This window comes from Bidens hawaiensis, unplaced genomic scaffold (assembly GCF_021521415.1).
Source record: "Bidens hawaiensis isolate Kalapana, Puna unplaced genomic scaffold, B.hawaiensis_p1.1 tig00003857_1, whole genome shotgun sequence".
NCBI classification, from domain to species: Eukaryota; Viridiplantae; Streptophyta; class Magnoliopsida; order Asterales; family Asteraceae; genus Bidens; species Bidens hawaiensis.
In genome coordinates, this window is record NW_027491222.1 from 2,362,646 (window position 1) to 2,434,212 (window position 71,567).

The window sequence follows — 71,567 nt, forward strand, 5'->3', positions numbered from 1 at the left end:
TGGGCAAAAGGGTTTTACCCATGTTTGCGATCAATGAAGGTAGATCCAAGAATCGATCTCAACCCAATCTTAAGGCTAAGGTAGCCAAAAGAAAGGGTCCTCCTATGCATCTTAAGGGTAAGGGCAAATCACCGGTTATGGCAAAGAAACAAAAGGTTATGGAACCAAGGGGTCATAAGGATGATCCTTGTTTTGGTTGTGGGGAGACCGGACACTGGAAACGCAATTGCCCGGTCTACCTAAAAGAGCTAAAAGACAAGAGGAATGCGGCGCATACCTCGGGTAATGTCTTTATGATTAATGTTGAGCTAAATCTTATTTCTTCTAACACATGGGTATTGGATACCGGATGTGGAACTCATATTTGCAATTGGTTGCAGGGGTTCAAAAAGAATGAAGACTTAAAGAAGGGCGAAGTGAATCTTTTCATGGGCAACGGTGCAAGGGTGCACGTGGTCGCTAGAGGAGACTTCACTTTATCGCTTCCAAGTGGTTTGGAAGTTGTTTTGAGAAATGTTTTGTATGCTCCTAGTTTGACTAGGAACATTATTTCTGTGCACCTTCTTAGACAATGTAATTTTGACTTTAAATTTGTAAGATCAGAAATGCATGTATCATCTAATGGTATCTTTTATTTTAAAGCTGTACCAAACAACGGTATTTATGAATTGGTTCATGATAATACCTTAAATAGCTCATTATATCAAACTTCTACTAAAAGACTCAAAAAGGATTTGAGTGATTCCTACATTTGGCATTGTCGCCTTGGACACATAAACAAGAATCGTATAAATACTCTCCAAAAGAAAGGTCTTTTGAAAACAAACGAGTTAGGTTCGTTTGATGAGTGTGAATCTTGTATTCAAGGCAAGATGACCAAAGAGCCTTTCAAAGGTACAAATGAAAGGGCTAAGGATTTGTTAGGTATCATACATACGGATGTATGCGGACCTTTCAAGCCAACTAGTAGGAATAGTGAAAGGTACTTCATTACCTTTACCGACGATTTTAGTCGATATGGGTATGTTTATCTAATGAAACACAAACATGAAGCCTTTGAAATGTTCAAAGAATTTCAAAATGAAGTACAAAATCAGCTCGACCGAACAATCAAGGTACTCCGCTCCGATAGAGGAGGCGAATACCTAAGTGAAGCTTTTCAAAGTCATCTTAGAGATTGTGGAATTATTTCACAGCTCACTCCTCCTGGAACTCCTCAACATAACGGAGTATCCGAGAGGAGGAATCGAACACTGTTGGACATGGTTCGATCAATGATGGCACGAAGCTCACTACCGCCATCATTTTGGGGATATGCGTTACTTACAGCGGCTCGTATTTTGAATATGGCCCCGACCAAAAAGGTGGATCGAATACCCTATGAAGTGTGGCATGGAAAGGTTCCATCCTTTTCATATTTAAGGGTATGGGGATGCATAGTTTATGTTAAACGTGACACCCCAAATAAGCTTGAGGCTCGATCCATCAGGTGTATCTTCATAGGATACCCAAAGGATGATATAGGATATATATTCTATGATCCTAGTGAACAAAAGGTGTTTGTTTCACGCAAAGGATACTTCTTAGAAACTAGGTTCCTTATGGAAGGACCTAGTGAAAGGAGAGTGGAACTTGAAGAGGTTCAAGAATCACTGGATGATACACAGTTGGTCGATACTAGCTTTCGACACGAGGATGTTGAAGATGATCAAATGGTTGATCATACACACGTTGCTCGCAGATCTAATAGGATTAGTCGACCTCCCAAGAAATATGGATTTCTTGTTGATGATTGTTACTTGGTCGATTCGGATGAACCGATCTCCTACAAAGATGCTATGTCACAACCTGATTGTGACAAGTGGCTTGAAGCCATGAGCGCCGAGATGCAATCCATGCACGATAATCAAGTTTGGGAATTGGTTGATCGTCCACTTAACTCCAAACTGGTTGGATGTAAGTGGGTCTTCAAAAGGAAGACCGATATGCATGGAAATTTAGATACTTACAAAGCACGACTTGTAGCAAAAGGTTTCACGCAAACTCAAGGGATTGATTATGATGAAACCTTCTCGCCGGTCGCGATGCTTAAGTCGATTAGGATATTATTTGCCATTGCAGCTCATTTTGATTATGAGATATGGCAAATGGATGTCAAGACCGCTTTTCTAAATGGATATCTTGAGGAAGATGTCCATATGGTTCAGCCTGAAGGTTTTGTCGATCCATCTAATCCTGATAAAGTTTGTAAGTTAAAGAAATCAATCTACGGGTTGAAACAAGCATCACGGATGTGGAATCATCGTTTTAATGAAGAAATCAAAGCGTTTGGTTTCGTCCAAAACGGTGATGAGGCGTGTGTGTATAAATGGGCTAGTGGGAGTATAATCATTTTCCTTATTTTGTATGTCGATGATATACTTTTATTTGGAAATGATATACCAAGTATGGAAAACGTAAAAGCGTGGTTAAGTAGTCGTTTCTCAATTAAGGATCTTGGAGAAGCGACATATATCTTGGGAATAAAGGTCTATAGGGATAGACAAAGGAAATTGATCGGACTCAATCAAAGTGCGTACATTGATAAAATCCTGAAAAGGTTCAGGATGGAAAACTCTAAGAAAGGTTTGGTACCTATTCCTAGAGGAACCGTGTTGAGCTCATCCCAAAGTCCTAGCTCTAAGGAAGAGCAGGATAGGATGAAGCATGTTCCTTATGCTTCGGCAATAGGATCTATTATGTATGCAATGATGTGCACCAGACCGGACGTCTCGTATGCTTTAAGCATAACGAGTAGATACCAGCACAACCCAGGTGACAGTCATTGGATGGCTGTCAAGAATATATTAAAATACCTTAGAAGGACTAAGGATATGTTTTTAATATATGGGTCTGGTGAGGAGGAACTCGTCGTAAAGGGTTACGTGGATGCGAGTTTCCAAACTGACCGAGATGATTCTCGATCACAGTCGGGATATGTCTTCATTTTGAATGGAGGCGCTGTCTCTTGGAAGAGTTCGAAGCAGGATGTTGTCGCGTTATCCACTACAGAATCTGAGTACATCGCCGCTTCAATGGCAGCCCAAGAGGCTGCATGGATGAAAAAGTTCATCATGGATCTAGGGATTATCTCTACCATTCAGGAGCCCCTAGAGATATTCTGTGACAATGAGGGTGCTATTGCACAGATCAAGGAGCCTCGTGCTCATCAGAAAACGAGGCACATTGAGCGCAGATTCAACTACATAAGGGATGAAGTTGAAAAGAGAAAGATATGTATTCATAAAGTTCATACCGATCAAAATATTGCGGACCCACTCACGAAGCTCCTCGATAGGCCAAAGCATGAGGGTCATGTTTGTGCATTAGGACTTCGGTATTCTAGTGAGTGGATTTAATCTGTATTTAGTGTTTGTAAAAGAACGAATGTAATGGGTATCTCATGAAAATTAATTATGTTTAATTATTCAATGAGTTATGTTCTATATTTGCATGTTTAATCCATGAATGACTTATGTTGTTCTAAACGTCCGTAGTCGATCATGCTTGTGGGAACAAGTATGAAGGTAAGACTATTATGAACCCGGATTGGTTGATATTCATGTGATGAATATAAGGCATAGGTTTGCCACCAAGGTTCATAGATATTTGTGGGATACAAATATTGGACATGATCCGCTCTCAAGGATCACTGCATAGAGTTAGTGCAACTGATCATAAGTAATCCTTGAGTAAAGGCGAGTATCATTGTGTCCTTTGACCTGAGATGCATATTGGATCTGGTCTTTTCATCAAGTCTGATAACTTGACTCTCTTCTTTGTTTTTCGGTAACACGATGACGTAAAAAGAAAGAGCTCAGATATCATACGAGATGTCAACAAGGATGTATGCAGTCAAGATGGGATTTGTTCCTCTTATGTGTTGAGAGTTTAGATGTCTAAGGCCTGTTAAGTTAAATCAATGAGAGAATGATCAATCTGTGTCTCTTCGATTTGACAGGACATCTAGCAACAAAGGGATGTAGTGATAAGACTTACCTATGTCATATCAAGTATGGACTTGAAGGGGATGATGTTATTGAATGGCACTTAGTCAAACACACTAGGGGTGGTGACCTGTTGTTAGGCGGTATTCACCATTAGCATTAACTTCCTATGAGTCTCGTGCAAGTGGGAGATTGTTGGAATACCATATGCCCGAGACACATAATTAGGTTAATGCGGCTAGCCGTGTTTGATCCAAGTCGGGTCATACCCAATAACGAGTTAGACACACACCAATTATATATTTGTTAAGATAAGATCTATAAAACAAATACAGGACACGATACATTCAGAAAATCGGGTTTCTGAATATTTACTTGAAAGTGTTAAATAAATTAATTGGTTAATTTATTTATTCAAATAATTATTATTGGAATAATTATTTAACTATGTATTCTTTTATAAAATGGTTTATAAAAGATGGGGTGTTTATATATTTTATAAAATATAAAATAAAATAAAAAAAAAAAAAAAAAAAAAAAAAAAAGGAAATAATTGGGGCCGGTTTTAGGGTGGGCCCCACACCCCAATGTCTTGGTCAAATCTTGTCATATATTTGGTATAGGTTAAGTATTGATTACTTGGAAAATTACCTAACACCATGGCATTGATTTTGAATGATGATAAAAGGATTATGATCAAGACACTTTAAGGATATACACTTTCAAGAAACCAAAATATAACCACACAACCTTTCTCTTCTTTCTTCTTGTTTACGGCCAAGGAGAAAAAGAAAGATTCGGGTCTCGGTTATTCGTGTTCAAGCTTCCTAACATAGCTCGGTGTGTGTTGGAGGCTCGGGGTACATTCCGTTTGAGGATTTTCCCTTTGAAGGTCTAGCATCAACATCATCATCTTCTTCAACATTAACTACACTCTTAAAAGGTTAAGGATGTAAGTGTTTATGGCTTTGATAGTTTAGTTTTCCCGCATTACTTGATCCTTGCCTCGGGTTTCTAATATATAGATTATTGGTAATCTTATATCATGAATAAACTAGGTTGTTCATGAACATATATTATATAGACTTGTAATATATAGATATATATAAACATATGGATACATATGTTTAGTTTGTAAATATCACGCTTCCGCCTTAATTGTGACTAGTTAAATGGTTAACTAAGTTTATAAATTCCAAAGAAACCCAACAGTATAAACCGGTTTTCTATGAAAACCGGCCGATTTGATGTTCCATAAAACCGCTCAAATATACTGGGTACAAAATATCGGGTTACTCACTGAAATCCGGTTCAACCGATTGAACCGGCCGGTTTAAACCGGTTTTTAAAACACTGTTCATTACGCCTCTTTATTAGGACAAATATCATAAATAAACATATTTTCTGTCTTTTCTCATAAAAGTCCTACAATATTTTTTTGGCACACGAAAGTCTGTACGTGTAAAAAAAAACAAAGGTATTGTGCATTGGCTCAAGTTAACGTGTAAAAAAAACAAAGGTATTGTGCATTGGCTCAAGTTAAAATCCAAGTCATATGCTATAATTTTAGGATGCTAAATTCATGATAACTATTCTTATCATTCTTCTTTATAAAAGAAACATGATTTGTGGATTTAGTGTTTCTACTAGTCTAAAAAATTAGCAGAATTTTGATGATTGTGTGTTTGTGAGTGATGTGTGCTTAGTAGGACTTCTTGAAATATGGTTGTCATTTATGTCTATAAATGTCTTATGGGGCCAAAGTTGGTTTAGCAAACAAAATATTGATTACAATGTGAATTCATCTAGACCACATATTACCAATGAGAAGTGACAACTAATATCTAATTGAAATAAATAAAAATTAATTTATAAATATAAACATAGTTAGTAAACGCTCACAATACGTCCGTAAGCAATGCTTTGGCATACATGAGAGTTAAAAGTAGAATATGGTATACGGTTATGTGATTGTTTTATTAGGGGTGTTAATAACATAAAACCAATTGAAATCGTTCAAAACTAAACATAATTCGATATCAGTTTAAGAAATTTAATTCAGCATAAAGCGAAGAAATTGCTTTCGTATATGCTGGGTTTGCTTACTTGTACAACCCATTGCATTAGTCAATTACAAGAAATCAAGAATACATCTTTAATAAAATTGGACTATGAATTTTCCTATTTGATTTTAACCCGATACCCATTCTTACATTGAGGTTGGTTTTGATAATATAAATGATTAATCTAGTTGGAGTTTGGGTATTTTTGGTTTAAACACTAAACCGGACAAATTTAAATTCGATGTTCGGTTGATTGAAGACTTGTCCGAAAACGTAAACTAAGGAGATCTGAGAACAACCTATACACAAGCATCTATATGTCTCATTAAATTCAAACAAAAAGATACAAAGATTTTCGATTTATTTAGAATTTAGTGACAGCCTTGAGGGTGAGCACTGTGCAGGGAGGGCGACAGCTCCCGGCCGATCACCCTAGCATGCTAGAAATTTTACAAAAAATTTTATATGTATCATGTATGTATCTTTTTGAAAAATATGTGTATTCTTATTAATGTTAAAACCGATTATCAAAGTCGTTCAAGCCTATTTTCATAAAATTGGCAGTATAGTAAATACGTGATTAAAGCCATGTAAATACGTTATACAGGTAAAAAAAAGGTTGATGCTTGACTGTTGTGTTAACCTCGTAGAGAGATGACATGTATTTTGTAATACTTGATAAGTACTTACGCCATAAACATACAAACAAAATCACTTGGCAGACATTATTAATAAATATTAATAAAATGGTACAGAGTGCTAGAGGAACCACAATCACATGGATTGTGTGATATATGTATAAATGTCTAAATTAAATTGCATAACTAATTCATGTTTATATATAGTTTTGGTTCATAATATGTCTTAACAGTTATTAATAATTTTGAAATCCTCACACAAACGGTTTTTTAAAAACATTAGCATGTCTAACTCGTTTAGTTTTTAAAAGTTAAAACACAAAATATGTACGAAAGCATTTCTCTCACCACCCCCATGTCACCATACATTTTAAAAAACTTGCTTTCTAGTAGTAGTAAAAAGAATTTTTAACCGTTCATACTAATTTTGACGCTACATATCCGATTCATCCAAAAACACTATTAAGAAGATCAACCACTGTGAAAAATTTCCCTTGAGTCAAGTTTCGAATTTAAAATCATGTTATTGGACCATAAAGGCCGATTGCTTCTACTAGTGATATATAGAGTAAACAATTAAAAGGGGGAGGGGGTGGACCGATATTGATACCGAAAACGCTCATATGTTTTGACGGTGGTGAATATAAAAGGTTGATTTAAGGAGGGATGGAATAGACTCTTTTAAATTCAAGGAATTTGTTTAGATTTTTCTATAATAAAATATTAAAACCATCTCATCTCTCTCCTTTCCGCATCATTTACATCTGGCAATGCATTGACTTTTGACTATGAAAAATAGTTTATTTCAATCTACACCTTGTGGTTTGTTTTATAAAAACACCTTTTGATTTGGGTTGTTCCTCTTAATGCCCTATCAACCTAATAAGCAAATCCTTGGTTGGTTTATATTCGAAGTTCCAAGTCAGATCATTTATTTCATACCATTACAATTTACAACAATAAATTATGAACGTAAATGAATATTAGCTACCTTATTTTACACAATATTCATTTAATAATTCTACTTTTACAACAATGTTTCTATACTTATATCTTTACTATTAGGCTTTTGAGTTTTAAGAATACTGAATTCACTAAAATAAATCAAACAAGAGGCCATGAGTTGATTGGAGATCCATGACAATAAGATTTGATTAGAGGTTCATGTTAACTAAGAGGTCATGATTTTCATAACAATTGTATGGCGGAAAAGCAAGACGCTTTCATCATTCTTGGCTTGAAGATTAAGAAATTGATTAGAGTATAGCATAAAAATACAGGAAGCATTTGCTTGTGATGTGACTTGTACAAAATACTTTTGAAAATCACACCGACTATTCTCTCATTTGAATAAATATATAACTCTTAAATAGAATGCTATATTAAAAATAAAATGTTAATATGATTAACTCAAAAGCAATATGTGAAAAGTGATGATTCTAAAACCGAGTTGAAAATATGTTATTTGTTATAAGCGTGTAAATAAAAACATATCCATGTGAATGGATGAAAAATTTTCAACACCAATTATTTGTGTATGTCTCCTAAATAGTAATTCTAATAGTATATATATCTACCTCATGTAACAAAAGAAATACATACATCGACAAAGTTACTGATTTGTCTATTTCCTATTCTTGTTTCTTTGTCATCTTCAAATTCAAAGATTACTTTAATAATCTTGTTATAATCAGGGCTAATATTATAACATTATTATTCTTATTTAAGAGTTTTATGTATAGATATTTTTCACCCCGTGTAGTTCACGAGTTTAAGCTAGTTAGATGATATATTTCATTAGAAGAAAACCTATCTTGAGATATCAATAACATTCAATCTTAGATTTACCACGATAGTGAAGAGATACTTCTAATATCATAATTGCTAAAAAAAAGAAATATATTATACTTCATAATTATAATTTCAGTAAATTTCTAAAAGAACATAATAACAATGACATAACAGGAAAACAACAAACCCCAAAAAAACACAAAACCTAAACCATATCATCATTCAATTTCGATCAACCACAGTTATTGAATATCAATCAATGTAAATAAACTCAACCCTCTTTCAAGAACCAGCTCACTTAGCCAGCTCAGCGCGAAGTTTCTTGGCGGCTGCAACCATGTTCAGCAGTGCAGGCTTGACCTCACCGTACTTACGGGTCTTGAGACCACAGTCAGGGTTCACCCACAAAATATTGGTCTCCAAGACTGCAAGCATCTTGTTAATCCTGTCATGAATCTCCTCCATGGATGGTATTCTTGGAGAGTGGATATCATACACACCAGGCCCGATACCTGCACCATATTTGACACCCTCACGGAACACTGACAGTAGCTTCTCGTCAGACCGAGAGTTCTCGATGGTGATGACATCAGCATCCATGTCGATGATGGAGTGGATGATGTCGTTGAAGTTGGAGTAGCACATGTGGGTGTGGATTTGTGTGGTGTCAGCAACACCTACATTGGTGATTCTGAAAGAGTGAACAGCCCAGTCTAAGTAGAATGCATGCTCAGCTTTCCTAAGTGGCAATCCTTCTCTCAAAGCCGCCTCGTCAATTTGGATCACTGTGATTCCAGCCTTTTCAAGATCCTCAACTTCATCTTTAATAGCCAGAGCAATCTGGTAGCAAGTTTCAAATCTGAAAACAAACAAGAATATTAAATTTAACAGATTATATGTGGAATAATTTTAATGGTTGTTGGACTTTATGATATGGTATTATAACTATACCTGGGCTGGTCGTTACGGACAAAGGACCAGTTGAGAATGGTGACCGGACCGGTAAGCATACCCTTCATGGGCTGTTTGGTCATCTCTTGAGCCATTGAGGACCAGAAGACGGTCATGGCCTTAGGACGGCTGACATCACCATAGATGATTGGTGGCTTGACACAACGGGACCCGTATGACTGCACCCATCCGTTGGCGGTGAAGGCAAAACCAGACAATTGCTCACCAAAGTACTCAACCATGTCATTTCTCTGTAATATTTATATTCATTTTAGAAAATATATTTCAACAATTATTATTTACATTGTAATATAAATTACGTATATATACCTCTGGCTCTCCGTGGACGAGGACGTCAATATCAAGCTCTTCCTGAAGTTGGACGACCTTGTAGATCTCCTCTTTGATGGCTTTAACATACTCTTCCTCGGAAATCCTATAAAAACAAGGTTTTGTGTGAGAAAACTTATTAAAAAATTATTATTATGACATCATCATCATCAACCGGTGAAATTAATACTCACTTCTTAGCCTTGTACTCACGACGAACTCTCCTGAGCTCGATGGTCTGAGGGAATGAACCAATGGTGGTGGTTGGGAGAATAGGAAGGTTAAGTTTCTTTTGTTGGGCATCCAACCTGGCACTAACATTGGTGGCACGACGGTGGTCTGAACCCCTCAAAGCAGCAGCCTGTGATATAAAAATAAGTGAGCAACTGAGCATGGACTTGGTATACCATAATGAAACTAGGTGAATTCCCATTTATTACTGATCACTTACAGCCTTTTGGACGGCTTCATTTGTCACTCTTGGGGAGGACTTTCTTGAAGCCTGAGCAGCAGCATTAGCTGAGAAGTATGCCTGAATAGAAACACAAAAATTGTCACAAGACTGTGTATGAATTGAATAATGGATTTAACAATAGGAGTCACTAAATACCTCATCTTTGTGACCAGCAAGAGCTTTAGCCAATGCATTGACTTCAACAACCTTTTGGGCAGCAAATGCAAGCCAAGATTTGATTTCATCATCCAACTTGGTTTCATTCACAAGATCAACAGCAGTGTGTAGGAGTGAGCAAGATGTTGAAACAACAAGCTTGTCTTTACCCACAACAGCCTCAAGTGACTCAAGGACAGTAAGGGATCCAGCAACATCATTCGCCCAAATGTTCCTTCCATCAACAACTCCAGCAAACAGGTATTTGCCTGATGGGAAGCTGCTCTTGATTAAATCAAGAGTCTTCTCACCACGGACCAAATCAAAAGTGTAACCAGTAACTCCAGGCAATGAAGTTAGGGTTTTGAGTGCTGCAGCTGGAACATCAGCAAAGTAGGTTGCAACAAGAACATTAAGACCAGAGCAAGCTGATTCTAGTTCAGAGTAAGCCTTGGTGAAAGCTTCCAACTGGTAGCCCTCAAGATCCTTCACAAGGGTAGCCTCATCAAATAGGATCCATGTAGCACCTGCTTCCTTCAACTCAGCAATAACTTCCCTGCAAAAGTTATTCATATTGTAATGAAAACTATATTCCAGCTTAACATAAAGAGAACAACAAAAATGATCAATAAAGACTTGTACTTATAGATTGGTAGGATTTTATCAAGAAGGGATAGAAGGTCAAAGGTCTTCTCAACACCCTTTGCAGGTTTTGAGAGCAATAAGTAGCTGACAGGGCCAACAAAGACCGGAACAGTATCTACTCCAAGCTGCATAATAAAGAATCAAGATTAACAATGATGTTTCTAAATCCCTTTAATAAAAATCGTAAAAGAACATATCAAGAACACATACAGACTTGGCTTCCTTGTATTCAGTCACAGCCTTGTGAGAAGCATAGGAGAATTTGACATCAGGGCCCAACTCTGGGACAATGAAATGGCTGTTCATCAAAGGCATCAATGTTAATATCAAATTATGGTGTAAAATGTAAATAACAAGTTTCAAAAACCTTGGTGTGTAACTTACTAGTTGGTGTCAAACCACTTGGTCATTTCCATAGCGGGAACAGAGGCGTTTCCTCTGGCCATGGAGAAATAAGTGTCGAAACCGATCTCACCTCCATTCCAGTTGTATCTTGCAGGAACAGCACCAAGCATGGCAGTGGTGTCAAGAACTTGATCATAGTATGAGAAGGTGTTGCTAGGGATGTACTTGATGCCAGCATCAGACATCTGTTTCCAGATGGATGATCTGAGATCAGCAGCCACCTTCTGCAAATCTTCAGCACTGCTCTTGCCATCCCAGAAAGATTCAAGAGCAAATTTCAGCTCTCTCTTGGGGCCCATACGTGGATAACCAACAATGTGAGATGCCATTGTCCTGTTCCACCACGTGTCAAACAATTTAACATGAATACAGCAAACCGATCAATGCATAAATATGGATTTTAAAGCAGAAAAGTTTATATATTTATTTTTTTTATCATTGTACATCTAAAGAGGCTAGTTCAGACACGCGTAGACTTCATCAAATGAAAGAATCAAATGTTACTTGTGTTGCAGTAATCATGATCATTGTAAAAACCTATACTTACGAGCTGATATTAACTATCAGAAACAGACTAACGGGCAACAGGGAGCAAGTATTGTCACGCAGCAAATTTTTCACTTTAACCGATTAATATCTATGTTCATTCTATTCATTCATATAGAAATGTACATATTATGAGCCACTTAGATCTATCATCCACTATATATAAAACATGAAGCTATCATGTCACACCTAATATATAGACGCACTTTAGTAAACCGAAGCGGATAGAAAGCTCTTCGATTAGCAGCATAGCAAACTGTCAGTGACCTTAACAGAATCATTTGATGAACACCAGAGCCAGTAAAACCCTAGAACACCAGATCTTATCTTATTACCATCCAATCCATTACAAGTTACAAAGTCCACATACAGACAAAAGGCACAATACAGATCCTGTGATCCTTAATAATCCATCCAATCGCTTAATTCCTCCTCCCAGGCCACAAGTATAACAAAATAACCTAGGTGGACCTCAATTGCATTGCAGATCTAATTTTATTACTTAAAAAAATAAGAAACTAATGAGTTCAGATTAATTAAAGGGATAGCAGTCAGTCTAACATGTTTGGGGTAAGTTTGAAAAATGTTTATTGACTTTTTCAAAAAGTTATTTTGAAAAGCCGGGACTAGAAGCTTTTGAAAAACTGTTTTTTAACCCTTTCAAAAAGCCAAAATAAAAAAAAAATTATGATTACCACACACATTTTAACTTATCACCGCTAAGCCAATACACGTTTTTCAAACTCAATCCTAAACATGCTCTAAGCCTGAGCTTTCACTTGTCAAGCTCTAGCTGAACCAGAACCCACCAAGGCTAGTATCTACGCAACTTTTATGTAATATATATTTATTATCTATAAAAAAAACAAAAATATCTAACTTATATATTATGTTGTGTATAAAGTTATAATTAAAAATTTATTATAAGTAAATAGAAATCTAACCAATAATAACAATAATAAAAATAATAATAATAAAGATTGAACTTTGGTAATACGGCTCAAAACGAGCCGAGCCAATCTTAATCAAGTTCGGACTCAACTCGACTCGTTTGCACCTCTACATATATGTAACACGTCTATCTTTATTCACATATGCTAATTCATGAACTGCGAATATAAAAAATTATAAAGGATTTCATTATTTATCTATATTGAAAATTGTTACATTTTGTCATCTAACTTCAAATTTTACACTTATCACGTTATTTGCATTCGATATTTGTTACAAGCCTTGTTTTAAACATTGATTACGTTAAAAATTCAATTTATATTCATTCTGCTCTCACTCTTAGTCGAATGAATTTGAACAGAAGTAGACGAACACATGGTCGATTATAGAGCACCTGTCATTATCGTTTTCTTTTAAGATTGTTTACTATAGCTAGTAATTATAACTTTTGGCAATGTTCAAAATCTTTCAGATGGCGTGAATCATGATAGGGAGACCAAAATGAAAGGTACGGAGTGTTTTTTTTTCTACTTTCTAAGGTGATTGTGAACTAATCATTCTACATAAAGTTAACGCCCATTTGTGATCAGAACAAAATCCATAAAAAAGATGCGAAAACATAACTATTAAAGTCTATACTGATAGTACATGCACTCACTATAAAACAAGTAAGTTTCATCGACATAAAAATTTGCCATAATTCAGTCGGTGAAAACGGTCATCAATGGCAATCCATAAGTGATACTCCATAAAAAACCGAGACACAAGTAATACAATCTGTACGGATCACTGAGAAATATCCAACGACATATAGATCAACATATTTTTTTTGTTTCAACGGCTATAGATCAACAAAACCTCGAAAGTCCCACCAACAACTTAAAGACGGATTGTATCATTGTAGCATCATAAATAATTTATAGCTAACATACGTATAAACAACATTTGTCAAATATGCACTCTCATTCTTTTTCTTTGATCATCTTCTTTTTGTCATTCCATTTATATAAGTTATAGTCCACATCTTTTATCACTAGTAGGCTCCACCACGCTGGTTCTTTATAAACCACTACTAAAAGATCAGTGCCTCATAGTAACTTTTGCAAAATTAACCATACCCTCATATTGTTACCCTTTTGATTTTTAAGCAATAAAGTTAAAGTAAAATCGTTATATGTTTTTGAAGTTATAAAAATTAGAATATGACAAATTATTAGCCTACGTGTCATATTTCATTATTCACCTATGTCGGTATGATTATTCGTTGCGTAGTTGAAAAGTTAAAAAAATATATATAAGAAACAATTATGAAAGTCGTGATTGTGACGCGCCTTTGGATGCGTCTGGTTTGCATTCAACAGCTTTGTCAACATTTAACAACTTGGAAAATTTACCTTTCAATATAAATATGAAAATATAAAAATGGATGAAATTAACTTGTAGTCTTCAACCTTGTAATATATAGATAATATAAAAATGATTTAGACACATTTTTTCTTGTTAATATAATAATAGAGGAGTTAAGTGCCATTTTAGTACACGTGGTTTGTCCAATTACGTAACTTTAGTACATTTTTTTGAATTTATTACAAGTAGATACTTTGATTAGTTTTGGATATACAGACAAACCAAAAGAGACATTACATATTACAATTAAAAGATCATCTCTAACCCTAAATGAACAGATCAACCCCCCTCCCGCGCTCACTGATCCTTCAAACCCTAACAATTGTTCATCTTTAAGTTCAATAAATTACGATATATTGTTTTGTCCATGTGATTTGTCAACCGCCATTCATCTACAAGTTCAATTGATGCTATACTAAGAGGTGTGAAGTTGTGTGATTGTGTTTTGGCTTGATCCTCCGATGTGTTAAAGAGCTACTGTTATCATACCCAAACTTTTGAAAAAAAAAATCAATGCACATAAAAAAAATGCAAGAAAAATGGCTAAGATGAACTTGAATCTTGAGCTACTAAATTGGCAATCAAGAACAAAAGGCTAAAAAATATGTTATACATTTCATTGTTTTTCATCTTCTATCATGTATTTAGTTATCTTTTAATTGTAATATGTAACATGTAATGTCTCTTTTGGTTTGTCTATCTATTCAAAACTAATCAAAGTATCAAGTTGCAATAAATTCAAAAAAATATACTAAAGTTGTGTAATTGAACAAACCATAGGTATGAAAATGACACTTAGCTAAAAGAGAAAATAAATAAAATAATCGAAATTACTAATTTACCCTTGACTTAACGGAAGAAAATAGACGGGGTTAGAAAAAAGTACTAAAATTGCAAGTTTTAGAAAAGTCAGGTAGCCATTTGCAATAAATTAAAATACGGTACTAAAGTTACGTAATTGGACAAACCACGTATACTAAAATGACACTTAACTCTATAATAATACTGTGTTGTATGATTTGAGGATTGTTGGTGGAGAAGGGGTTGGTGAGGATGTTATTTAAATAGATAGCAGTGAGCTTCCTTGATGATTCCACTTGTTTGCATGATGGGAACCCCATCTCCCATTTTATGATTATTGTATGGAGGGTGTGCATGTATGTAGGATTGTAGTCTAGTATAGGGGTGTTCGAGCCTTATAAGTTAAAGCAAACTGGTTAGTTTGAGAATTGTGTGATTTGGTTTAAGGTTTTCTTTGGCGATTTAGTAATCTTACTGAAAGTTTGTAATTTGAAATTGATCGTGTAAACCCATGTCCATTTACCTTTATATATCTTGAACAAGTGTTAACTTACGAAAAAATCGTCTTGATTTTTTTTAATAGCAAATTGGCAATCTTCTAACTGTGAAAATATATCCAACACCGACTATGAAGCCGACTAAGTTATAAGACTCGAGGGTGGTACGGTTTGGTCAAGGGGTGGTTTAGGAGGAGATCATTAAAGGTTATAAAGATCGAGGGCTAAAAAGGAAAATTTGGTTAACTAGATTAATTCATGTTTGAGTTTGATTTTAGTTCAAATTGATTTCCGTATTAGAATAGGTTTAGTATGTCTTGCATGGCAAGTTTTATATCTAGTATAAATAGGATGTAGTTTTTCCTTTTATGCATGTACTGTAGTATTTTCTTTAATTAATAAGAAAGAGTCGAAATAGTCACGTTCAAAGATCGTGTGTATCGGTGTGTCTCGTGATATCCAGGTTAACAACTGGTATCAGAGCATCGAACGATTCTTGGGGCCAGGGAATAGTGCCGATCTAAGGAAGCCAGAATCCGATCAGCAGGTTACCAAGAAGAAGAAAAAGAACTAGACAGCATGGCTGAGTTTCAAGTCATCGGTGGGATCAAGAAGGTGAACCAAACGAACTACAAGACATGGGTAACTTGTATCAGGTCATATTTACAAGGCCAGAATCTATGGCAAATCGTGAATGGTAACGAGACGAGGCAACCGGCAAACGACATAAACGGCGCAGTGGGAAAGTGGCAGATAAAGACCGGACGCGCCATTTTTTATATCAAAACCTCGGTTGAAGAAGAGATTCTTGATCACATTCAAGATCTCGATTCACCGAAACAAACATGGGATACTCTTGCAGCCGTGTTCTCGAAGAAGGATGATACACGCCTCCAACTCCTTGAAGGGGAATTGATGTCAACGCCTCAAGGAGATTTACCAATAGCCCAGTACTTCCGAAAGATTAAGAATCTGTGTCGGGAGATCAGAGATCTTGATGCCCAATCAAGAATCGACGAGGGTCGAATGAAACGAATAATTATACAGGTCTTCGACCGGAGTATAGAAGTTTCGTGGCTGCCATACAAGGGTGGGCAAACCAACCCACCTTGATCGAGTTCGAGAACTTGTTGGCTGGACAAGAGGCTTTGGCTAAGCAACCGGCGGGAACATCAATCAAGAACGATACCGAGGCTTTGTATGTCGAGAAGTCAAAAGAGAAACCTCGACAGAACCGCTTCAATCGAAACAATAACAAGTGGAGTAAGGATAAAAGCAAACAAGGTTACTAGGAGAAGAAAAAGAACCATGATAAAGAAGGGAAATCGGACTATAATAGGCCGAATAAAGGGTTCAAAAGGTTCCCGTATTCGTGCCACAATTGCAACCGAAAAGGGCACATGGCGAAGAATTGTCGAGCACCAAAACAAGATGAAGGAAATTCTGTAGAGACGGAAGAAGCATGGGATGCCGAGGCGCATGCAGTCTACGAAGAAGAAAGTGCCCATAATGAAGTACAAGCACTTACTGTTTCAATAGAAACAAAGGCGAACAGATTGGACGAATGGATTGTGGACTCGGGCTGCTCAAATCACCTAACCGGAGATAAAACAAAGCTGTCGGGTACAAGGGAGTATAATGGCAGCCGAGTTGTGGTACCAGCCGATAACTCTAAACACAAAATTTCGAGCATAGGAAACGTCGTGTTTCCGACCGGTGGAAGAGAAGACGGGATGACTCTCGAAAGTGTTTATCATGTTCCCGGGATGAAGAAAAATCTCATGTCGGTTTCCCAAATAACCGAGACGGGAAAATACGTTCTCTTCGGGCTGAACGATGTTAAGGTATTCGACAAGTTTGAAACAAAATCGGCCCCAATTTTAAAAGGAATAAGGAACGAAACCCTCTATGTGTTGTCAGCCGAAGCCGCGTACGTTCACAAAACCCGTAATCAGAGTAGTACTGACCTTTGGCATCTTCGCCTTGGTCACGTTGCATACGACAAACTTAGTTTGATGGCAAAGAAAGAAATAGTAAAAGGTTTGCCTAATTTAGAACAATCTAATAATGTCGTGTGCGCAGGCTGTCAATTTGGAAAAGCCCATGAACAAGAGTTTGAAAGATCAAAGCAAAAGACCACCGGTCCTCTCCAGTTAGTCCACAAGGACGTCTTCGGACCTGTAAAACAAAAGTCGTTAGGCGGGATGATATTTATGATTACCTTTATTGATGACTACTCACGGTATGTGTGGGTGGCGTTTATGAAGACCAAAGACGAAGCGTTTAACAAATTTAAAGAGTTCAAACAAGAAGCCGAAAGAGTTACCGAGTCAAAAATCAAGATGTTGCGGTCCGATAACGGGGGTGAATACACCTCGTACGAGTTTAATAAGTATCTCAAGGATTTTAATATAGGTCGGAAATTAACGTGCTCAAACACCCCGCAACAGAACGACGTGTCGGAGCGTAAAAACCGACACTTGGCTGAAGTGTGTGGAAGTATGTCTCACGACAAAAACGTGCCGGGTCGGTTTTGGGCCGAGTCAATGGCAACGGCAGCATATAATTAACCGACTACCGCAACAAGGACCCATTATGTGACGCCGTACGAGCTATTGTTTAAATCTAAACCGAGTGTAAGTTATTTCAAAACTTTTGGATGTGTGTGTTATGTTTTCGTGCCGAACCATTTGAGACATAAGCTCGAAAAGAAAGTTGTACGATGTATTTTTGTGGGTTACGACTCGCAACGAAAGGGTTGGAAGTGTTGCGACCCGAATACCGGTAGATGTTATGTTTCACGACACGTAGTGTTTGATGAAAGATCTTCCTGGTGGTCTGCAAACCGGGAATCTCTTCCAGATTTTGATAAGTTGCAAGAAGAACTTGAAAGTAACCGAGTTAAACTCGAGATGTTTGAACAAGGTGTCAGGGAAACGGTTGAACATGAAGGTGCAACCGAAACAGAACCAGAATCTGATCCGGAAGTTGAATCCGAACCTACTTCACAGCAGTGTATAGATGTTCGCAGATCTGATCGTGTACGAAAGCCAAATCCCAGGTACGCAAATGCTGCCATAATTGAAGAGAAAATTGTAGAACCGACTAGTTTTTCCGAAGCGAATAGTAAACCGGAATGGGTTGCAGCCATGAAGCAAGAACTTGATACCTTACAAGCTAATGAAACATGGGATTTAGTACCGAAGCCAGAAGACGTAAAGCTCGTTTCGTGTAAATGGGTTTATAAGCTGAAGCGAAAGGCGGACGGAAGCATTGACCGCTTTAAGGCCCGTTTAGTAGCTCGCGGGTTCTCTCAAGAATACGGGCTGGACTATGACGAAACATTTAGTCCCGTAGCAAAATTGTCAACTGTTCGCATTATATTGGCTATAGCTGCAAGTCATGGTTGGAAGCTACATCAAATGGATGTAAATAACGCCTTTTTGTATGGCGATTTGGGTCACACAATTTATATGGATCAACCGGTTGGGATTGAGGAAAAGTTAAATCTTGGTTATGTTTGTAAGCTGAAGAAAGCACTGTACGGGTTGAAGCAATCCCCACGTGCTTGGTATGGAAAAATAGGAGAATTCTTGGAATATAACGTGTACACGAGCACACCGTCCGATGCGAGTTTATTTGTGAAAAAGAATGGGAAACAAACTACTATAGTTTTAATTTATGTAGACGATCTTATTATAACCGGAGATTGGAAAGAAGAAGTCGAGCAAATTGAGTCGAATATGAGTGTTCGATTTAAAATCAAAGACCTTGGCAGGTTGAGCCATTTCTTAGGCCTAGAAATTGAATACAGAGACAGCAGGCTATTGTTACATCAAAAGAAATATGCAACTGAGTTGTTATTTCGGTTCGAGATGACGGACTCGAAACCAGCATGTACACCAACAGATACCAACATGAAACTATATGTTGATGAAGGAGCCAAGTTGGAGGATGCAACTGAATATCGCCGACTTGTAGGGAGTTTGATTTGCCTAACTTTAACAAGGCCCTATCTTGCATTCTCGGTAGGAGTATTAAGTCGGTTTATGCAAGAACCAAGAAAGCCGCATATGTATGCAGCAAGACGTGTTTTGCGGCATGTAAAGAATACATTTGATTATGGAATTGAGTTTAAGAGGGAGGCAAGAATCGAGCTCAAAGGTTTCTGTGATGCCGACTACGCCGGTGATCCAAACGAAAGGCGATCGACAACCGGGTACGTATTTTTTATCGGTGATAGCCCGGTATCATGGTGTAGTAAGAGACAACCGACCGTGTCTCTATCGACCACCGAAGCCGAGTATCGAGCTGCTGCGGTTGCAGCTCAAGAACTTGTATGGCTGAAGCGATTGTTGGCTACATGAACCAGAAAGTTGAGTACAAGGTTAAGCTAATGTGCGATAATATTTCAGCAATTAAGTTAGCCGAAAATCCTACATTCCATGCACGAACTAAGCACATTGAAGTGCATTACCATTTTATCCGGGAAAAGGTTTTGAACGGCGAGATAGATCTAAAGTATATTGATACAAAGTTACAAGTTGCTGATGTCTTAACCAAAGGTTTGTCTAAGCCAAAGTTGGTGGAGTTTCAATCAAATTTGAGTATGGGAAGAGTAGGTGTTGAGAGGGAGTGTGAAAATATATCCAACACCGACTATGAAGCCGACTAAGTTATAAGACTCGAGGGTGGTACGGTTTGGTCTCAAGAGGTGGTTTAAGAGGAGATTATTAAAGGTTATAAAAGATCGAGGGCTAAAAAGGAAAATTTGATTAACTAGATTAATTCATGTTTGAGTTTGATTTTAGTTCAAATTGATTTCCGTATTAGAATAAGTTTAGGATGTCTTGCATGGCAAGTTTTATATCTAGTATAAATAGGGTGTAGTTTTTCCTTTTATGCATGTACTGTAATTTTTTCTTTAATTAATAAGAAAGAGTCGAACGAGTCACGTTCAAAGATCGTGTGTATCGTTGTGTCTCGTGATATCCAAGTTAACACTAACCTCCTTAATATTTACAGCGTACACCTAGTGTCGATCCTGGGCAACCACCAAAAGAGGGAGTCCCTAGGCTAAAGCCTTGGTGGCAAATGTCGTCTTTAGATGATGAATAGTATGAGACTTACTTTATCAAGTTATCAACCTAAATGACATTCATAGTTCTTACTCCCTTTTTTATAAATTTCACTAATATTACATCTAAAATGCTTTGATGTTGTAGGCAAACACCTACTGATACTCATAGAAGTTCACTTTTAATTTCAATACATAAAACACTTTTTTAAAATTTGGAATTTCTATATTCTTTTATTTGAATATTAGCAGACAGATAATTAGAAAGGTGCATGGGCGAGGGTTTGGTCTAATTGGTAAAGTCATCGAAATTAGGTGTTAGTGTGATGTTGCCCCCACTGAAGTCAAGGGGAATGCGAATGTGATGTAATTTAGTCGTTCAAAACAAAAGGTTAGCTTGAATGATTTCGTAGGCCTAGTTCATCCTAATTTACTATTCTATATTTTTCTTAAAATAAGTATTTTGGTGGTGTTTATTGCATTTGCATAAATCCTAAATTGATAATAAATTACGTATATACAAAAGAGATGTTGATTCTCATATCGTGCAGGCATGCACCGTAAAATGTAGTAAGGCCCAAACTTTCACATGTTTGTCTAAATTTTTGTTTTATTATAGAAATCAAATACCCTAAATGGTTAAGGGTATGGATCGATTAAAAAAATTCGTGGCTTAAGAGTTACTTGAAGTTCGTTTGAAACGGTTGTTTTGTAAATAAGTCGAGTACGAGCCAATGTAAGTTGGCTTAGCCTTTTATGAGCCGAGCTCGATTTCAATATTTTAGTTTGTTAAGATAACCGTGCCTAGCCGGCTCGTTTAGTTTCGAGCCCCAACCCTAATCCAATCTGGCTCAGCTCATTTACAACCGTACACGAAGGCTAATGGATGTTGATCCAAAATATTCAAAAGTCGGGTTAGAATAAAATAGGTGTACGGTGGTCTTGAGTTTCATTCAACGAGGGAAAAGAAATGATTTGAAAAGAAATGAAACGAAAGTGAAAAATATTTGTGTTCATGAGGTTTTTTACCATAAGGAACTGAAAATAAAAGAAATAAAATTTTTAGCTTGTTCATGCTTATAAATTTCTTACGTTTAAGTTACATTTTTGTAAAATAGAAAGAGTTTAAAAAAAATTTGTGTAACAATATAATATATGGTATTTTTCCTTTTTATTTTTTTCAGAACGACGACTTTCTAATATGTTAAACCGCCGTACTTCAATTTTAATATGTAGTATTTACCAAGAAGAATTGACTTTTTTCATATTAATTAAAAAAAAGTTCAATCCTTTTTGAGACGAGAAAAGTACAAATATGACGGTGCAGCCGACAACCGACGAGCACATTAATAAAATGGAAAAATCTCAAAATGTCATTTTTATAGAATGTTAACCTATAAATCAAAAGTTACAGGAATGCTAACCTCAAACACCTCGTCAACGACATGTTTTTAGGGTGTGACGGCATTTTCATAGAACCAATAAGTAGGCGTCACGTGCTATCAATAATTCAAGAGACGAATTATTTGTTCAACAAAACTCGCTGAGACAACTTGTTTGTTCACCAAACTCGTCTGGGACGTTGTATGCGACCGACTAGGGTTATTTGATTGGAGGAAAAATGCCCAGGGCAGGTAGAAAAAACGGCGGCATTGACGTGTTCAAAGGGGATATACTGGAACTCCCTAGTTGTGAGAACATAAACAGAATCTCTCTCTATAAAATTAACATTTTGGGGATTTTCCCTTACTAAAGCTTGCCTTTAACTTCAATTATAATTATAACTTGTAGTGTGTGGCATCTACGACCAATAAAGTTTTCTGCTATAGGGTATTTATCGTCATTGTCTTCTTATACTTTGACCCCTAGTATTATCAACGATGCGAAACGGATATAGGAAGATATTTTGTACTCGTTAAAAAAGCTATGATATACTTGTAACTAAGTTTTATTATTAAGGTATAGAATCAAAATTCATAAGGCTATATGTTATAGGAAGGTTGAAAAATGTAATGTAAAATAACCAAATACCAGCATGCAAGCACCGAGCTAGCAAATAGGCCACATTTCACATCAAGTTGAATGCGTTATGATGAAGTGTAATATGATTGTGAGACGAAGTGGAGTGAAATAGTTAGCTCAATAGTTTAATTATAACAATAATAATAAGGTCTGTGAGGGGCAACGCCCGCGAAACCTTTCATGTTGCAAGGGTGGCATCCTTTCACTTGAATGATCTTATGGTGACGACGCCCTTCACCCGTCGTACTTTTTTCACACCCAAAACCTGTAGCCATAAGACATTTTGTAAGTGGTGAGTATATAGAATGTTCACTATAAAGATAAATTTATTTTTATCTAACCAATATTAATTTTAGCGACTAGTTATCTGATTACGATTTGGTTGAGGTAAACTCATTCGCTCATCACATATTCTTAAATGCTTTATTATATTTTGCTCAAATGCATGATTTGTTTTGCTTCGTTTATTTGCAGGTACACGTTTACTTATTTATGTGAGTTTATCCTTATGAAAACCTTCCTAAACAGTAACTATTTTGATTGTAAATAATTGAACGACTTTACAATTTACATAGATATAACATCATTATTAGTTATCGTTTCAACTCCAGCACCCTTTTAACCAACAACCACCCATTTGTGCACACCTACATGCCCATATTCAATTGCAAAAATGCAGTGGGTACAGCCATCTTCATATCTTGCGTTGATGCCTTTTTTTTTCACTTAAAACTTGACTGACTTATTCTAACCTCTAAAAATGATTTCCTTTTTAAAAATGGGATAAAAACACATGGCCTAGTGATTTACAGGAGAGAGACAATTTAGTTTCAATGTGATCCATCATTTAGTAATTTCGTTTTTGTTTCACATAAAAAATCTTTTTATGTTTTTTAGTTTTACTTTGAATTTTTTTTTTTAATTATTTTTAAGTTTAACCACATATATTGCAAATCCCGACCCCCACATTTTATCCTCCATTGCTTTATTGACGAGAAAAAAAATCGTTGAGACTCGATTTGAAAAGTTAGTGGCTTGATTTGAGAAAAATTTGCACAAGTGACTTAATTTAAACATTTTTTGAAACAGGATTGCTATTTTTTGATATTCTAAAAATTAGGGTAAAATTAAAATACAAAGGGAGACAAAAAACAAGAAGTACGAGAAGGATTTGTGATCACGCAAAAACTCTTTAAAATAAATTCAAAAAATAAAATTAAAAAAATTTATAACTCAAAATATAAATAAAAAACAAAATAATTTTAAAAACTAAAATGTTTCCTCCATCATTCCCGTTTAAAAAAAAAAACACGACGAAAAGACACGATGCCGAGATCAAAGACACAATGACGAAAATGAACCAAAGACACGGTTATAACTAAAAAAAGACACAATAGATTGCAAAATATAATATAATGCCGAAAAAATGTTACATAATACTGAGTAATATAACACAATATCAAGGAAAAAAGACACAATGTCAAGGAAAAAACACAGTCAATGACGAAAATAAACACAAAACACAATGATAAACAAAAAGACACAATGATGATTTTCACTCAACATTTTTTTATAACGACAAAGACGGTGAAAACATTTTTGTGTTTTTACTTTTTTCGTTTTTTATTAAATTTTTTTATTAATTTTTTAAAAGTTTTTTTATGTGGATACAAATTGTTCTCATACTTCTTATTTTTACCTCCCACTATGTAAAATAATTTGACCTCTGAAAATTAATAATGTAAATGTGAATATAATCTATGATTTGTTTACTTAACTTTAAAACAGTGAAACAAAAAGTTAATTATCTTACTCTTTATCCTCCTTTCTCACCAGCCCTAAAAAGTAAAAAACGTGAAGTTTGTCTTTGCTACAACGTTCTTCACTCCTAAACCCTAATCGCCTAACCTCTCTCCCCAAAAACCCCAATGCCCTAATTCACACCCATTTCCGCCATGGATCAATCCAAAACCGAAGCTTTAAAGCAATTCACTTCTTCCTCAACCAAACCCACATCTTTCCCATCTTCAATTTCAAACCTATCCGCCTCTTCACGCGCCATTCCGTACAACCAAGATTTTCACTTCTACTTCAATTTCCAAGATTTCAAGAACCCAGTTCAGGAAATGGTTAAAGGCTCCCAATCGATTCTTGAATCAATTGGGTCATCAGCAGATCAATTGTTTGGCACAAAGCAGGCTAATTTCCCATCTGGGTATCTTGAAGATGACGATGAAGCTTATGACTGGTTGGTTAATTTCAACGATGAAGTGTTTGAAAGATTTGATGCGTCTGTTGATGAGTTCAAGAGGGTTAGAAGTAAAGAAGAGGAAACTGGCGTTAGGGTTATGAATAATGATGATGGGTTTCAGCTGGTTCAAGGCAGGAAGAAGAAAGTGCTTGATAAAGATTTTTCGGGTTATAATAATAATAACAATAATAATCATAATAATGGTGGTGGTTATAATTTGGGTGATTCTAATTCATCATCTGTGAAGGTTGTTTCTCGGGATGGTAATGCTATTGGGGCATCGAAGGCGAAAGTTTCGTTTCATATCGCATCGATTCCTAGGCCGCAGGACGAGTATAAGATACTGGTGAATAATAATAATCAGCCATTTGAACATGTTTGGTTGAAGAGAAATGAGGATGGGTCCAGTTTGATACACCCATTGGTGAGTTACTGGTATTATAATATGTATAGTTTGGGTTGAATTTGAAGTTATGTAAGTGAATAGAAGCACAGTTATTACTTTATGTATGATTTTGAGTAGAAGTTTATTGGACATGTTTTTTTTTTTTTTAAATGTGGGGTTATCCTGGTTAGCTATTCACTTATACTATGTAAGAAATGAAGATGTTAATACATGTCCTAAGATTGGTGAGTTACTGGTACTAAAATATGTATAGTTTGGGTTGAATTTGAAGTTATATAAGTGAATAGAAGCACAACACTTACTTTATGTATGATTTTGAGTAGAAGTTTATTGGACAAGGTTTTTTTTTTAATATGGGGTTATCCTGGTTAGCTATTCACTTTTACTATGTAAGAAATGAAGATGTTAATACATGTCCTTAGTTTTAGTTTCTAAGGTGGTTTTATGGAAAAAGTGTTTGCTTGTTACTCGCTATGCATGAGTAGACACGTAGAGAGTGTGCTTGTTTTTTTTCTTTTTGCTTATAAAGAGGGACTTTTGTTTTAGCTGTTTAATTTTTTCATTTTTTTGAGTCTTGTTAATAGTGTAAGTGTAAGAGATGAAAAAGATGTTATCGTGGGTCTCTGGTGTTCAGATTGATTTTACTCTTTTATCAGTTAATCTGTTGTGCCTTAGCATAAATATTTAGTGAATTTATTGGTATTGAATATGATAAAATTTGTTGGGTCTTATTTAGTTATCTATGCAAGCCATTTAACATTTCACTTTAGAGGTTCCATTTTTTGTGCAAGAAATTGTTGTATCTTGTTCTGGTTCCACTTTGATTCTAGGTTTTCCATGTGATTTGATGAAAGGAAGATTGGTAGAATTCATTAATACATTAATCTTATTGCTCTTTAGTCCGTTATGTATTATTATAATTTATAAGTAGAAATGAAGTTGATTTGTTTGGTCTTGAATGTTGAGAAGATGTTGGAACTTGCCTTTTGGATTTTCATTTTGATATCATGCGAGATACGAAGATGCTATTGTGGTTTTGTTATCTAGTGCAATGATGTATATACACGGCTCCACAAAATATTGAGATTTACTTCTCATGTATTGTAGGAGAAACTTTCAGTCATGGATTTCATTGATAAAACGGTAAGTGATGTAGAGCCTGTAAAACCACCTCCAGTTGAAAGTACACCTTTCAAGCTCATAGAAGATGTCAAAGATTTGAAGGAGTTAGCTGCTAAATTGCGTGATGCCAATGAATTTGCGGTATTCTTTTTATATTAAACATTTATTTAATTGGTTGATTTGCTAATGCTTCATAATGTAAATGCATGGATTCTTTGTCTAATATTGGTCACTATTATGATTTGGTGTTGTTTAGGTTGATTTAGAGCACAATCAATATCGGTCTTTTCAAGGTTTGACTTGCTTGATGCAAATATCCACTAGAACCGAAGATTTTATTGTAGATACACTGAAACTGCGGGTTCAAATTGGACCGTATCTGCGAGAGGTTTTTAAAGATCCTACCAAAAGAAAGGTAATCTCTTTTGTCTGAAGGAGAATTTTAGAAGCTACTTTTTAAACAATTTTTAACCATTTCATGACACTACAATATATCAGGTTATGCATGGAGCCGATCGGGATATTATATGGCTGCAACGCGACTTTGGTATATACGTTTGCAATATGTTTGATACTGGACAGGTTATCTTTCATAATTTCATTTCATATTGAGTATGCTTTATTCATTTTTTATTCATATTGAGTATGCTCAATTTGAGTGTGAATTGCAAATTGTATAGGCTTCAAAGGCGCTGAAGCTGGAGAGAAACTCCTTAGAGTACCTATTGAGACACTTTTGTGACGTTGCTGCAAATAAAGAGTATGTTTCTTTTGTCCAATTTTACACTCAAATAACACATAACAGAATTCTAAACTTATTTTTTTAATTGAATTTTCTATTTCTTTACAGATACCAAAATGCAGACTGGCGATTGCGACCGCTAACTGATGAAATGTTGAGGTATTAATTGCTTTCTATGAATTTACTCTTTATTTTATTACATATTTCTTCATACTTACATGCGGTTTTTTATTGTTATTTTAATAGATATGCTAGAGAAGACACACATTATCTTCTGTACATATACGATGTTATGAAAAGAAGGTTGCTTTCGTCGTCAACTGATCCAGACTGCCCTGAAGCCCTTCTTGTAGAGGTAAGTAATCTTCAGTTTTTGTTGTATGATATGTGAATAACACTTTTTCTTTAATTTCATTAAATTTTAAAATTTTGTTGGTTTCAGGTATACCAGCGCAGTTATGATTTATGCATGCAACTCTATCAGAAAGAGATTCTGAACGCGGACTCGTATTTAAACGTATACGGGTAGATTCCCATTATGATTTTCAAGCTTTACATTTTGACTGATACATTCACAGATTCCAGTTTTGTATTTGTTATATGAAAGCATTTATTTTTGCTGATTCAGGTTGTATGATGCTGCTCTCAGCGGTCAGCAACTTGCGATTGCTGCAGTAAGTCATTGCATTTTTTTTTTCTTTGTGAGAAGATATGGTAGATAATATTTTCAAGGGTTTTTTTTGATGGAATGTAGGGGCTTTTTGAATGGAGAGATGTTATTGCTCGTTCAGAAGATGAAAGTACTGGTTATATACTGCCAAACAAAGTTCTTATTGAAATTGGTAACGGATTAATTCTTTTATGTTTTTTCTGTTTTTTTTGAGTTTTAATATTAACTTATTATGTTTATCTACTCTCTTTTTAAAGCAAAGCAAATGCCGGTGACAACTGGAGAATTGCGCCACTTATTGAAATCTAGACACCCGTATATTGAGAGGAATCTTGGTCCTGTTGTTAGTATTATTAGGCATTCCATGCAGAATGGGGCTGCATTCGAACCTGTTGCCAAGAAACTGAAGGAGGAACACATTGAAATGGTGAAGTTTCTTGTTTTTTTGGCTTCAAGTTTGTGCTTTTTTTATGAAGTTTAAGAAACCTTTATAAAAAAGACCTTGATAAAGTTGTAAACTTTATTTGATAAAATAAATTGTTTTGATGGTATATGGGTCCAGATGGCTGCAAGAAATGCAAAAATTGCTAATGGTGAAGAAGCAGCAGAAGCTGCAGGAAGTGGAAGTATTAGTAATGTTGCAGAAGACGCCTCTGTGGAGAAGGGAGTTGGAAACTTAATTGCTGGATCGAACCAAAACAATAAATTCGATATCTCTTCTGTATGTCACTGGCTTGCCTTTTCTTTGTTTCTTCTTTCTTTTCATTAAAAAAAAAGTTGTAGGTGGTAAAATAAGGGGTTATCAATTCAAAAGGGCTGGGTTGGCCCGAAACACTTTTCGCCCCCATATAGATATTTTTTTATAAATAGTTAGTGTAAAGTATGATTATAAACCTTTTATTTTTCAACGAATATTCTGAATGTTTGAATGAAGTTATTTATAATAAATGCGCATTTAGTGAATTTCGACATGTTTGGAAATGCAGGCTTCCAGAGTAAGCATTGAAGTACAAAAGAAGCCAAGCCGTGCCTTTGGAGCCATGTTTGGTAATGCAGCAGGAAAGAAAAAATCCAGTCTTGAATCGAAGGTGAAGAATGAAAACATGTTTAATTTTTTCGTTCTTTAAATGTTATTTGAGTTATTTTGTATATGTCAAAACAATATTGTTAAATTTACATATGCTAACAAACAGGCAACAGAGGCGATTAAGGTTGAACAGATCAAATCTTCTGTGTCCTTCCCATTTCGTTCTTTCGCTGATAAAACTGAAGCTTTACATCCTATTGTGAAAGAATGCCCGAAACCTCAAGAAACTCCGGTTTTACCCTCGACAACAGTCTCTAAACCAGAAAGTGACATTATTTTGCTGGAATCTGATTGTGATGTTGAGAAAGAGGAAAAACCAGCAAATGCTGAGAACAACGAGCAGAAAACAGAAGATGAAAACAATGTGAAGTTGTTGGATTCTGATTCTTGTTCTGATGAAGAAAAAGATGGAAACATGTTGCTTTCAGATCTTTCATCGAGCTTCCAAAAGTTTGTAAAGACCGTGGACGAGAAGAAAACATCGAAATCGAGGGTGGAAGGTGGTTCAGCAGGGCTGGTCAATGTGGTGCCCTTTGACTATGCAGCAGCTAGGAAAGAAGTGAGGTTCGGGGAAGATGGGCCTGGGTCTGGTGGGGAAGATGATGGCAATCAGGGTAAGCATGACAGGAAGAAGTCGGTCGGTGGTGGTAGGAAGAAGGATGCTGGTGGTAGTGAAAGGAGTGGCGATTTTCAGTTGGGTAGGCGGCGCCAGGCTTTTCCGGCAACTGGTAACCGGAGTTCAACTTTCCGAGGATAGAGGGGGTTTTCTTTGATACATGTGTAGGAACTGTTTTAAGAACTGTTAAAAGCAAACTTGACTGTGGGAAGAAAAAACATCCAAAATGATTTTTATACAATTTAGATTGGATTTTTATCTTTACTCATGCATCATAACATTTCATGGCTTTTATGTTACTGATATGTGTGTGTATGTATTTGTGATTTATGATTCAATGATGGCTGAAGATTCTATCTGGAAGTAATCTGTAAAGCTTGGTACATAGGAATAGTTTGCCCTAGTCTCACTTACACCCTTAGCTTTTGCTACGACTCTTCAAGGAGCGTCGACTTGGAGCCATAACCTAGAGGCTGTGGATTTGAAACCAAACCGAAGTGCCAATTGCGTTGTTGAGTGAGGCTGATTTACCTCTCACATGATAGCCTTGGGACGGTATGGTGTGGACTGGAACAACGCATCACTTTTCTCATTCCATTCATATGCGTTGTCTAAACCACGAGACTTGTCATCTTTCGCATACCTTGCATCATTTAATTGAATTTTTTGGGGTTGTACATTGAGTTGGCGTAATTGTACATTGTCATCAGCATAGGTGCCACATCCTCTTTTTAATCCTCGAAGTTAATTATTTACCTTCTAAATATGCGTTTTTCTAACTAATGTGGTTGGTGGTGACCCATTGGTAAAGACAAAACCTTTAAACTACAAAGGTTGGGAGGTCTTAGATTCAAGTCCCACAAATGACAAGATTTCACCGTTAAATACACAATCCCAAACAAATCTTATCAATTTTAATACACTTTGATGATTAGAAACACACATTTGTTTTTTTAACTTGTAAGTTATAAATCATGTCAAGTTTCAAAACCGGACACAATCACTGTGTTCCCGAGTCTCATTTAACGAGGGGAGGGGAGGGGAAGGAAGAGGAATTATAACAGGAAAGAAAGCTAGGGGAAGGAAAATGTTTGATTTTATTTCGTGTTTCTGAGTTTAATAAAAAAGAAAATGAAAGGAAAGGAAATTAAAGATTTTTGCTGTTCCCGAGTTAAGAAGAAAAAAAAGGAAAGTTGCAATTTTTCAATTATACCCTTTAAGTAAACTATAATAGAAATTAGATATAAGGGTAATTTAGGAATTAATAGAAAATTATTATTAAATACAAGTATTTTCTTTTCTAATCTCTCCAATTTTAAGAGGATGATAATATGTTCATATTTTCTAACATTTTCCGTCCTTTCCCCTCTCCTCCCCTTCTTAAAAAACTCTTCGGTAACATAATTTTTTCATATTTTCCTCTCTTTTCGTTCCCCTCCCCTTTTAAATGAGACTCCGGAACACAGCTAATATGACGAATCATGAGACAGCTTAGGAAAATTCCACGTCCATAATTAGACCGGCGGGGTAAACTTAATCGAGGATTACACACTTACAACGAGTTGTTGTAATGATTAAATTGTAATATATTCATTGCCCTTTCGCCATGGCTGTGGCCGGAGGAGTGACTCTGTCGGAGGTGTATCAGAGATCCCGGCGGTTGCTGTTGAAGACGAGAGATGATCTCGAGAGACTCGAGCGCCTGGCCGTGTCCGTGGACTCGCCGGCACTGTCCGTTGGCGTCCGGAGAGACATCTCTCAAATCCAAACCCTAGGTTCGGAGATGGACGCTCTCTGGCGATCTATTGCGTCAAAGCCGCAGCGAGATCTATGGAAGAGGTTCGGTTTCTAGTCATTCTATTAATTATATGAATTTATTTAATTCGATCGAGTTGAATCTGATGTCAAATTAGCTGTAATTACTGTAAGCTGAACGTAGGGAATGAAAATTGCACTATAATATACAAGGCCTTTGATACATGGATTGATGATGATAGCTAGGGCTGTAATGAACTGAATGTCTGCGGGAAGTTCGGTTGTGCTCGTTCCTTTAATAAATGAACGAATGCACATGTTTGATTAAGTAAATGAACGATGTTCATTAAAGGTTTTTAATGCTTTTAATGAGTATTATGTGATTAATTTATATGTAAAATTAACATATGAATATGAATGTTAACAAAACACCAACACAAACTTTGTAGTTGGACTGAACCGTTGACAGTGAGCGTTTCCGGTTAGCCAAGTCAGATAAAACATTGTTTGTGTTCAGTCGTTTGGGTTTGTGAACTGTTCACGAACACGTTCATTTCCTTAATGAGGGAACACAAACAAGATATATTGTTCCGTTAGTTGGTCGTGAACCGCTTGTTTGCCCAATAAAAGCTTTATGTGCGAACATGAACAAGGCCTTGTTTGGTTCGTTTACAGCCCTAATGACAACTGTTAAGGTAAGAAACTAAAAGAGCATCGTGAAATTTGATCTTAATATGATTCAAATTCAACAAAACAATGATACGAATGCGTGATGTGAAATATACAGAAAAGTGGAGCAAGTAGCCGAAGAGGCTGATTCTTTGAGAGAAAGTTTAGATAGGTATATGCAGAGGCAGCAGAGGAGGATGCAAGAAGCACAAGAGAGAGCAGAATTGCTTGGTAGATCTGTATGTAAATTGTTTCTATCACTTTATTGTGTTTGGATCAAGGATTGGTTTCATACACGTCAGCAGTTGTAACTGCAATAATGCTTTTGTTTGAATTTTGATTCAGAATGGTGAATCCTCTCATATTTTGAGAATTTTTGATGAGGAAACACAAGCAATGCAGTCTGCCCGTAATTCTTCTGGAATGTTGGAAGAGGCAACTGCAACTGGCACAGCCATTCTTGCTAAATACTCTGAACAAAGGGAGCGCTTAAAGGTTGTTTAATATATTATGTGTTTGCTAAATGCATATGCATATGTTTGAATAATTTTAATATTTGGATTTGGAATTTAACATCTGAGGTGCAGGGAGCTCAAAGGAAAGCATTAGATGTGCTCAACACACTGGGACTATCGAATTCTCTGTTGAGGGTAATTGAGAGGCGAAATCGAGTTGACCAATGGATTAAATACGCAGGCATGATTCTTACATTAATCATAGTAATTGCTTTCTTGAGGTGGGCTCGGTGATCTCTTCTTGTTATTCACTATAAATAGTATCTTGATGTATTTCAGTCTTATCTTTGCTTTTATTATATACTGGGAAGGAATTTTGGTTGTTAAGAGCATTAGTTTGTAGGATTTGGACTATATAAAGAGTTTCTAATTAGTGTATACCCTTTATTCTTTTTGTCTCACGATTGGCCGAGGTAAATAGGTTTTCTAAATCACACGGTTATGTTCATACCATTTGCCACATTCCTTTGGTATCTAGCAATAGAGGCGCACATACCGGGTTTTTTCCCAAACCGGTTCAAGTTGGAACTGGTTCCTGTTTGGGTCAACAAAAGTCCAAACAGTTTTTTTGTTGGAGCTGAGTTTAAACAAAGTCAAAATGATCAGGTAGGTGTTTTTTTTTTTTTTTTTTGCACCTCTATCTAGTAATAACATTTGTTAAATTTGATATGAAGGTTTCTATTGTTGAGGAATGTTTGTGATCAGGGTATTTGATTTTTCATGTCTGGGTTTGTACACATTTGAGTACATCTTCAAGAATCAAGAACACCTAATGGAAATGTTCGTAGATCTTTTGAATATATCTTAAGAATACAAATGTAGAAAATATATAATTTTCTAATAAAAAAGGGTAAAATGGTTATTCTTTCATTAGCATGAAATCTATTTATATGTGGTGTTTGAGACTAAAAACTTTGTAGCAAGTTGTTTGGATCAGGTCAGCTGTAAATTTTAAAAGTGAATTATTATATGTAATATACACCCTTTGGTCTAGGCAATTCACATTTTTACAATTGCATCATATAAGATTATTATTTTATTTAAAAAGAACTATCTATCACTAGAGGTGCACAAATCGGGTTCATCTTGAAAACCCGAACCGGTCCGGAACCGGTTTTTTTCATACCGGGTAGAAAATGAAACCGGTTCCAGTCAGGAACCGGTTCGGTTCCCGACCCGAACCGATGCCCAAAAATGCAATCTTTTAGGAACCGGGTAGGTTGGAACCGGAACCGGTTTTTACGCAAAAACCGGTTCCACCGGTTTTTTTTGAAATTTAAACAATATAGCCGTTAGGAACCGGTTCCAACGGCTATATAACCGTTTTAGACCGTTGGAACCGGTTTTTTAACTATAAATAGGTTATCTTCTTTCTATAAATAGAAAGGTTTGTTTGTGTACTTGTTAAACCACTCCCAAAACTATAAAACACACTCCAAACCACAAGTAACCTTAAACCGACAACAAATGGCAACCAATGATGACGTTGTTATGGTGATCGAAACAACAAGATGCCCCGATGTTTGGGTTCATTACGATTTGTGTCTCATGACCGACTCACATGAGTTGGCACGTTGCAAATATTGCTCGAAGTTTCTTAAAGCAGCGTCCAACTCGACATTACGAAAACATACGAATAAGTATTGTCGAGAGAAAAGAAGAATGGAAGCTAAAAAAACGGAAGTGGGAGAGTCGTCCGGCTCTACAACCCAAAAATAAGTATTCCCGGGTTAAAACGACGGACTTTGTTTTTTATGTTTTAGTTGTTATGTTTAGTATCGTTTATGTTTTAATAATGTTTGTAATAGTTATTTTTTAGAAAAGGGGTTTGTTAAAGGAGTAGTATTGTAGTTTGTTTTTGAGTTTGGTGGTGAAACAAGTAATGGAAACAACTTATATATAGGTTTGGCCCAAAAACCGGTTCCAACGGCTATATTACCGTTGGAACCGGTTCCAACGGCTATATTACCGTTGGAACCGGCTCCAACGGCTAGTTTGACTTTTGTTTGACCCTTCAAAAAAACCCGTCGGAACCGGTTATTCCGGGTACGAACCAAACCGGTTCCAATTAATAACCGGGTAGGAACCGGTTTGGGACCGGTACTGACATATAAATATTAGAACCGGGTACGATTTTCGGGTACAAAAATACCAAAACCGGGTATTGATCCAACCGGGTTGGAACTGGAACCGGTTCCGGTTCGGTTCCACCGGTTAGGTTCCGGAACCGGTTTTTTTGTGCACGTCTATCTATCACTATCACCAATAAGATCACAAATAAGGATCATAAAAAACACTCAAAAACATGCCTAGTCAGCCGTCACATTAGAAAAATATTTATATTTTTTAAAATCTTTAAAAACCTTTCTAAGACTACCCGCAATGCAAGGTCCTGCATTTTTTGCATACATCGTAGTCATCAGTGCCACATCAGCTTTTTACCCACCATTGCCACATGCACCCTCTCTCCTCTTTTTAACTCCAACTCATCATTTCGAGATGCATCCTTTCTTTCTTCCATGTCACACCTCAACCTAAGGCGGAAATGTAGGGGCGTGATCCGATTATTCACAGCTCGAAGATACTATCATAATATAAATGTGACAATATCTAATTAATTATTTTTATTTCAATTATACACACAATATCCAAATACAATAAACAATTTAGATAGAATTACAGAAATTGTCCTTTATCTTTCACCCAAATTTCACTCGTTGTCCCTGATCTTCAAAATTGATCCCTTTTGTCCTTTACGTTTCAACATCCAACAGCGTTTGTCCTTTTCGCCTAACCCGGTTAAATTTTCTTGTTAAGTCAGGTCATGTGCCTTGCACATGAGAGCAAATTGGTCAATTTACCTATTTAATTAAAAATGTTTTAATAAATAAAAAAACATAAAAAAACTTAATATATATTTATATTATTTCTCTCTCCTCCTTCGTCTTCTTCCTCCATGGCCACCACCAAGCTTTCCGACGGCCACCACCAAGCTCTCCGGCAGCCACCGCCGCCGCCGTCTTCTCCGACAAACAAAGCTCTCTCTCTATCTCCCTCTGTCTGCGCATAATACCAGCCACTGATGCCACCGCTAGGCCACACTGGTTCCCCATCCTCCTCCTCCTCCACTACCAACCTCCAGCAACTACCGCCACCGCTTGAAATTGAATTGGGGTTTGTAAAGGTGGGATTTTTGGTGGTTGGGTGAGCTCATGGATGAACTATGTGAGGGGGTTTCCAATCCCTCCGTAAGTAGGGGATGTCTTCTTCTCGCTATTCCCAACTCAACTTCACATTCATTATTATTATTATTATTATCTTTGAAAACATACACTCCATTCTCAATCGCTACCTCAGACGAATTTCAATTTCATAGACTGTTGACCCAACCTAGGATTCTAATCGGAAATTTCTGAAATTTCCGGTGGCCGGGGTTTTATTAAATGTATGCACAAACACTTCCGGTTTCAAAATATAATACCAATCCTAAAAGCCCTCATCTTACTTTTACTGTGTAAAACCTAACCCACCACAGACCAATTTCACTATATTTCATTCCATATTCGAGTTCAAACATAGGTTTTGCAAGTCACCTAGAGTTATATATCTGATTCGCCAAAATATTCAAGGTAACAGGTGCGATTAGCTAGGATTACAAAGGAAGGATTGCACAAGAAAGATTATGACAAAGACGGCGGAGTGACCGGAGAAGACGTCGGTGGTGGCCGCCGGAAAGTTTGGTGGTGTCTATGGAGGAAGAAGAAGGGGGGAGAGAGATAAAGATATAAATATATATTAATTGTTTTTTTTATTGTTTTTCTTTATTTATTAAAACATTTTTAACTAAATAGGTAAATTGACCAATTTGCCCTCATGTGCAAGGCACATGACCTGACTTAACGAGAAAATCTAACCGGGTTAGGCGAAAAGGACAAACGCTGTTGGATTTTGAAACGTAAAGGACAAAAAGGATCAATTTTGAAGATCAGGGACAACGAGTGAAAGATAAAGGACAATTTCTGTAATTCTGTCAACAATTTAAATATACAATTATGAGCTCAAATAAAGGTTAACTTGATTATATCCTAAGGTCTTGTCTACATGTCCAAACTTCAATCTTCAATACAAGCAATCTGCATATGCATATAAAATGGAGTTTTATCAACATAAAGTTGAGTGAGAATATCACCAGTTTCGACACAACAATATAAATAAGCATGACGTGATAGGTGCGGTAAATATAATCAAAACACAAACAAGTATGTAGACCGTTGCCGAGCGAATCGGGGGTTGGTCACCAGCAGGAACACCTGCTATATGATTGATTGAATAGTAATCCCAATATACGATTGATTGAATGGTAACACAAGTAAGCAGGTAGCACGTATGTTTGATTAAATCACCCACAATAACACGTATGCATTTGTTTGAATATATATATATATATATATATATATAGTATGAAATACGGATACGTACGCGTATGTCCCCAAAACTTTTAGAAAATTGAGTAAAATAGGGGAATGATATAAATCACCTTAGATTAACGATAAGTGAGTATAATTCAGAATAAACGAATCAACGAATAAGTGAGTCGTCCAATACGCGTCAAACGAGATAACCGATCAGAACCTGATCTTTGAGATATGATAATATAAGTAAAAACGAACTTGTGGCCGCTGGAATAAATCCAAACTGGAGTTTAGAACTCAAGTTATGTTTGTTTTAAGATTTAAGCGAGCTGGTACTGACCAGAATCCGAACAACGAGTCGGAAGTCGGGTTTTGGTTAGTAGCCTTAAAATTACGTTACGAGAATAAAAGTCTTCTGGACCGAACGTTGAATCCGACCAGAAGTATGAGAAAACGTTAAGTCAAACTAGTTGACTATTTTGCCCTTTAATGAATTTTAAACGATTTTACCGGTCAACACCCTTCAACCACCGAAATTGATTGAAGTTTATTGACTAGGGAATGTATATGAATGATTTCTATGTTTACAACTTACCCCGGAAAGTGAAAGAATCAAGAGAAACGAAGAGTCAAAGGTCCACATGTATGCAAAGTCAAACGTTTATGAGTGTATCGTCAATAATAATGCAGAAACCGAAGAAGATTGGTGATGAACAGATGGAGGACGGCTGGAGTAGGTGAGTTAGGGTTTAGGGATGATTTGTGGCAGAGAATATATGATATTTTTAGATAGGATTCACTAAAATGAACTAAATATGGTAACTTACTCGTTTTCGAACCAGATGAGCCTTTAATGATCAAATCAACATTATAACCAGTAAATTTCGTTCTTGGACAAGGGTTAATGAATATGGACATGCATCTAATCTTTGGGGGATTTCATGGGGCTTAATTCACTCGGCTATGTCCTAAAATAAGCGATTTCGGACCAAAAACGAACTAGGAATCAATAATAAACGAAACGAGCTGTGCATCACCTCCAAGGCGCCGTGTGGTGGGGAAGGACCATCCCACCACGTTGTGCTCCGGCCAAATAAGATGGAATTTCAGTATTTATCAACTTTAGTCCCTATAGTTTGATTTTAGGTCATTTAACAAACATTTTATGCATAGTTTAAGATTTTAACAACATATAAAGTATAAGGGCCTAAAGTGAACATTATAAACTTAATTACTTATAAACACTTGATTTTCAATAATAATAAAGGTCTAAAAATGTTTCGGTTGGTTCAAACGTAAACAACTACGGGTTTGGAAAAATCCGAAATGTTACATTCCACATCACCATCCTCTCTCCTCTTTTTTTATTTGCGGGGCTCATTAAAACATGGATTTGCATACACTTGGTGCAGTGCGTGCTTCCTACATGCATCCATCTTCAATGCAATTTTTTCCACATGCACATTCTACCTCATCGCACGCATACCACTAATGCATGCATTGGAGGTAGTCTAATAAGGAAACTCAAAAATATTGTCACATCATCATCACCCTTTACATCTTTTTGATTACCAATCTTTTATTTTTATATCTATAATCTATATTGAATAATAATTTATATACTATTCGTTTTAAGAAAAATTTTAAAAATAAAAATTTAAAAGTTAAATATTTATTTTCTTTGAGGGAAAATTAAAATTTAAATATTTTTCGTTTGAGCTAAAAAATAAAATACTAATTAATTATTTATTTTAGTTTATAATGTTTGTTGTTTATAACTTATAAAGTAGTTTTATATTTTATAACTATATATGTATATGTATAAATGATTTATAATATATATATAGCGATACTCACCCTATATATATATATTCAAAACAAAGAATATGATTTTTTTTAATAAAACCCAACCCATGGCCCACCAATACTCCCTTGTCTTGTAAAAATGAGATTCTTGTGCAAGAATGTGATCTTCAAAAACCTAAAAAGAATTTGTCACTCCAATGGTGTTTCGACTAAGAATCTCCACATAAGATGTAAAAACTTCTAAGAATCCTTTATTGGAGATGATTTAATAGCAAAGAAGACATATTGAGAGACATAGATATGATATTTTTATTGATAAAACATTACAAATAAACTTGAGGCTTTTATTTTTATTTGTATGAACTTTATAGGTAAAAATTAGCATTGTTAATTGTGAATTGTTATATGTATAAGCTGATTGAATTTATGTATTTTTTATCATCCCTAGAGTTTCTATACAAAATACTATTAGACACAAAAAAGTCAAATTTGACCTTTTCAGACCCAACTTCTTTGATTAATCGATTGGATACATGGACAAGGAAACCGTTTGCTTTCTCTGATTAACTTTTAATGAGTTGTTCATGGTTGGCTTTGACTTTGTAGGCAGTCCATTACGAAGTTGACCAAAAAGGATGATCATCATTTTAATATTATAGTTTAATCTATTTCAGATGTCAAATTTAACATAATTTAAATACTACGTGGTTCATCTATAAAACTTTTAACTCGTACGTGCTATGGAAATTGCTATTATGAACTTTTAATCTCTTGATCAAGTTCAACGATTCAATCTAGCCTTAAAAAGAATCGCTTAAAAACTTGGCTCGAAGGATTTAACAAGATAGTTGATGATTATCTTCCTAACAAACGCTCAAGAGGCAACATTTATCAAAACTTTTTTTTTAAATTAAAGTTTTACTAATACAAATATAATATCTCAAGGAGCATAGAATTTTAAAAAGAATATTAATATTTTGACTATAAATATTGTTAGCCGATAGCTAAGACCATCCCCCATTTGGCTTAGCTGATTAAATTTATTACGTTGTACTATAATAATATGCTAAACAGATACTATAAAACTATGGTTACAATATAAAAAGGTAGGTTTACGCTAAGCTTATAACGCCGCTAGATTATGAAGGAAGCATAATCTATATTATTTTATAGACCAAGATTCTTCCCCCTTAATCTAATCAAAACTTTTCATTTTGGTCCCTAGGTTTCGTAAAGTACTCATCTTGGTCATGTGTTTGATTTTATTTAATATAAAGGATATACCTTTTCAAATATCATTGTAACAAAAACAAAATAACAATAATTATGTATGTATTGCAAAAGAGTGAGCAAAGCCTCACGTGGAGACCAAGTATAGATAAACAACAAAAAGAAACAATTAAAGATAAAGTAGATAGACCAGGGAATGGTGATGAAGATTGAAGACAAAATCTTACTCTACTGGAAAATAAAAATAAAAATAATTATGATGATATGTCATAATCATATTAAATCATAATTTCTAATCTCTATTCTTCTTAATCCATGCTATTCATGAGTTATGGGTTGAAATCATTTTGACAATTGGGTTATAAAATAGTCAATTTACCATTCTAATATTTTAATATGCCATATCATTTATACTAGCTTTCAATGGGTCATGGGTCAAAACAATTTTAACAATTGGGTTATAAAATAGTCATGAAATTGAAAGTAAAATATTGATTGAAGGTCAAACAAGTAGAAATACAAATACAAGAAGAAAATAATAAAGAACAATCTTTTTCTAAGGTTTTTTTGTTCATTCGATATCCTGTTTTTTCTCATGAACATTATATGTTGCATTATTCAAGGTAACAACAGACATGGTCTAAATTTGTTTATATTGAATAACGATTTGAATACTTGTGATAAAATAACAAATGTTGTATATAAAGAGATTTTATCAATTTTATAAATTTGAGATTCTAGACTTCTTATTGTTTGAACAATATATTTAATTTCTTTTTTATCTTTAATTTTGTTTATTTATTTCAAATAGCAAATCTTATTTTTTGTCATTTAACAAATCCCATGTAATACACGAGTTTAAAAGCTAGTATATAATGTATGAAGATATTGGGGATAAGATTCGCATGTAAATAATGAGACCAATAATATAGAAAAATAGTAGGATCAAGAATTATATGATTAATTGTGTTTCATAGTTTTTCTTCACTATCATCATTTGATTCTTCCATCAATTTGAAAAAAAAAAATAATAATTTAGAGTAATTCTTTTCAAAAGTCGTCATCTTCTTGAAAAAAAGATTAATAGGACAAAGGTCAAAAAAAAATTGATAAAACCTATAATTTTATAAGACGATCAAAGCCAAGTGTCATTGATAAATTGAGACTCATTAGCGAACTCGTTGGACTGTCGAATTTTAACCACTCTTGATTTCTTTCTTTCTTCGTTCTTAAGAGAGATACATGTATAAAATGCTTGAAAAAAAATGGGAGAGATAGATCAGAGATGTTTATAGGACAGATGGGTATTATATCAACACGAGCAAGAGAGCGAGGGGGGAGAGAGAGCATTGAAATCACAGACAACACTAGGCAGTCCAAACCAATCATTTCATGTTTCAAGGAAATCCCGCTGCCTGAATGACCATTGTGATAAATCCCGGTTGAAATATACTCGAAACTGTGACTTTAACGGCCTCCGACACAAGTATCTGCTTTCCCTTAGACTGGCATTTCCTAAACTTTTTTATTCAAAGCAAAATAAACATCCAAACTCTTTTCATCAAGTTCTCATCGCTTTTCTCATTCGAGTTTTCCTAGAAAACTTTGAAACCCCAACATAACATCAAGATCTCAAAGCTAAACACACATATCATGTTCGTTATGGGAACACTTTTTATGCTAATAAGTTATTATATTATCATTATTGAAAATGTAAAAGATTTTATTGCTTAATAATTTGTTTTAAAACCCAGCAAAATCCAGTAAAAATCTAAAAGAGTTTATTGCTTGATTTGTTTAAACCCTGTAAAATCTAAAAATCTAAGCAACAGCCTTTGATAACACTATGGGTACCAAATTGAAACTTCCCAAAACCTAATAATGGAACATATTAAAATTTGATTGGATATAAAACAATAGCAAATTCCAGACCGGCCCCACCACCACCACAGGTGGGCCCACTTACCCAATAAAAACAGTGCTTCAAAATCAGAGCACAAAACACAATCATTCTCACCCTGGCAAACACCACACTTTCACCGATTATCCATCTTGGGATCCTCGGAATCTGCCACCAAATCCATCTTGATTCTTAAAGATTCAAAAAGATTCAATTTTTAATCCAAGATTTGAGTTGGGTATTTCATATTTTTTCTCATTTCTATGCTGGCAGCTTAAAGTTACAAGCTTTGGAACATAAAACCCTGATTCTGTTCATAATTAGGGTTAATTAACAAAACCCCAGTTGGTAATTGTTGAAATCTGGTTGTTTATTAGATGGGTTTGGTTTCGGATCCAAATCAGGGGACTAATAATGATGGGGCAAAATCAGGGTTTAGAAGTTTGGTGAGAAGGAAGAGAGTTGATTCAATTCACTCAAAGTCATCAGATACAGGACATCATCAGTTAGCTAAAGAATTATCAGTTCTCCATTTAATTGCTATAGGTATTTTATGGTTTTATCATAAAATACAGAGTATTATGCTATTTTATTATTTTACATTGATAAAGTTTGAATCTTTGAATTTGTAACATTCTTTTTTATTTTGAATGAATTTAAATTTTTTAAAATTTAGGATTTTTTTATGTTAAAAGTGGTTAATTTTATGGTTTTATCATAAAATACAGAGAATTATGATATTTTATAGTTTTATCATACATCAAGTTTGGAATCTTTGAATTTTTTAAAAAAATTAGGGGTTTTGATGTTAAAGGTGATTAATTTTGGGAATATGGAATGAAATGAATTAGGTGTTGGTTCAACATTTTATGATTTTATCATAAAATACAGAGAATTATGCTAGTTTATTATTTTATCATAGATCAAGTTTGAATTAGAAAAATTTAGGGTTTTTTTTTTGTTAAAAGTGATAAATTTTGGGAATATGAAATGAAATGAAATAGGTGTTGGTTCAACATTTTATGTTTTTATCATAAAACACAGAAAGTTATGCTATTTTATTACTTTATCATAGATAAAGTTTGAATTAAAAAAAAATTTAGGGTTTTTGATGTTAAAGATGATTAATTTTGGGAATATGAAATGAAATGAAATAGGTGTTGGTTCAACATTTTATGATTTTATCATAAACACAGAATTATACTATTTTATCATGTATCAAGTTTGAATTTTTTTTTTAAATTAGATGTTTTGATGCTAAAGCTGATTAATTTTGGGAATATGAAATGAAATGAATTAGGTGTTGGTTCAACAATTGGAGCTGGAGTCTACATTCTTGTGGGGACTGTTGCGCGAGAGCATTCGGGTCCGGCACTAGCCTTTTCTTTCCTGATAGCTGGAATTGCAGCTGCTCTTTCTGCATTTTGTTATGCTGAGCTGGCAAGTCGGTGTCCTTCGGCTGGAAGCGCGTATCATTATTCTTACATCTGTGTTGGCGAAGGGTATGGTTTACTGCTGTAATAGTCATTCTTGTTGTATAACTTTTTGGATGCTGATACTGTTATTATTTTGTAATTGTTTAGTCTTGCTTGGATAATCGGGTGGGCTTTGATTTTGGAATATACAATTGGTGGATCTGCAGTCGCCCGTGGCATTTCTCCTAATCTGGTGCTTGCATTTTACATTATTTATAAAAAGATTTATATGCAAGGATGCTAATTACGTAAAAAGCTCATGAATTTCTTCATTTAGGCATTGCTTTTTGGGGGGGCCGGATAGTCTTCCAGCTTTTCTATCCCGACATACTGTTCCCGGGCTTGATATTGTGGTCGACCCGTGCGCAGCCGTTTTAGTGTTTGTTGTTACAGGATTATTATGTGCAGGAATCAAGGAGGTAGCTATTATAGTTTGGTGTTTACTTATTAATTCATTCTTTTTTTCTTCTTTTAAAAGATTCTTAAAATTGATTGTTTTTTTTGTGACAGAGTACTTTTGTGCAATCAATTGTGACTACCGCAAACTTATGTGCAATGGTATTTGTGATCATCGCTGGTGGATATCTTGGATTTAAGAGTGGATGGGCTGGCTATAAACTCCCAACAGGGTAACTGACATCAAATATTTATACTTATAAATATGCATCAACAAAATCAATTTTTAAAATTTTTTATTTTTTATTCTTTGTGTGACAGATACTTCCCATTTGGAGTAGATGGGATGCTTGCAGGCGCTTCTACAGTATTTTTTTCATACATAGGGTTTGATTCAGTTGCCAGCACAGCAGAAGAGGTACATATAGTTGGATTAAATGATGGACTATATGTCAAATATCTAAAATAATAGTAAGTGCTCAAGAAATTCATGATATTTATTTGTTTACAGGTGAAAAATCCTCAAAGGGATTTACCTTTAGGAATCGGGTCTGCATTATCCATTTGCTGCATGTTATATATGTTGGTCTCTGCTGTTATTGTTGGTTTAGTACCTTATTATGAAATGGATCCCGACACTCCAATCTCTTCTGCATTTGCAAGCCTTGGTATTCATTGGGCCGCGTAAGTAAATATATATATATTTTATTCGATTATCGTTCTACAAAGTTTTTGTTTATTTACGTTAAAGATTATTGTTTGATTATTTCGCAGGTATGTTATAACCATAGGAGCTGTAACCGCTCTCTGCTCGACATTAATGGGCTCACTTTTGCCTCAGGCACTTGAACACATTTTCTTTTATATATTATTAAATAAATGGCAATCAACTCATAATATTTGCAATTTTTATTTTTTAGACTAACTGAGATTTTCCGTTCTTGAAGCCACGAATCCTGATGGCAATGGCTAGAGACGGTTTGCTCCCATCATTCTTTTCAGAAGTGCATACGCGCACGCAAGTTCCTGTTAAGAGCACAATTCTTACTGGTTTTATTGCTGCCACCTTGGCATTTTTAATGGATGTTGAACAGTTGGCAGGGATGGTATGTAATATGTATCATCTTGTCACTTTTAATAATTTATAAGATGTTTAATAGTTTCTTCTTAATGTTGCAGGTTAGTGTAGGCACCCTTCTTGCATTCACAATGGTGGCAATTTCGGTTCTGATACTTCGGTATGTCCCACCAGATGAGGTCCCACTTCCATCTTCACTTCAGGCTGCCATAGATTCGGTTTCTTTGCGTTATAGCAATATTATTAGAACCGAGGAAGCCGATGTTGAGGTCAGCAATGGTCAAATTGGCGTTTCTCGGGGGAAAAATAAACGTTCACACAAAAAGGGAGAGAAATCAGTTGAATATCCTCTAATTGCTAAAGTAGCAGCTGAAGGTTTATAATCTAGATTTCTTAGCATTCATATCCATTATCTCATTATAGAAAATTTGAAGGATTAATGAGTTTTTTTTTTTTTAATATTTGCAGCCTTATTAAATGAAAAAAAGAGAAGAAAAATTGCAGGGTGGACTATAATGCTTACTTGTGTTGGAGCATTGATTCTAACATTTTCAGCCTCCAATCTTGGTATTCCTAGGTTGGTTTGTTTCCTGAGACTTTCCTGTTTTTATTTTAATCAATCTTAACTGCAAAGTGATACGCCCGACAAAATGAATATGTAAAAATAGTTGTTTTATATTCAAGAGTTGTGGTTTATTGGCTCCATTTTGCTGTTGCTTCTATGAACAGTTATTTTCGGTTGGCAGCATGTGGAATTGGTGGAATTCTGTTATTATTGGGTCTAGGTGTGCTCACTTACATCGAGCAGGATGATGCCAGGCACAACTTTGGGCACACGGGCGGTAATATATCTGTTATTTATCTTGTTTTCTTGCTGGAGATATTCATTGTTTTCAACTATAGTTGACTTTTCATGGAAGATTTTAAATCATACTAATTGCTGTGTCCAGGTTTCATATGCCCATTTGTTCCTCTATTGCCGATCCTTTCGATTCTTATCAATATGTATTTGCTTCTCAATCTTGGGTGAGTATTAGTGTCAATTATGCATCTTTTTACAAAGTTAACATTTGACTTTTGAAAGCAGTCAAATATTTAAGTGATGGATGATTAACCCCATAAACAACATTGTGATGGGTCTCACTCTTTTTATAAAAAAAATGATATAATATGATAATTAACGGTAACATTTTTGACCCCTTTACTTATAAATGGGTAGATCAGGCTGTTAAACAGGTCAAAGACGTAAAAAGAAAAAAATTGTTCATTTCATTAAAAAAAGATTTAATGTTATTATTGGAAGACTGTAATTTTGTATGAAAACTGTAGGGCGGATACTTGGCTGCGAGTGTCAATATGGCTGTTGATTGGAGTATTTGTATATGTGATCTACGGGCGGACCCACAGCTCGTTGCAACATGCAGTTTATGTGCCTGCGTCACATGTGGATGAAATTTACCAAAGCGGCGTAGAATCATTGCCTTCTTAATAAGAGGGGCAATAAGAAACATGATCAAACTTAGATTGTTTGGCATGTGTTCACGTTGCGTACCTTGTGATTTAAGTAACCTGTATTATACGTGCTGCAGTTAAAAACCGAAGGACATACTCATTTGATGTAAATATATTTATATACATGCATATGTACTTGTGGAATATTATTAAGGTTTGTGAAATCCTATTGTATTATATTGCTTTCTAATATCTCCAGGTTTATTTATTGAATTATATACAGTTATTTTGCTATCATTTAATATACAATCATAATTAAAATTTAAACACTTAAATATATTAAATAAAAGTTACATATATAAAAAGTTGGCAAGTCTAATCAAGCTAGATATGTAAAGTTTGAGCTCAAGCTAAACTGAGCTTAAATCGAGCTTTTAACAAGCCAAGCTCACGAATGGCCCGGCCGGTTTACACCTCCTGAAGAGATGGATTTGTAAATGGGAAGAGCTCGTTGGTCAGCTTGACAATATTCATTCAAAACATTGACGTTGCAATATTCCTCAAACGTAAAGGTTGTTTCAAGTATAATACAGTACAGCTTAAAAAACAAAAGCGGAGGGTGCAAAATGCAATTTTAACAATAACAGCTAAAACTAAAACTTCAGAAGCCAACATTGATGAGCCCGATACTGTCGGGTCTGAAACACATAACAAGTTCATGCAGTGTCTTGGTGGGCCTCAACCGAATGTTGCAATCAAGAAGCCTTTGTAAATGCTCATGAAATTGGCCACAAATGCTGCAAATAACATGTAAAGAGAGACATATCAACCACCTTGTTTTAGTAACTCGAACAATACAAAAAAATCGATAACATGAAAAAATAAAATCTCATTCTTTTCATGATAAAAACGCAACATTTCCTCTTTTAAGTATGTCTAAACATTGAAGTTACATATGTAAAACTTGTCATTATAATAAAGACTATGGCAGACTAATTATTTTGAAACATGTAAACATGTCACGGATGCAGCGAGTAATTATTTTCTTGGTATTGAAGGTGGATTTTGAATCTGTATATTTAATCATGTCAAATATTATCATAAGCATAAACTAATTATGTGTTGCATAATGATTTCAAAAGGTAAACTGCACATGATGATGCTGTTGAAAGAAGATGAAAGATAGAAGCTTAACTGATTCACAACTCAGCCTAATACATGCATGTTAGAAGCAAATATTATAAAAATACTATTGAGATGCATAACATACCTTCAAGGTGAAAGATAGCTTTCTGTCCAAGACGCATCCTATGTTCCTGAAAAATAAAAAAAATAATAATATAAAGCAACATTAGAGAAACTATTTACTCCATTTGTTCAATTACAAAAGTAACTTATATATAAAAACAATGACGGGGAAATAAGTGATTTAGCATAAAACTTCTAAAAAAGGAGATATTAGAGTTTTAAGAATCTTTGATAAAACATTTATCATGAACATGAACTTACATAATATGCAGCCCAATAACAGACCTCATGCTTCAATTCAGCATCCAGTTTCTTCAGCAATTCAAAAAGCAGCCTCTGAATAAACAAAAAAGCTTCAGTTTCAATTAAAATGCTAAAAGATAAAATGAGTAATCTTGCAACAAGAGATTATAACCTTTAATATGATTTCAGGAGGAATACAATTGACGAGTAACTCATACAACTTTCCACGAACTTGAAACAACCTATATCAATAAAAAAGCATAAAAATAACTTAATGACCCAGGCATATTATCATAAAATAACAACTTATATTGACGAGAAAGTTTACAAATGACAAACCTTTTAGGGCTCTGTTCTTTCATAATGTCAGATGCTATCTCAGTGACATACTGTTCCCAGTCCATTGGTGGAATTACTTGATTACTGGTAAATGGGTACCTATGTGAAAAATAATCTCATTTAACATTGCATTCAAAACCAACGCGCACAAAAATTTCAGAACTGATCTCAACTGTTGGACACGACAAGTCTCAAATGCCAGTATTGCCCTCCTTAAACTCCGAGCTGAGTTTTTAGCGATACGAGCAGCAAATCCAGGAGGAAGTTGTAACCCTTCTTTCTTTCCAATAAATTCCAAAACTTTCACTATCTGATTTACAAAATCAAGCGTGCAAAACATTGTAGTTTTTCATAATACAAAATAATAATTAACATCCATGAGCATTAAATTCAAATTCAAATATAAACCTCATCTTCTTTTGGTGCATTGATTCTGATATTAAGACAACGAGACCGCACTGCTTCAGTAACCTTTGACGAGCTGTCACAACACAAAATCAATCGGCAAGAGGCACTGTATTTCTCCATTGTTCTTCGTAAAGAATGCTGTGCTTCTCTTGAAAGCTTATCAACCTCATTCAGCACCAACACTGATACAAAAACCAATAACAAAAAAGATCAAACCACGGGCTGTTACTGACATAAATCGCTTAAAGTAGATTTTAAAGCCAACCTTTGAAACCCTTCTTTCCTTTGGTGTCAATTGGTCTGTTCTTTGCCATTTCTTTGATGATTTCTTGAACAACGTACCGGTCTTGAAACCCTGCATCACTAGGGCTCAATTCCACATGGTGGGTGCTTGATAGAGTTGTGAGTTCCAAATCAATAACTCTACTTCCAGCCTGCAAAACAACCATATTGAACTCCATACGTCACACAACACATGAACATAAAAAATGCTGTAAATATATGTATTTCCAGTACTACAAGTCGGTACCTAGGCGTCGATTAATCACTAGTCGGTACCCCACCGACTACTCACCGATTAATCGGCTATTTGATAAAAATGGGTCAAAATTGAGAATGTTATATTAAAATTTGGTGCATATATGTATATCTAGCAAATCACATATATATTCCAATCTGATTAATCCCGATTATTCGCTAGTCCCCACCCCACCACTCGACAGGCGAGTTCTACAACACTGATTACAGGTACTTGAAATGCAGGTTTCAATCTTGCATTAATAAACTGTTTGCATAATCAAGAATAGGTATAATTAAACTTTAAAATGAACACACTTACATCTACTTTCCAGCTTTTGTTCTCTACTTTCACCTGTGATAAATTAATCAAATTCAGTAAAAATAAAAAATAAATACAGATTCATTGTTAATATAACAGAAAAATCTAAGTTAAAAAAAAAAAAAAAAAAAAACCTTTTCAGCACTAGCACCAAACATCTGTCTGAGCAGGGCCATAATTAGGGTTTTCTTGCCAGAACCCGGTGGGCCATAGAACAATAGATGTGGGCAATCTTGCTCGGTGACCTAAAGCATACATACATGATCAAAATCCAAACTTTGTAAATAAAAACCCTAGCTTTTGAAGTAAAATGATAATAATAACAGTAGAGGGTACCAGTTTCTTGAGATTCTGAGCAACATCTTGGTGAACAAGAACCTTGTCAAGGGTTTTAGGTCTGTATTTGTCCACCCAAAGCATGATTCAAGATCAGTGGATTGATTGGTGTTGTCAACAACTGGCGGGAAACGATCAGAAGAAGTGAGTGTAGGGGCTGTTCTTGGAGCCAGTTTAATAACAAGGCCCAAACCGGGTGCAACCCGATAAACAGGTGTTCAGCCCGGCCCGATAGCAACCCCAGACCGGTTTGAGCCTAGCCCATTTCCAACCCGACCCTACCTGTAAGTTTGTTTAGCGGTTTGGACTTCGAATAATCAAACCAGGTTAAGCATCGACAATTTGGGAAAAACGGGTTTTTTTACCCCTACTCAAAACCGGGTTTTTTTTTTATTTTTTTATTGCCTTAAACTGGTGTATAGCCCAGAACTAATCGGTTTGATAGATTATAACATTTTTTCCCGTTAAAGCGGTTTATAACCTATACCGTTTGGACCAAACCGGTTTTGACCAGCCATTGACTAATTCGGTCTGCTTTATAGCCCAGACGGGTTTGTACACCTTTATCCCTAGCCCATTTAATCTTATTTTTTGCGTTCCATCAACCTCGTTAATACATTTATAGCATGGTTATTACTAGAGGTGGGCAAATAAACCGGTTAACCGGACCGACCCGAAAACTGAACCGAAACCGAACCGGTTTGAAACCGATTATGTAGAAACCGGTTTGGAACTGAATGAAACCGTAGGTTTGGAACCGATTTGTAATTTTCTCCACCAAAACCGGATCCCAACCGGTTAACCGAACCGAAACCGGCCAAAACCGAGCAAAAACCGGTCAAAACCCGAACCGAAACCAATCATAACATGGTAAGAAACCGGTTTCAACCCGAACTGAAACCGATCATAAACCGGTTTTGACTTTTGTTGACCAAACCGAACCGGTTTTAACCCGAACCGGTTTTAACCCGAACCGGTTTTAAGTTTTAAACCGGTTTGTGCACCTCTAGTTATTACTCATAAACTTGTGAGTTGTTTAGAGAAATTGGTTATAAGCATGTTGTGTTCAAGTTAGATGTTTTAAATATTTGCAGGTAAGGCTGACATAGATAAAATTATGAGTTCTTTTGTGAACAATATATTCTAGGCATATTCCGTTTCCTGGTTGCGATTGTAGCTCATAGAGACATCGCAATTCACAACGTTGCCATTGCTGATATTACAGTGGTGGGATCCATATGGCGTTTGATTGATCAATGATAGTTATTTGGCTGATCGTTGTTACAGATTAAGAGCATGTTTGGGATTGAGTTTGAAAAATACTTATTGGCTTATTGGTGTTTTCAAAAAGCCAATAAGTTAAAATGTGTTTGGCATTCACAAAAATCTTTTTTATTTTAGCTTTTTGAAAAGGATAAAAAGCATTTTTTTCAAAAGCCCCAAATCCTGGATTTTCAAAATGACTTTTTGAAAAAGCCAATAAGACAATAAGCATTTTTCAAACTCAATCCCAAACATGCTCTTAACTTGTTTTTTATGTCTTTCTTTTTCATTTCATGTTATATGTTGAGGATAACTGATTTGGGCTGCTAGTATTTTGACTTTTGATTGTGGTCTAAAGACTTGAAGTTGATTGTTGTTTTAACTGGGCTTAAAGATTTGCAGTTGGGCTCAAGGAAAGGTCCATGGCCTTGTGTATCATGGAGGAGCGTAAATGATGATTTGACAATATTAACATAAAAGTAATCGAGTCTTCATTTGATCACTTTCGACGGTGTTTCATCATCAGTTCGGTTCTAATCTTCAACGGTTGATTTGATTTTCACCATATGTTCGTCTTCAATACTCAAATTCATCGTGTTTCATGTCAGACATGTTCTAGTCATAAATCTTTTTGAGTTTTGTTGTCTTTATCAGTTTGTATTTCTTTTCAAGTGTATAAACGTCTTTTAGCTACCCTAAGTAAGGTGTATAACACTACATTTTGTAAATCATTTTTATAATGTTGCTTAAAATATTCTTCAAAAATTGATCCCATATTCCTATTTTTAAACATATGTTGAAGCGTAGCTAAAACGTATATATTAATTACATCATGTGATATTTTAATGATTTGAGATCGAGTTATGAGTTGCACCGAAAAAAACAATTAGTAAAAGTAACTTTATCATAAATATCATCCATAGTTACTCCACCAATATCATTAGGTCATGAAAGATTGAAAAAGACATCAATTGAGAACCTGACCACACCTTGTTCCATTTCTTCCATCATCTCTCTTTCTTATTTATTAATTGGTTCTATATATTACTATATTTTTGTGAGGATATGAATGAGCCTTGTATGGCTTCTACGATGGCCCTGGAAAATGGTATCAGGTACTGTCTATATTAATTTTATACCAATTTTTTGAGGTTTTGGGATCGTATAGCATGGTTCGATACCAATACTTTATATACTAGCACCCATTTTTTTTTTTTTGCAAATTACAGTATCATTATTTCCGGTACCAAGTTTAAAAAATCTTGATGATTAGGATGATTTCCAAAAGAAAAAAAAATAGTCATTGAGTATCAACCTTTTGAAATAACATTAACGACTTTAAATGTATGCTCGTGACCGGAAGTTATGAATGATGAGTCCTCTCGTACCGGCAGACCCCCACCCCTTAGACTATGTGTACTTAGCTAAAAAGGTGATAAAACGCCCTTTTTCATCACTGTCACGTAGGCATCAAGGTTTTTACTCATGCTGGACATAATTTCGGACTTCAAGTCACAAGTCGGCGAACTAAGTAGGTCATAGTTGGTAATGTTTCCTAATTGTTTTGTTATATTTGGTAATGACTTGGCTACCAAGTTAGGTTAGTCTATATAAACCGAGTTATGATTAAACATTATAGAATATGTGAGATGCAGCCAAGTTAGGGTTCATCAAGAGTCAAACTGAGTTAGGCTTTGAGAGAGTTATAATCAGTTTTTTGAGTTAGATTTTCCGATTAACATAAACGAGAGTTAGTCGTTTACTTCGTTTTTTATTATCGATCCGGACTTGAAAAAATATAATGGTTTAACTAACAACACTGTTATTATTTAATATTTTTTTAAAATAAAAATATGAGCGAGTAGAATTTGATTGGTTGGATTTGTAGTTGACCCTAAACCCTTGAGCCCCTTGTTCCATTACTCCAATGGCGCCCAAAAGGTTCTTGCCCCTCTTTAACGCCCATTCATAAAGGATTGTAACGGTTTAACGGTTAAAATTGTGAGTTGGTCGTATGTAGTTGAATGTATACAATGTTCCAAAACTATATAAAATCCAAAATAAACAAAAAAATAAGTCCCCGACAAAACTTTAATTCTTTAAATAGTAAAATGTAATCATACTAGTAAGTTTTAATTCAATTAAATTGAAGAATGGTCTACAAAATTGAAAGCTAGCAACTGGCCACCAAGATCAAACAGGCTAACAAGACATGATTCCCTTCAACGTTTATGGTCGGGTCCCATCGGCCGGTCCCGTTGCAGTCATGAACATTAAAAGAGGTTGGTGGATTTACGGTCCAACCCAACTTCCGATTGTTTGTTAACATCCACTGCATGCAAGCTTGACGCTTCCAACCCAAGACAAGTCACGTGTGCATGTGCCATGACATGCACAAGTCGGGGTCATACCGGTTCGGGTTGGTTAATCCATGGTCAAAACCGGTTTGGAAGAAACCGGATTGGGTTTAAAACCGGCTTGGAGGCAAGAAGGTGCAGCTTGATCAAACCAGTTTTTTAAATTGGGTCTGGTCCAAACCGGTTTGAGGGAACAGATTACGAAATGGCCATGGATCGATGGGTTGGGTCACGAACCGAACCAGTATGAGCCAAACCGAACATTTAAGCTGCAACCGGGTTGAGTTTGAAACAGCTCCACGTGGCCCAAACTGAATTTTTTGTACATGTCTACATGGGCCGGTTCATTAATCATTATTTCCAAAATTATATATATTAAATATATACTGTTCATCAATAGTAAACACAAGCCAATTACTTCTTTGCACGTCTCCAGACTAATTTGTTTTTCACGTGGACAGTTACAAGGTATTTACAAAATTTGAAGCCATCTTTACAACTGATAGCAGCATACTTTTGTCAGTTTTTTAGGTTGCTTTCCTTTGTACATGTTGTTTGATCTTTTAGAGCGTTCTCAACCGATCTCATATCCACATCTCTATAATTACATTAAAAAATACCATCTTTCTCTTTTCTGTTTAATTAAATAATATTTTTTTATACTTTAATCATCACAGTTTTCTCTTTCCATCCTGTAATTTACAAAAAAATTACCACAATTTTCCCAAATTTACAAAAAAAATCACTACTTTTTCGCTCTACACATCATCTGCCAACATCATTTGTTTACCTTCTCTTTCATCTTTTGTAGCCTGCCACCGCATTTCGCCTTCACTTCTCTTTAGAACAAGAAACTAACCACTAATCCTGTAACTATTTGCAGAGCCTGCTCACGTTCTATGTCCATGTGTGTGTATATAAATACACTTTTTTGTTTATGGCTGCAGTTCAAATACTTCCGGAAAGATCCACTTGAATATCATGTATCTTTCCATAAATCATTTTCAACCATCACAAATATAACTAGCCTTTGACTTTTAAGGTCAAACCTATCACTTACCATTTTCACAATTCATATGGATTTGTTACAAATTTACGAATATATTTGCACTTTAATTTGTGTGTAGTTTTGGATCTAAATTCTAACCTATCACTTAATTTTATTTGAAATAACTTATTTCAAACTACTATGCCTTAACAACAGGTTACATACATTGGATTTTGAAGACCGTTTTCTTATCTGCAACTGCAAGTGACTAGACAAGAAGACATTTAGCGGAGGAGCCTTATGAGGGCACAAAAACGGCCTAATTAAGTGAAGATAGGTGCCTTTTAAAGGAGAAAACGGGCCATGACGCCCTTTAGTTTTATGACAGTTTCAACATTGTTTTTATAATTTAATAAAATAATTTTATTAGTATTGTCTTTGGTTGTCGTTCCGGTATTTCATTCGCTGTATGTCCAAGTTACTTACACCTTATCTTTGTGAGGTTTGTCATCAAACTCAAGCTGCTGCAACTGTTTCTTCCTCAATTGCTGAGATGGTTTATGGTTGCTATATTGTTGGACACAATTTTGTTAACACCATAGGTGCATTGCTTGAAAAATTATGCTGGTTGTTTTGAGTTACACTGTGACATTCGTTAATTTCGGGTCTTGTTTGTATTCGTTTTTGTATTTGTTTATTATGTAAACCGACCCGATTTGTAAACCGAAGCTTATGTTATAATCAAAATGATGGATTTATGTTGCAATATTGTTTCACACTTGTTGGGTCTTGAAAACATCCTATTTTTATTTTTATTTTTATTTATTTATTATTTTTTTTTGTTTTGTGTTTTTGTTTTGATCCATTTTGCATGAAAACTCTTTTGTCTTACACCCATATTTGACCACCAACATTACCCTATATATACACCACTTTTCCTCTTCATTTTCCCTTGCCACAACTCCAAAAAAAAAAAAAAACTCTTTCAAATATCAAAGATTTAAGGTTATCTTCTTAAGTGTTCTTAAAGGTTTTTAGTCTTTCATCTTAATTAGTTTATGTAGCCTTATTAATACTTGTTTATGGTTGTGCAACATATATATAATATACACCCCTTGTTTACCTTTGGTAGTTACTTCTCCGATTCCGGTCGGTGAGGTTTCGTACCTCATAAAGCAAGGCTTCATGGAGGACTTCGTGTTCTTGATATATATACATCTATATAACTTGTTTATACATATTAATCTTGCTTATTTTAGTTTGTTGGTCATATTTACAAGTTCCATGGTTATGGGTTTTTAAGAGTCTATGCTTCGGTTTAACCGTAAATAGCTCTAAACCGTAAACCGAACTTTGTTACTAGTTTTGTTAAATATTTGTTTAAACATAGTTATTGTTAGATCTAAGTTTCTAAAATCCTTTTTACAAATTCTATGGTTATGGGTTTGTAGAATCTTACCTCGGTCTTAACCCGAAACACGATCCGAACCGAAAACCGAACTTTTGTTTAAAGACTTTATTGTTAACATTTGGTTGTAAAACTTAAAGTATTTTTATTTGTATATTATTATACAAGTTCTTTAGTGTTTGGACATGTGGAAACCATCTATGAACTTGTTGTGAGATGGGAACCGAACCAAACCGATTCTTACTCGCTTAAGACACACAAGTGTGTTTTTTTTAGCCATCAAGACTTGTATATTTCTTTAAAAATAGTTACAAATTGATTTTTAAATATTTTCTTAAGTACTTGGAAATGTTGGATCCAACTTGATCTCATAACAAAGTTTGGACCGACAAAACCGAACACTCGCTTAACGTGCGTTGTTAGTTCTAAAACAATGGAATTACATACTTGGTTAAGTCTTATTAAATTTTATTGAGTTATCTTATAACATTCAATATTTTGGAAAGTTGACTTTGGGTTTGACCAATTATCAAGACCCCAACCGGCAACCCGAACAGTTGATAAAAAAAAACCGTTTTAGTATCTTTATTCCAAAGGGATTTGCATTCTTGCATTTTACCCACCTTATTTCTTAACATAGGTTGAGTAAATATTAAGGTAGATACTTTAACCCGGTTTCGAGCAAACTTACATTTTTAAAGGGTTATTATTATAAATTCTTAAATAGTTACATTTTAAAACCTTGAACTTTAATTATTGACATTTCTCAACATTTATTTTGTTTAAAGACCTTCAAGACAACCTTTCTAAATTCAAGACTTCTTTTCTTTTTAGGCATTGTGCGTTAAACTCGTCGTTCCGACAAATCTCCAAATTATCATATTTCAAGTTTACTACTTGAAGGTGAGTACTTCATACCCCATTTTCCATCTTTTATTTTGGGGTGACATTTCATACTTATTCAACAAAATGCTTTATATTTGAATCTTAAACCACAAACGTAGTTGTATACTTTACCTAAATAATTGTTCGATTTGGTGTTCTATGCTTATATGCCTATGTGTTTATCGCTTTTGGTTGGTGAAACTATAAAATCCTAGACTATTTGGCATCCCCTTATAGCAAGGTGTCGTTAACGTAATGCAATTAACGATAACAATAAAATCCTAGACTATTTGGCATCCCCTTATAGCTAGGTGTCGATAATGTGTTTAGCGATATCTATTTATCCAAATTACCACTTTTATTTATCGTTTCGTATGCAAGTTTTGTGGCTATCTTTATTATATACTAATATGATTTAACTTATGAATTGCTCACCAACCTTTGTGTTGACAAACTTTATTTTATGAAATGTTGTAGGTTTGTATCTTGGTTGATTTATGATTGTGAAGAAAACGACATCAAAGACCTTAGGATATTAGTAAAAATGAACAATATCAAATTTGCCATATTTTTTGATATCTTGTTTATGATTATTTTATGGATAATTGTTATGTGACATTTTCGATGTTGTGAAATGAAATGAGTTTATTAAATACTGTCACTTTAATTAGTGTCATGTGCTTATGGACAATCATTATACCTCAGCATGTTCCGCCGCCTTTGGTCGGGGTGTGACAGATGCAAAATCGCTTAATTAAGAAACTATGGTAATTCTTTGTGAGTTAGGGTGAATGACCATTGAACAGGTCGAATACAAACAAAACATGACACCAATAGAATCATGACACCAACTTGATCCGTAGCAACGCGTGGATACGATTACTAGTTTCTTTTAAATCCTGTCAACAAAATATTATTTGATTCAACTAGTATAAACGATTCTCACACCTAACTAGGGTCAAATCATAGAAATGATAATGAAATAAAATTGAAACAATAAATAATGCATGTTCTACAATCGTCTGAATATCATACATATTAATTTTTGATCTTAAAATAACAAATTTTCTCACAAGATAATTAAAATCAAGTGATATGATAAGGATTTGGAAAATGACTCTTTAAAATATATATATATATATATATATATATAATATGTCTTTAATCAGGACGATCTGAATTACATAGAAAGAAAAGCGAAATTAAAATTTGAGGGTAAATTTTGGTTGTTTCAACTCACAGCCATACATCGACACCTAGACTTCACAACCTCGCTTGCTGAATTATGCATCGTGTCGATTTTTAAGAAACCCACGTTTTCACCGTCATTAAATTTTTTATATCATACAATTGAACAAAGCAAAATACGAGAAAAACATGAATATAGAACTGAATTCACTCAAGATTGACACGTAGTAGGTCCTTATTATCTCAATAATGTCACCTTCAATTTAATACGGTTGGAAAAAGCATGGCTAGAAACATGGATTTAGCTTCTTCGTCTTAGGCCCTATAATTTTTCGATTTACAAATCAAATTTGAAGATCTAAATATTTATCTTATTGCACACAAAAACCCTAAAATTTAGGACCCCCATAAATGTGGGGCTAAAATAGTTACTTTTTTCTTATATACTAGAGCTGCCTATGACCTCATTCTCCACAATAGGGGTATCGGGAACTGTCCTGACCCATATAGTACTATATGACTCGTATTGGCATGAGGCAAGTGATATGTTGTATGGCTGTTGGGTCATATGTCTCGTATGGGTCTATTCAAGTCGAACAACTATAGCTGCATACCTTAAGCTTGTTAAGTTGGTCCTAGATAGCACATAAAATTGTATACGCACTTTGCACTGATTAGAAGGAGATTCCTTTGAGGTGGTGACACTCGGTTAAGAAGTTAACTTGGGTTTGATTGGATGTGTTACTTTTACCTAAAACGGTGGTCTTGGGTTCGGCAGGCTTAGAATTTTAAAATTGGCTTTCCTTGCCAAATGGTGGAGACTAAAAGTTGAAGGTAATGCTCTTCGGGCTTGTATTTTAACTTTTTATAATTTTCCTGGTTTTGATTTCAAGCCAACTGCTAGAAGAAGTTTGAATGTTATTGATTGGAAATTGCTAAATTTAATTCTGAATTTGCTTATTCGGGGTATAAACTTGTGTGATTTGCCTGAAAGGAGTGTTATAATTGGGAATAGTGCTTTAGTTTGGAAAGAGTTCTGGTGTGGAAATGAACTTTTGAATGACAAATATAATAAAATTTGTAGTCCTGAGCCCAACAAAAATTGCAAAATTATAGGAAGCGTTACTTTACTTACAGACCCAGTATCTTGTTTTTTATGAGACCATAAGCGACTTCTTAGAAAGGGAACTCGAATAAACGAGCTTGACCCACCCATGTGTAAATATTTCATAGTAGCCTTATTAGTACGTGCATCTTTCTTTGTATATCCAAATAATTGGTAAAAGTATAAACAGCAACATTTTGGAGAGTAATTGGCATGATAACTATTTTTGTAGCTCATTGAAAATTCTTCTTACATAACATATTTAACAAATTCTGACAATTATTTTCTTACATAACATATAGAGTAAAAAAAGTTCAGGTTATGTTTCTCTAAACCATTCAACTAGGCCCATAAGTTCAACCTAACAGTCTTGTTATATACACGGCTTATGGTTATTTTAGTTTTGTTACGAATCAACCTAAATTCCAATCTATTTTCAGAATTAAATTTTATTTTAAAAATGTAAAAATTAAAATAATTTGAAAACCAATTAGATTAGAAAACACCAATAGTGTATAATAATTAGCTAGTTTGGGTGTGAAATTGAATGCCATGAGTTCAATTTCCGTAATATATAAGATTAGCCGTTAAAAAGGAATAGGGAAAAAAAGATAAAACACCAATAACCAAAGAGTATTATGAACTAAAGAAAAAAAAAGAATAGTAAATTAAAGGGGCAATCAATGCAAATGAATCAGGTGGAAGGTAGGTATCATGAATACCTTAAATAAAAGTAAATCAAAATAACAACTTTTTTCTCAAAATATATCGGCATTCAATATAGCCAGGCCAAGCGTCCCTCTTGATTCCCTGCATAGCTTTTTTTTCTTTTTACCTAAACCACAAACACTCTAAAGTGCTAAACCTGGATCGTATAAAGGAAAAAAAATAATTATAAGTTGTAATCTATATTTATCTTTTTTGACAGTCATGTTTGTTTTAAGTTTCATTAGTAATTACAATGAATCAGGGTTGAGACGTGACTATTCCTTTATTTACTTCATTTAAATGTATTTTTATGTCCTTTTATATGCTTACAATTTACCTACAATTTCTATTACTTGCTTACAATTTACCTAAAATTTATTTTCTTAAATGTACATTTGAATTGTCACTATACAACTTAAATCAGATGAACCTTATAGACCGAACCGCTCAAATCGAGCAATGTTTCATGTGGTTTCCTTTCCCTTGCTTATCGATCGAATAGTTTAAGTTCTTAAGCTTAGAACAAACCTTGTGAATCTTAATAATTAATTTCACATATTTGAATTTGTTTTAATGTTTCTAAAATTTTCAATGTAGTAACAATTTCAAAAACATTCAAAATCTCTAAGACTGTTTTACTAGATTAATCGGAGGACTCCCCGGTACGACAAAGGAGAGGCTCAGCCATGGTAGATAACGACCTGCAAAATGAACATATGCCAGCCTTATCACATGTTTATGGAAAGTTTTTTGTAATCGTACTCCGGCTTGAGAATTAGTGTGATAGGAAGTAGACTTTTAGAGTGGGATTATTATTATGTCATACCTGTTTTTTTTTATCATTGAGTCGCATACCATTCATATGTAATATATCAAGAACGAATTAGCATGACCCACGAAATCGTAAAAGACGCACAAACATTATTGAATAACTCTCAAAAATCCTTGTTACACATAACTCGTGTTTATATTGATTAACTCTAACTGGGTTGCATCTTATATGTTAAATCATAACTCAGTCATATAGAGAGTAACATGATTTACTAGCTAAGACATTACCTGTTGTAATTATAATGCAATTAGTAACATATTGTAATTATGCTATATATAGTGAAGGGCTACACTGAGGGACAATTTTTGACACATTGCGCCACGTAAGCAGGGAACGATTTCCATTTTAGAGTGTAGTGGCTTGTAGCCTAATATTGCCCCATCACACGCCATTTTTTTTCTTTTTATAATTAAATAAACAAATAAAACTTCATTAGATTAAATAAATAAAAGAATGCATTAAAATTAAAAAACAAACATCAAGATAAAAAAAATACTTAACAAAAATTAGAGAAAAAACACTAAAACTAAAAGCTAATGTCCTTTTTTGGTTGTATGGAGGAGCGTATTGCCCAAAACCAAGTCATGGGTTATTCGTGTTGTTTCTCGCATTCATTTTCGTAAGGTGTGTGGAGAATTGAAAGATTGAAGGAAGTGTTTTTGTTTGAAAAATTAGTATTTTTGTTGTAGAAGGTGGCATTTTTTTGTTTGAGATAGTGGGTATATATATACATATTATGTTGGGTATTTTTCTTTTTTTTTGTATTTCATCATTGTCAACTGTCAAAATAATAAAATATTATTATTTTTCAAAGTTTCCCGGCAACAAATACATGTCAACCCCAGCCCAAAAAAAATCGAAGGGCGGGGGGGGGGGGGGGTTGACGGTGTGGAAGGACCAAAATCGTCCCATTACACTTAGTCTTAAAAAACATAACTAATTATGATGGTTTGTCAATATTGGTCCCATAGGTTCACCGGCTTATGACTTTAAGTCTGAAACTACCAACAACATATTGCCGCTTCTAAAAAATAAAAAAAATATTTGTAATAAATTCACCGCTATAAGTTCACGCATTTGACAGTTAACACCCACTTTTATCATTTCCCATTGCTCCCTCTCCAACTTTCTTTCTCACTTTTGTCTATATAAATATAGAGAATAATGCCTGCAAATTTCAGCTAATTAAGCTCTCCCTCATCATACATACAAACAAACACATATAAGCCGTCAACATCAAAACCTGGAATGGGGATACTGTCTTTGATAACAGGATGGCCCGGGTCGAGTGGATTCGGATCGTCTTCCACTGCTGAACAAGTTACCGATTCCATTGATGCTTCCGATCTCACTATTATCATCACTGGTAATTAACTAATTATAAACAAACACATGTAATTATTAGTATTAGTCGTTATGCATGCATTATTCTGTGCTTTTTTTTTTAACGGTGAGTTATTATACCATTTTATTTTATTATGGACTTGAACCCTCACCATTTCAATTAACAGCACCGTCTGATAAAAGTCGATTTACTAAGAATATGTGGTTGCGAAATAAAATCACCGAATAGTCATGAATGTCCCAACAAACACTTGCTTATGAAAATACGTTTAAAATTTATAAAAAAGTTACATACTCGTGACATAGTGGATAACTATTTTCTGGTAAACCAAAATACATCATGCATTTAATGCCGCTACCACCATTGTGGCTTCATAGTCCAAATTAAGCCGATCTTTTGCCGCCATACTGTCAGTCACATCACTGTTTCCTTTTTTCATCGCCGCCGTCACTGGCCACCATAATATTGTATCTCATATGCATAGTTCAAAACATTCAACGTCCATTTCGTGCATAATCATCAATTAATACCATCGATGACATTATGAACAGTCTGGTTTCATTTCAATCCATTTGATCAACGATCGGATATGAGCTAATACGTATGTGAGTGGGTCAAGATGGAGATGGTCCCCATAGGCTATCGGTACTGACGGCTACACCATCCGGTACTATGACGGCAAATTTAAGCTGCTGTCCCATTAGTCTATTATTATTATTATTTTTTGAGAAAATCTCATAAAATAGTAACCAACTTATAAAAGTACTCTTATTAGGTCATTGATGCATATTTCACAAAATCGGGTCACTAAATTTTTACATCAAGTCTCGCCGATTTTTTTGTGCGTCAAGATAGAAATGGAAGATAAGATGTGGGGTCGGAATTTGTAATATATGTAGTTAAATTTAAAAAAAAACGGTAATTATATTAAAATTTAAAAATAAAAAATAAAATTCACGTCGTCACTCAACGTCAACATAAAAAAAAATTAGTAGAACATCTTAATAGTTAACACAACCTGATTGCCCAGCAAACAATAGATACTTATGTTTATGTTTTTCTTTTTTCCAATTTGAAATAATGTTATTTTTATTAGCAATTATGTTATTTATATGAAATAATTTACAAAATAAGGGATGAAAATTGGAGAAAGACCATACCCCTCTTGAAAAATTATCAGGGGGTGTTTGGTAGAGGGATTTGATTGGGGAGAAATGGAATTAGAAATATTTCTTTTGTTTGTTTTCCACTTTTCATTTCTATTTCTCTTTCTATTTCTCTAAAACTAGAGAATTCCATTTCTCTTTAAAACAAAGAGAAATCCATTTCTCAGCAGCCTCCTCATAGCATGTCACCACCTCGTCTCCGGCCACCACCTCGTCTCCGGCCACCACCCCCGTCTCCGGCCACCACCTCGTCTCCGGCCGCCACCCCATCTCCAAGTCACCACCTCGTCTCCGGCCGCCACCTCGTCTCCAAGTCTGCAACCGCCACCTCGTCTCCAAGTCTGCAACCACCACCCCGTCTCCGCCGTTCGCAGTGGTGAACACAGAGATGGTAACCGGTTGTAGGTTGCAGGTGGTACGGGTGAACGGAGATTAGGGTTTCAAGTGGTGGTTCGTGGTAGGTTAGGGTTTTCAGATGGTCGGGTGATTGTGGTCGCAGGTGGGTGACAGTGGTGGTGGAAATCGGCGGTGGTTGCAGGTGGCTTCTGATTATCATCATCATCATCGCCACCACAACCACCACCACAAAATCTCCAAAGAGGCAGTGATGACAGATCTGAGCCTTCTTTTTCTATATCTTATGTTCCAAAAATTTGAATCTTTTTGATTTCTTGTGTACTGTGGTTGAAGAAGGGGGTTTGGTGGCGGCAGCCGGTGGTGGTGGGCTGTGGTTGAAGAAAGGGCTGTGGTGGTGGTGCTGGTGGTGTGGGGCTGTGGTGGTGGGGCTGTGGTGGTGGTGCTGGTGGTGGTGGGGCTGTGGTGGTGGTGCTGCGGTGGTGAGTGGTGTCAGGTTGGGTGGAGGTGGGGTTGGGTATGGTAGAGTTCTCTGTTTATTTTCTCGTGTACCAAACAAGAGAAATGATTCTCATTCTCCATACCAATTCTCTTTCTCCATAATTCCATTTCCATTTATATTTTCTCTCCATTTCCATTCTCTGTACCAAACACCCCGTTAGAAAGATGGAATGGTGAAAAATCTAAGGTGGAAGAGAGGTTGGTGAAAGATTAAGATGAAATGAACCACTCCCTCCACTCTAAAAAAAGAGTTGAAAATGTCTAAATTCAACATTTACATTCGAGCATTTATATTCGTATTTTCTATATAATATTGAAGAAAAATATAGAAAATATCTAAAACACACTACATCAGATTCTCTATAATAGAGAAAAAAATTTAAAAACTAAATTACACCTTTATATTTAGAGACTCATATTCAGTAATTTATATTTTTTTGTGAGTGTATTTAAAAAAAGAAAAATAATATAATAAGTGTTTGTAAGTAAGGTATAGATAAAAATGTATAGTTAGATTTTAGAGATTTTATAAAAATAAACAAAATTTACAGAAAAATATGTCTTTTCGTTAAATTACGAAGACAAAGTCCTCCGAAGCATATGTTGTAAAATATATTTCTTCGTCGCATTTAATGCCTATCCATTATTAGAATACTCTCTTAACACCAATTGTTTATATTATTATTTTAAAATATTTTTATATAATAATATTTTTTTCAGCCTAAGTTTTACCATACGTGTCTAGTATGTTGACCGTTAATGCTCAGCGTTCGACGAGAAACTAAACGATCGACTTATGAATACATATCCTGCCCGTTTACTTATATTTGCAAATGCTTGTTCATGTCTGCTCATATTCGTTCATTTATATTCACATGAGTTCATTTATATTTATTTTGTGTTATTTGAAAACAAACAAATTTTAACGTGTAAAGTGTACAAATAACTAAAGTAATTATGCTACTTTAAAATTGTAACGAAATAATAAATACTCTAGTTATTTGTATGTCTCGCATGCAAACCCATCTTGTATAGGATCCTACCCAAATAATTTTATTGATTTTATACATTTTAAGAACTTAGAAAGTCATAATCTTGAAGTTTTATTATATATTAAAAACGGCTATACATTTTTTTTTATAAAATATCTACATTTTTATTTAATATGGAGTTAATAAAAATTATAATAACAAATATTTGTTTTGTAAATCATGTAAAAGATGATTATTTGAAAATTTAAAAATTAGTGTGAATGGTAAATGAAGAAACGAGTGTTTTGAATTATGTTGTTTTGCTGATGTGACACTATTAACACCCACATGGAAATGTGCTAACAACAAAGCATGCTTCACTATCACGAGGTCACCAAACATATCGCTAGCGCTATCTATATTCATTGACCCCATTGTCGTTAATAGCCGCCCTTCCATCTCCTACACTCAAGTCAAACCAATGATCATCACCACTTATATTACAAATTTGAATTGGATTATGTAATTTAATGATTTGAGAAAAAACAAAATTAAGAATGTGGTTTTGCAGGAGGAGCAAGTGGCATTGGGTTAGAGACAACAAGAGTATTAGCAATGAGGGGAGCTCATGTGATCATAGCTGCAAGGAACACCAAGGCTGCAAATCAAGCCAAGCAAGCCATTCTTGAACACCATGAGCATGCCAAGATTGATGTTCTTGAGCTTGATCTTTCATCTCTCAAGTCAGTTAAAGCCTTTGCGGATACCTTTAAAGCTCTTAATCTCCCTCTCAATATCTTGATGTAAGCCCACAAAATATCAAAAAGCAAGATTATCATATTCGACACGCTTAATTGTTTACAAAAAAAAAAATGAAACTTTAACTCAAATTTTCAGAAACAATGCTGGTGTTATGTTCTGCCCCTACCAACTATCACAAGATGGGATAGAGATGCAATTTGCTACCAATCATCTTGGTAGGCCATTAATATTAATGCAGCAGTTTGCCAATTTTTATATAAAATTATCTTTAACCACCATTGGGAACGAATGAATGTTCTTAGGCCATTTCCACTTGACAAATCTACTACTTGACAAGATGAAAGAAACATCCGCAACTACCGGAAAAGAGGGTAGGATTGTAAATTTGTCATCTGTAGCTCATCTCTACACCTATGAAGAAGGGATCAAATTTGATAAAATCAACGATAAAGACAGGTAAATCCGTTAATATTTTCTGTTTAAATGATGGCATTTGGGATGATATATAGTTCTTTTCTTAAATCAGCTATTCGGACAAAAAGACATACGGGCAGTCGAAGTTAGGCAACATATTGCATGCAAATGAGCTCTCTAGACGATTAAAGGTATATTTTTGTTTTTTGATCCGTGAAACGATTTTAATCTAACCTCGTATTTGGTTTAACATGCAATGCAGAAAGAAGGAGCAAATATTACAGTAAACTCGGTACACCCGGGGCTAATAATGACAGATCTCATGAGGCATTCGCTCCTACTTATGAGTAAGTGTCTTGTAGATATAACAATTTATTCTAATTCTAATAGTATAACCCTAAAACCATACATCTCTATCATATCCATTCCCATTCTTTTATTACCACGTCATAATTATTCATAAACTTAGGACCACAATAAATAGTTATTTTGACATGAAGCTTTATCTAACTAGCCATTTGATAGCATTAATTGTTTTAAAACATGACTATTGAACCATCAAAAATAGTCAAATTAAGGTTAATTGTTTGGTAAATTGTATGGCAGGAATTTTGAAATTGTTCTCTTATATCCTCTGGAAAAATGTCCCTCAGGCAAGTATTTAAGTTACGGTTTTTTCCTTTCGGATTATTATGTTACTATTTAAATTATATTGCGTGTAGGGTGCGGCAACAAGTTGCTATGTAGCTGTGCACCCGGGCCTGAAAGGGGTGAGCGGGAAATACTTTCTCGACTGCAACGAATATCCGGCAAGCAACTTTGCAACAGATCCTGAATTGGCCAAGAAGCTGTGGGACTATAGTCATAACCTGGTCAACACTCTTGAGCAATCTTACTTTTAATTTAACTTTTCAGTTTATTTGTGAGTTATTTCAAAAATATGTTATAATGTTTTTTTTTATTATTATTATTATGTTGACTGTGTCTTAAATAAAGGGGACCCTTCCCTCAAGTTTTTTAATTCAATACTGTTGGTCACCATCTTGTTTAATGTTCACATGGATATGTTCACAAATTTAAGGGTACAGTTGTAAGTTACTCTTATATCCATTGCATAGATACTAGGTACGTATGTGTGTTCGATAGCGCGTCGAAAGACTAGTTGATTGTGGTATTTTCTATCAGGTTTCTTCAAACACTTATTAACCAAATCAAGTGGTATGTGCAATGTGCTTACATGCACTAAAGTACATTGAAAGTTGATCTATACACAATAAGTTAATAACCCAGAACTTGTAAACAAAATAACTTCATGTTGTCAACACTTTGCTATAAATGATTTGCAGTTATTTAGCATAAAACTATTGGTATGTATCTACATGGTTATCTTTTTAGCATCCGGAAATTAATGCAATGTCACATGCCTTTCATATACAAAAACCATATATTCAAATTTTTGTAAAAACATTACATATTAAAGTTATATAAGAAAAATGAGAATATAACTTACTAAAAGCTGATAAGGACATAAAAGAACATTGATGTTATGCCATGTTATATCATGGGCTAAATTGTAAACGCATTTGTAATTTTGTGGACGTTAATATGAGAACCCTATCATGATTTGTTAATTTCGTTGGCGAAAGTTGAGATGGATCGAAAATCTTTTCTTTGTGCTGCATAAAAAATGTTACCTTTTTTTTTTCATTTAATACTTCATCTATCCATATAATGATAACAAAATTTAACTAGTAACACTACTAGAAATTTGGGTGGTTTTCTACGTCAATATTTGTAGGAAAATCGTAAGAAACGAGCTTTTCTGAGTATTTTCGGCCAAAACGTTCTGGTCAAAAAAGGCCACGTGGGAACTAATTGAATTAATGAAATAGCTAAGTTAACAAAAAGACGAATTTTATTATGACGTAAAGTGTAAAAATTTACATTATTGACTTATTGTAATCAATTACGAAGTTCTTATAGTCCATTTACAGAGATTTTTACATGGATTGTTAAGAAGCTCATGGCTCCAACGAAAAAGCTAATGAAATCAGGTTGTTTATAACTCAATACAATTTATAAACAAACACATATAGTCCATGAGCCCACTTGGAGTTGATACCATCCCTAAATTTAATTTTAATACTTTTAATTTAAACGAGTTGGCTCGGCAAGCCACAAGCTACCTTAAGCTCAAAAATTCATCTCATTAAGATAAATGAGCCAACCCAAGCTGGCTCGTCTAACTTCAAGCATGAGCCCTAGCTTGGCTTGTCAACACCCTTAATTTTAACTCCTCCAACACACAAATACGTTTATAGGAATTTAAAACTGTGACTGCTTGTACGAGCATCAATCAAGAAAAGATATAAAGCACCTATAAGATATATTAAAATTCCTAAAGGTTTTTACCTAACTGAATAGAAAATATTACAATACTGGTTGCAACTGAAATAGCTATAGAAAACGGGGAATGTGGAAGAACAAGGTTGCGATTGAAGCACATGTTGGGCATGATTCCTCTATAGCATATTTGACGTCCCCTAAAAACGAGTCCATCTCCTAAGGTACAACGGCCATAACAATAGTTGTAATCCTCGAATTGGCCATAGAGCCTAAATTGTAGCAAGAGCATGTCAATCAATAGTTGCTAGAAATTTTGTGTATGTTTGTGTTCTCTTAAATCTTTATATTAGTATTCAAAATGTGTTTAGGGTATTCTTAGACTTTGTTGACATAAATCATCATCATTTTTTTCAACATTGTTGACTGCTAATAGGCTGATTTATTTCAAGCTTATAGAAGAAGAAACATTGACTGTAAAACATAGCATACAAGTAACAAGAGAACTTTTGGTTACATTAAAACAAAACATGCAAGCAATGGTTCTTCCTCCATTACTTCTTTGATGTTGGTGGCAACGATGGAGCGACACTCTTCTCTTTCGAACGAGCAGAAGCGTCCGTTGGACGCTTACAATGTTGTTCGGGTAGCTTATTCGTCGAATTTGGATGTGCAAATTCCTATAAATATCAATAGTATAATGGATTAATATCACAGAGGAAGATGCAAAATAAACTACTTAGGAACAAAAATTTTAATCAAGTGGATAATTTTTTTGTGTGATGAAACTGAAGAGGTATGTACCCGCCTCAACACCAAGCAAGGCGGGTCAACCCACAAGATAAAGACATTATGAAGGCACAAAGCCAAAACCCAGGCGCATCGCGCATACAAAACATGCTCAGGCATCATATGCTCGCGCATAACATATGCGCGCGGCGCATATCGCATGCTCTTGCACATCACATATGCTCGCGTGTCACATATGCGCGTGGCGCACCAGCGCGCGGCGCATATCACACGCTCGTGCATATCACACCTGCGCATGAAATATCTGCGCGTGAGAATAAAAAGAAGACTTCGCGCATCCTCAGGATGGGCGCATATCACACGTGCACATAATCAACCTCGTCCTTATCCAAATCAGGATCAGGGCAACCTTGATTGTGCACGTCAGACACTCTTCTAGAAGGCATCTTTTTAAGGAGTAAGAATATGCTGATGTTGACAGCTGCCAAATGAAAGGTCGACAACTCAGCATGACACATGTGCTACCACATGATTTCAACCAACGAGAAAGCGCCAGGTGTCCCAGAGGACACGTGGCGCAGTGCGATTGGAGGAAGCCAACGAGGCTGAGCCCAGCCAGTGGAAACCCTAGCACTATAAATACAGCATCAACTCCACTTTGATGACACATTCATTCACACTCAATCATTGACAGTTACAAGCAGTGATATCACATTCAATCATATTGAATTATATTCACTCACAGTCAGTTACAGAAAAACACACAGTCACACAATCAAGAGTATTCAGCGATTCAGCAATACTCTTGAGATTTCACTGACTCACACTTTATTATCTTCTCCACAAAAGATACTGATTCTCACGCCGGAGGGTTACCCCAAAGAGGACCCCTCTGTCCCTTTCTGAGGGGTAAGTAACGGCGCTGTTCATTTTGTAGGTGGAAGAACACGGATTCAAAGGAACCATCGGTGAAACAGTTTAATCATACCCGAGGAAAGTAGATCTGCTACCAGTGAGTAGATCCACGTTTCTTCATTGGCGCCATCCACTGTTACAAACGGCAATCAGATCTCATCCAGATCTACGAAAAAAAAAAAAAAATAATCAATCACCATGGTTTCTGGAGTTCGTAACGTTGATCAAGCTCTGGAGGATATTGAACGTGAGGGCGTTAACGACGGACACCAGGTTCTGAGGGTTCCGCGTGATTCTACGCGTGCCACCAGCAACCGTCCCTTCGTCATAACCCCTCACGGCCAGACTGAAACTCCTCCAGACGATCACACGTTACAAAATATGGCCGGCGCGAAGCTGAAAGGACCAATGGGTCCAGAAGATGAAGCAAACGATCCGAATGAATGGCTCATAAATGAGCAGCGGCGTCTGATGGAAAAGTACACTGAAATGATCAAACAGCAGAAGCTAGCCGACCAAACACAAAGGCAAGCGATTGATAAGCAGCCTACAAAAAGGCCGCGCGCGCCGGAAGAAGGGCATTCTGTTCACACTGCACACACTGAGTTCAGTGATGAAGAAGTGCATAGCATGAGGAAGACAAGGGATACTCATGCAGGAGGCTCGCAGCTCCGCGCGCCTGTGAACATGGCGCCTGGGGCCAGAGCAGATCTGGATCTGCACATGCCATACAGCCCACCGGTCAGAGGGCAAGTTGACGTAACCACACCCTACAGACCAGCCATCCTGGTAAAACACTCAAAGTTTACTGCGCGCATCGCGCAGGCTCTCATCCAGCACAAGACCAAGATGCCAAGTGGTCTGGGCAAATATGATGGCACAACAGATCCAGATGACTTTTTGCAGGGTTTCTATAACACGGGAAACCTAGAGAGCTGGACGATGCCAACATGGTGTCATATGTTTGCTCGCTGCCTCACGGGCGCTGCGCGGGTATGGTTCGAAAGCTTGCCGACAGGGCAAATTGATGGGTTCGAGGAATTATTAGAAAAGTTCCAAGCCCACTTCGTACAGCAGCGCAGGCACACGCGCGATCCTGATGACATCATGCACTGCATACGCAGGAATGATGAAACGATTGAAGATTACATCACTCGTTTCAATCAGGAGTCCCTGGCAATCGGGGGCATAACTGAGCAGCTCCTGCGCGTGGCCTTTATACAAGGCGCGCGCAGTGATCAGTTACGACGAGCTCTCGTAAGCAAAGATGGTATGCCCACCACGTGGGCCAAGTTAATGGAGGCATCGCGAGTTTTCGCGAGAAATGAGAAACAGATTGCCCAAGATAGGGCAAGAGAAAGAGCGCATCAGGCTGAATCACCGCGCAGCAAAGAGAAGAGGCCCAAACACAACTCTGTATGGTCCAGGTTGCAGCCAACAAGTTTTTCTTCCGCGGAAAAACAAGCGCAACCAAGCTCACCCCAGCCCCAAAAGGATGCTCGTAAACACGGGGAGGGTGACAAGAGGGAGGGCGGCAGAGATCCCAGCAGACCTCTGCCAAGAATATGGACTCCCCTCACTAAAACACCTTCACAGGT

The 71,567-nt window shown here is 35.4% G+C and overlaps 5 protein-coding genes and 1 pseudogene across 6 annotated transcripts; 4 read left to right on the forward strand and 2 right to left on the reverse strand.

Annotated features, from left to right (window-relative positions):
* Nucleotides 1–8,716: 8,716 nt before the first annotated feature.
* Nucleotides 8,717–11,777, reverse strand: LOC143624538 (5-methyltetrahydropteroyltriglutamate--homocysteine methyltransferase-like). The gene is made up of 9 exons (XM_077095155.1): nt 11,399–11,777; nt 11,225–11,312; nt 11,012–11,139; nt 10,370–10,925; nt 10,211–10,291; nt 9,954–10,120; nt 9,760–9,865; nt 9,430–9,680; nt 8,717–9,337 (listed from the first exon to the last, which is right to left on the reverse strand). Exons 1-9 carry the CDS (start codon nt 11,746–11,748, stop codon nt 8,773–8,775), a joined length of 2,292 nt encoding a protein of 763 aa, XP_076951270.1. The 5' UTR covers nt 11,749–11,777; the 3' UTR covers nt 8,717–8,772.
* A 12,892-nt stretch (nt 11,778–24,669) lies between these two features.
* On the forward strand, nt 24,670–29,913 carry LOC143624539 (protein RRP6-like 2). The gene is made up of 14 exons (XM_077095156.1): nt 24,670–25,395; nt 26,485–26,640; nt 26,756–26,914; nt 26,998–27,081; nt 27,180–27,259; nt 27,350–27,400; nt 27,488–27,596; nt 27,684–27,766; nt 27,870–27,915; nt 27,996–28,083; nt 28,169–28,338; nt 28,474–28,632; nt 28,898–28,999; nt 29,105–29,913. Exons 1-14 carry the CDS (start codon nt 24,676–24,678, stop codon nt 29,753–29,755), a joined length of 2,658 nt encoding a protein of 885 aa, XP_076951271.1. The 5' UTR covers nt 24,670–24,675; the 3' UTR covers nt 29,756–29,913.
* Nucleotides 29,914–31,218: 1,305 nt separating this feature from the next.
* LOC143624525 (membrin-11-like) lies at nt 31,219–32,923 on the forward strand. Its single transcript, XM_077095145.1, has 4 exons — nt 31,219–31,453; nt 32,157–32,277; nt 32,384–32,533; nt 32,626–32,923. Exons 1-4 carry the CDS (start codon nt 31,221–31,223, stop codon nt 32,785–32,787), a joined length of 666 nt encoding a protein of 221 aa, XP_076951260.1. The 5' UTR covers nt 31,219–31,220; the 3' UTR covers nt 32,788–32,923.
* Nucleotides 32,924–42,144: 9,221 nt separating this feature from the next.
* Nucleotides 42,145–46,499, forward strand: LOC143624540 (cationic amino acid transporter 2, vacuolar-like; annotated as a pseudogene). Its single transcript, XR_013152135.1, has 14 exons — nt 42,145–42,447; nt 43,202–43,403; nt 43,485–43,569; nt 43,654–43,795; nt 43,887–44,005; nt 44,094–44,190; nt 44,284–44,456; nt 44,547–44,613; nt 44,720–44,878; nt 44,952–45,225; nt 45,319–45,427; nt 45,580–45,692; nt 45,801–45,876; nt 46,180–46,499. The product of XR_013152135.1 is annotated as a cationic amino acid transporter 2, vacuolar-like (transcript).
* Nucleotides 46,500–46,928: 429 nt separating this feature from the next.
* LOC143624526 (replication factor C subunit 3-like) lies at nt 46,929–49,836 on the reverse strand. The gene is made up of 11 exons (XM_077095146.1): nt 49,715–49,836; nt 49,513–49,623; nt 49,379–49,411; nt 48,806–48,974; nt 48,541–48,722; nt 48,306–48,442; nt 48,133–48,231; nt 47,966–48,035; nt 47,812–47,886; nt 47,573–47,618; nt 46,929–47,099 (listed from the first exon to the last, which is right to left on the reverse strand). The coding sequence occupies exons 1-11, from the start codon at nt 49,796–49,798 to the stop codon at nt 47,041–47,043; spliced, it is 1,065 nt and encodes a 354-aa protein (XP_076951261.1). The 5' UTR covers nt 49,799–49,836; the 3' UTR covers nt 46,929–47,040.
* An 11,788-nt stretch (nt 49,837–61,624) lies between these two features.
* LOC143624528 (short-chain dehydrogenase TIC 32 B, chloroplastic-like) lies at nt 61,625–66,948 on the forward strand. The gene is made up of 8 exons (XM_077095147.1): nt 61,625–61,814; nt 65,357–65,588; nt 65,683–65,762; nt 65,850–66,003; nt 66,074–66,152; nt 66,224–66,308; nt 66,568–66,614; nt 66,684–66,948. Exons 1-8 carry the CDS (start codon nt 61,697–61,699, stop codon nt 66,861–66,863), a joined length of 975 nt encoding a protein of 324 aa, XP_076951262.1. The 5' UTR covers nt 61,625–61,696; the 3' UTR covers nt 66,864–66,948.
* Nucleotides 66,949–71,567: the final 4,619 nt, after the last annotated feature.

Excerpts from the sequence above, each read along its gene's own strand:
- LOC143624539 (XM_077095156.1), top strand. The coding sequence starts at position 24,676 with ATGGATCAATCCAAAACCGAAGCTTTAAAGCAATTCACTTCTTCCTCA. Across the intron at positions 26,915-26,997 it reads AAGATCCTACCAAAAGAAAG|GTTATGCATGGAGCCGATCG; the intron begins GTAATCTCTTTT and ends ACAATATATCAG. Across the intron at positions 27,082-27,179 it reads ATATGTTTGATACTGGACAG|GCTTCAAAGGCGCTGAAGCT; the intron begins GTTATCTTTCAT and ends CAAATTGTATAG.
- LOC143624525 (XM_077095145.1), top strand. The coding sequence starts at position 31,221 with ATGGCTGTGGCCGGAGGAGTGACTCTGTCGGAGGTGTATCAGAGATCC. Across the intron at positions 31,454-32,156 it reads CAGCGAGATCTATGGAAGAG|AAAAGTGGAGCAAGTAGCCG; the intron begins GTTCGGTTTCTA and ends TGAAATATACAG. Across the intron at positions 32,278-32,383 it reads CAGAATTGCTTGGTAGATCT|AATGGTGAATCCTCTCATAT; the intron begins GTATGTAAATTG and ends ATTTTGATTCAG.
- LOC143624528 (XM_077095147.1), top strand. The coding sequence starts at position 61,697 with ATGGGGATACTGTCTTTGATAACAGGATGGCCCGGGTCGAGTGGATTC. Across the intron at positions 61,815-65,356 it reads TCTCACTATTATCATCACTG|GAGGAGCAAGTGGCATTGGG; the intron begins GTAATTAACTAA and ends GTGGTTTTGCAG. Across the intron at positions 66,153-66,223 it reads AGCTCTCTAGACGATTAAAG|AAAGAAGGAGCAAATATTAC; the intron begins GTATATTTTTGT and ends CATGCAATGCAG.
- LOC143624538 (XM_077095155.1), bottom strand. The coding sequence starts at position 11,748 with ATGGCATCTCACATTGTTGGTTATCCACGTATGGGCCCCAAGAGAGAG. Across the intron at positions 10,292-10,369 it reads TTGCTGGTCACAAAGATGAG|GCATACTTCTCAGCTAATGC; the intron begins GTATTTAGTGAC and ends GTTTCTATTCAG. Across the intron at positions 9,338-9,429 it reads GTCCGTAACGACCAGCCCAG|ATTTGAAACTTGCTACCAGA; the intron begins GTATAGTTATAA and ends GTTTGTTTTCAG.
- LOC143624526 (XM_077095146.1), bottom strand. The coding sequence starts at position 49,798 with ATGCTTTGGGTGGACAAATACAGACCTAAAACCCTTGACAAGGTTCTT. Across the intron at positions 49,624-49,714 it reads CTCAGAATCTCAAGAAACTG|GTCACCGAGCAAGATTGCCC; the intron begins GTACCCTCTACT and ends TGTATGCTTTAG. Across the intron at positions 47,100-47,572 it reads AGCTATCTTTCACCTTGAAG|CATTTGTGGCCAATTTCATG; the intron begins GTATGTTATGCA and ends TGTTATTTGCAG.